Source organism: Zootoca vivipara, chromosome 5, assembly GCF_963506605.1.
Source record: "Zootoca vivipara chromosome 5, rZooViv1.1, whole genome shotgun sequence".
Lineage (NCBI taxonomy): Eukaryota > Metazoa > Chordata > Lepidosauria > Squamata > Lacertidae > Zootoca > Zootoca vivipara.
The window spans coordinates 26621175-26693263 of NC_083280.1; the positions used below are offsets into that span (position 1 = coordinate 26621175).

A 72089-nucleotide genomic window follows, 5' to 3' on the forward strand; every position below is an offset into this window, starting at 1 on the left:
GTCAAAGAGAAAAACAACTACCAGATTTTTAGAAGACATCTGAAGGCAGCCCTTTTAATGTTTAATAGATTATTTTATTTCATTTTTCTGTTGGAAGCCACCCAGAGTGCGCTCTGGTTTCCGTCACGGTGTTCCGTTGCGCCAGAAGCGGTTTGGTCATGCTGACCACATGACCCGGAAAGCTGTCTGCAGACAAACACCGGCTCCCTCAGCCTGAAGCAAGATACGCACCACACCCCATAGTTGCCTTTGACTGGACTTAACCGTCCAGGGGTCCTTTACCTGTATTACTGTAGTAGTGGTGGTTTTCCTGCGTTGACAAAGGGTTGGACTTGATGGTTCTTTGAGTTCCACTCCGACTCTGATTCTTTGATGTGGTGTTGGCCACAAGTCATGCACTGAGGATAGTGGGGGTGGGGCTGTGTGTTTGAAAGCAGCCAAATTAATACTAAGGCTACGTTTCCAAATCCGTGCTATGATTGCTGACTTAATGCGTTTGATTGGGCTGGGGATTAAATTATAACACCAAAAGCTGAAGACGGTGACCCTGCATAACTGCTATTTAATTTGTGTAGCTCTTGCATTGTTGCTAATACAATACCATTTAGGTAAACCTATATATAATCTTCCAAAGAGATAAATGCAAAACTCATCTGGCGGTGTCATTTACTAATCTTATTTTTTTAAAGCCTACATAGGACAAGAAGCAACCAGCTGGAAATTCTCCAGAGCTACTGGAAATTCAAACTTCCTGGGGATTAGAAAGAAAACCTGAGCACTGGATCCACATCAGTGCTGCCTACGCAAAGCTGGCCTCAGTCAACTCAGCACAGGAGGCCGTCCCAGGATATTTCTGTCTTACAGGTTAAAACTGTGTAGCCTCACTTGTTATGCACATGGTGGAAAATATGTAAAGGATTAAAAGGATAAAAGGCTTATAGCACAGATTTTATTTTGGTATGGTATCTCAGGGGTCTTTAATCCCGCCAACACATTGCTCCATTTGAACTGTTAATCTAACAAGCTGCATGGATATATATATATATATATATATATATATATATATATATATAATCTTAAATGTAAATATTTATTTTTCTTCAGTAGGTTTAGTAGAGAACACAAGCAGTTTGTGAAGATTGCTGCTGAGTTCTATGCATCTGACCTGCAGATCCAATTGATTAGATATGGGGGGGAATCGTTTATATCAAGCTATTGACACTCCCCCCCCTTCCTTTAGATCACCGTGGATGGTGATTTAATGAAGAATTATTGACATCATTATATGACATTGGGGAGGGTGATGTTTCCCCTTGACCTTTCCCCTTCATTTTGTTATATTATATACCATTTCATATTCCAGCAGACATCTATAAGGGAATAAATCGGGAGGGGGATACAAATCCCCAATTCTAAAACAAACAGTACCACCATTTCTGTGCATATAAGCAGCGACATTAGCTCTTGGGGTGAAAAATTCCAAAAGGTACATATTGCATTAGTTCAGAACATCAGCAGTCACCTGACCTGACCTCTCTCCTGCTGTAGAGGACAGAAAGGGGGAGTCAGCAGTTAGGCTGGTGCAGTGCAGGTGCATCAGCAGAGCCCGTCTGGTGCTTCTTCAGGTATATTTGTACTGTATCAATCTGACCACCACCTCCCCGTATCAGACCTGGTATGCAGAAGTGACTCAGAAGGAAGAAAGTCAGGTATGTGATGAAGCTCCACCACACTATCCACTGCTGTAAAACACATACAAATCATTCACCGACAGTGATATCATGTTACATGCAAAAGAGCCCTTAGGGGAAGGTTGATGATCACTCCATTAAGAACTGCCAGAGCTTCATCTCTACCAGCATCCTACATGCCACATGGCTGCCTACCAGAAACCAAGTCTCATAAATGCATTATTTTTTTATTGTGGAAGATAACTGCTGTGCTTTTTCAGCCTTAGCTTTCTAGGTCTTGGATGGCATTTTCAAAAAGGGCATAGCTGCAGCTAGTTGCCAAGGGTCTTAGTCTCAAAAATGCCATCTCTCCTACAGTGCTTGCCCAAAAGTGTCATTTGAAATGTATTTGGAGATTCCTCCTCAGGTGACACTTTTAGGGCTCTCAAATGAAGAGATGCCTTTTGACCCTTCAAAGTGATGCAAATGAAATGGGACCTTCCGCGCGAAAGGTCTCAGGAACCATACATAAATTTCAAAGGTTTGTAGTAAAAGGAATCTCAACAGGTCTCCCTTTACAACCTCTAAAATTACCAAATAATTGATGATGCTTAGCTGTTTTCCACCTCACTATTTTTCAGTGGCAGTTTTTGGGAGGATTAAATGAACAGACATCATCCGCTGTGCTGAACGAATTCACAAATTCCCCATCTTTTGCTTTAGAATTGCAAATCCTTGTCAGTTCTACACCTTGTGGGATAGATTTCATATCGGAAGGGGCCAGTGTGCTGTAAATATATACATGATACACTTTTATTAGGCCATAATGTGGCTATGCTCTGTTGCAGATATCCACATAAATTGCATGAATGCTGGCACAAAGCTGATGCATGACAAGCTCTAAAAAGCTGTGCTATGCATTCCGGCTTTCTTTGGGCACTTAAAGATTATTGCTACTCCCAGGTAGGATTCAATCTCATATACCTGCTAATTCAAGTTTCACAATTATAGTTGATTGGGAACTCTTGCCCAACAAACCCACTTCCCCAGACTTTTTGCAATCAGAAAAGAGACTAGGAAATTTAATGTGAGATGTGACAGTGATACAATGTCCTCTAGTTTCCCACAAACAAATCAGAGTGAATGGGCAATAGGTTGGTTGTCTAAAAACTCGCTTTCTTGAGCAGCCTCTTTATGTTTGGCTGCTAACAAATGTTACCATTTGAAGTTGAAAACAGTGAGTTGTATCCAAAGTTAGCCATACTCAGAGAAGACCAATTGAAATTAATGTACATGACTAACTTAGTTATATTACCCTGTGTAGAACTTGCTTGGAAGCAACCCAGAAATGAGAGTGCCTATTAGGGAAGTGATGGTAGCAGCAGCTCAACTGTACGAATGCATGAGAATAGTGATTATGATGTAGCAGCAGTTTTTATAGATGGGTGCACAGAATAGGCTATCTCAAAGCATCAGTCGCCTAATACCTGTGCACTGGCTCAGTAGCAGAGCACATGTTTTGCATGCAGAACAGTTCTAGGTTTAATCACCATCATCTTCAGAGAGGGTTGGGAGAGACTCCTGCCTGAAACCCTGGACAGCTGCTGACAGTCAAATGTAGACAGTACTGAGCCAGATGAACCCATGGTCTGACATCATACACATGTTCCTATCATGCCAGTATCACTTTGGGGAAACCTATACTATAAAGGGATGCGAATGGCGCTGTGGTCTAAACCACTGAGCCTCTTGGGCTTGCTGATCGGAAGGTTGGTGGTTTGAATCCACGTGGTGGTGGTGAGCTCCCGTTGCTCTATCCCAGTTCCTGTAAACCTAGCAGTTTGAAAGCATACCAGTGCAAGTAGATAAATAGGTACCGCTGCGGCGGGAAGGTAAATGGCATTTCTGTGTGCTCTGGCTTTGGTCATGGTGTTCTGTTGTACCAGAAGCGGTTTAGTCATGCTGGCCACATGACCCAGAAAGCTGTCTGTGTACAAACGCTGGCTCCCTCGGCCTGAAAGTGAGATGAGTGCCGCAACCCCGTAGTCACCTTTGACTGGACTTAACCATCCAGGGGTCCTTTACCTTTACCTTTATACTGTAAACCAGTGTTTTGGAGTGCCTTGAGTGTAGGATGAGGACTTGGAAGACCCAAGTTCAAATTATCACTCATTTGATTTTCATAAAATGGACTATAGCAGATGTAATGTTTAACTTTTAACTAAGTAGAATTAAGGCCCCATTCATATCATGGGCAATATCATACCACTTTAAATTGTCATGGCTTCCCCAAAAGAAGTCTTGGAGCTGTAGTTAAGGTTGCTGAGAGTTTTTAGTACTAGATCCAATGTCCCTCTAAGAGCTACAATTCCCAGAGTGGTTTAACAACCCATCCCTCTTCCCAGGGGAATTTGGGAACTGTAGCTCTGAGAGGAGAATAGGGGGTCTCCTCACAACTTTCAGCACCCTTAAGAAACTAGAGCTCCCAGGATTCTGTTGGAGAAGCCATGTTTAAAGTGATATCATAGTGCTTTAAATGTATGGCGTGAATATGGCCTGAGTGAGAAAAGTATAATGCTTAGATGAAGCCACCTTTCCAGGTTAACAACAATTTTTTTTCCAGTTGACAGTTTTGAAGCAAAATTGCACTCTAGGTCAGAAAGTAAAAGTAGCATAATGAAATTACTTTAACTTCCTTAAATATTTATAAACAGTAGAGAGAAGATCCAGGAAATAAATGTTTTTTATATGTATTTTAATATAGAAGGCACCTCTCCATCCTTCTCCTTTTTTGCCTTTATAAATATTGCATCATAAGCTTAATGGAAGAGTCTTAATTTCAAGTACATTTCATCTCTTTCAGAAACAGGAAAGACTAGAAATGACACCGTTTTCCCTCCTTTAATATTAAACCTCTCATTTCTTTTTATGACTTTGTGGACAATTTAACATGTACTGTGTGGGCCAATCTTCAAAAAATAGGTGAAGATTGTGCATCTTTTTTTTCAGACTGGTTTGAGGACTGTTTCACACATTTTGCCCAATGCTACCATATCCTTTAGGTAAAAAAGCATGTGAATATATGTGAAGGTATGTTAGCCATCCAATGGCATACAAATATAGTTAATAAAATAGAATAATCAATGAAGTTACTATTTAAAGAGTTAGTATAATAAATGAAATTGCTATGGAATTCTGATCAAATATTCCTTTCATATAGAAATGAGCTCTGCTCCCCTTGCTGCGGAGAATCTCTGTCAGGAACTGGCAGGGCTCTGATGAGTGTGTGGCAGAGGCAGGAGACCAGCAATGTGTGGGGTTTGGCACCAGTCACAAGGCAGAAGCCAGGGCAGGGGAAAGAGGAATAGTCAGAGCCGTCAGAGATGGAGATGGGCATGCAGGATGTGATGGAGGAAGAAGCTGTTCAGATGGGTCATTATCCACCACACTGTCTCCTAGAACCAGGAGGGGCTTGAAGAGGGAAGAGCAGCAACAGCTTTCATGGAGGAGAAGCCTCAAGCTGTGTGCATGCAACCATCAGAGAAGGGTACAGTGGTACCTTGGTTCTCAAACGCTTTGGTTCTCAAATGCCTTGGTTCTCAAATGCTTTGGTTCTCAAACGCCTTGGTTCTCAAACACCGAAAACCCGGAAGTAAGTGTTCTGGTGTTTCAAATGCTTTTTTGGAAGCTGAATGTCTGATACAGCTTTCGGTTATTGTTTCTGGGCCGCCTGCCACCAATCAGAAGCTGCATCTTGGTTAGAAATAATTAAATCCTAAGGGAAGGTGGCAGGTTTGAAAATTAATTACCAAAAAATGATGTTACTCACCAAGAATATGGATGCAAAAGAGAGGGAAGGGTTACAACAACGGACAGGACTAGAAATTAAAACAAAAGCAAAATGCCTAGGCATTTGGATATCACCAAAATGTATAAAATTATATGATGACAATTACAAAAGAGTATGGGGGGAAATTAAGAAAGATATGGAGACGTGGAACAAATTGTCTTTATCATTGTGGGGAAGAGTTGTTGTTGTTGTTGTTTAGTCATTTAGTCGTGTCCGACTCTTCATGACCCCATGGACCAGAGCATGCCAGGCACTCCTGTCTTCCACTGCCTCCAGCAGTTTGGTCAAACTCATGTCCGTAGCTTCGAGAACACTGTCCAACCATCTCGTCCTCTGTCGTCCCCTTCTCCTAGTGCCCTCAATCTTTCCCAACATCGGGGTCTTTTCTAGGGAGTCTTCTCTTCTCATGAGGTAGCCAAAGTATTGGAGCCTCAGCTTCACGATCTGTCCTTCCAGTGAGCACTCAGGGCTGATTTCCTTCAGAATGGATAGGTTTGATTTTCTTGCAGTCCATGGGACTCTCAAGAGTCTCCTCCAGCACCATAATTCAAAAGCATGAATTCTTTGGCGATCAGCCTTCTTTATGGTCCAGCTCTCACTTCCATACATCACTACTGGGGAAACCATAGCTTTAACTATACGGACCTTTGTCAGCAAGGTGATGTCTCTGCTTTTTAAGATGCTGTCTAGGTTTGTCATTGCTTTTCTCCCAAGAAGCAGGCGCCTTTTAATTTCGTGACTGCTGTCACCATCTGCATTGATCAAGAGTATCGGTTGTTAAAATGAACATACTTCCGAACATGATTTTGTTTTGTTTTGTTTCAGAAGCTGCGTCTTGGTTTTTGAACATTTCAGAAGTCAAATGGACTCCTGGAATGGATTAAGTTTGGCGCTTCTGTTTTTGCTATTTATTTTGCGTTTTTGTTGTTGAGGCTTTTTCAGTTAATTTATTTTTGTGACTGTGTGGAACCCAGTTCAGCTACAGATGTGACTGTGGAAATGGATAACCCCCCCCCCCCATCCAAACAATGACTATCATCAGTGCAGGTATCATCTACAATACTGTCTTATTTATTGTATAGTGCAGTACATAGATAGTTGCTTTCATTTTATGGATCAATGGTCTCGTTAGATAGTAAAATTCATGTTAAGTTGCTCTTTTAAAAGTCTGGAAAGGATTAATTTGCTTTGCATTACTTTCTATGGGAAAGCACGCCTTGGTTTTGGAATGCTTTGGTTTTGGAATGGACTTCTGAAACGGTTTACCGTGTTTCTCCTAAAATAAGACGGTCCTCAAAAATAAGCCATGCCAGGCTTTTAAGTCCCCCGAAAATAAGCCGGGGGTGGGAGCCGCTTCGGGGAGCGCAGCGCAGCGCGAAGAGCCTGGTGAGAGGCAGCTGCGGCTGCAGGTGAAGCCCGGGATCTGCGTGGGCGACTGGGGGCGAACGCACTGAGCGCTGCGGCGGTGGCGAAGAAGCGCCCGATCAGCCCGCTTCTCAGCTGATCGGGCGCCTCTTCGCTACCGCCGCAGCGCTCAGTGCGTTCACCCCCAGTCGCCCACGCAGATCCCGGGCTTCACCTGCAGCCGCAGCTGCCTCTCACCGGGCTCTTCGTGCTGCCGCTTCGGGGAGCACAGTGCAGCGCGAAGAGCACTCTTCTGGTGCTCTTGTGCGTGCGTGCGCGCGAGGGAGAAGTCCCCTTTTCCTTACCCAGGTGCACACACACACACACCGTTTCGCCTCGCTCCGTCTCTCCCCCCTCCGCAAAGACACCAAAAAAAAAGACATCCCCTGAAAATAAGCCGTGGTGTGTTTTTTGGGAGGAAAAATAAATATAAGACGTGTCTTATTTTAGGAGAAACACGGTAAGTTTGAGAACCAATGTATCACTGTACACAAGCTAGTGGGAGCATGGTCCTATTGTTGCAACTGCTCCACAAGGCAACAGACCTGGGAACATCTGCCTAGAGGCTAGAACCGTATCCACACTTCTTCTTATTCCACCATTTTACCCCAGGAAAACCTGCTCTTTACCACTACATTGGAACAAATGTCCATCAGGTTTTATACATACGACATTTGCTCCAACCCAGTGGTAGAGTGGGTTTTCCTGGGGAAACCAGTGGGGCAAACAGAAAACTGCTTAGGCCCGTCCCTAGAAAGCACAGGATAAGTAGAAAACATCTGGGGTCCATGCTTTCTAGGGCATGGGACAAGTGGAAGTGTGAATGGACTCTATGAGATAGTGCTGTTCTGATGCACACTACAGGGTTTCATACCTTGATGTGGCTTTGTGTCTAGTTTAATGAACTGCCACCGGATCACCAACCCATAGAACCCCTTAGAAGGTAGTCAGCAGTGCTGCACGGAACAAAAGGTGAGGTATACACCAACAACCAATGAGCCTTCAGCCCCTTCAGCATATCTAGGCAAATGAACTACCCAGCCTCTAAAGTCCACGGCTGTGCCCACACCCAGCCTTCTGGCATCATCTAGATTCTGAAGACCTTGGAGAGCCAGTGTGGTGTAGTGGTTAAGAGTGGTGGACTCAAAATCTGGTGAACCGAGTTCACATCCCCGCTCCTCCACATGCAGCTGCTGGGTGACCTTGGCCTAAAAGGATAGACCAGCAAGTTTCTCTCTCATTGTCTCTACAGACAAGCCCCTGTCATGCATACTTCCACAAAACTCCATCAAATAGTCAACAGGGATTGGCCAACACCCCTGAGAGCCCCCATATAAAGTCCCCATATAGCCTGCCTTTGTATTTGTATAGAATCTAAGGCATGTAGAGTTGGGAGAGGTCCCAAGATCCATCTAGTCCAACCCCCCTGAAGAGCCAACTGATGAAACCTTGATGTCTGATTCCATGACGAAGCACCAACCATTTTGTTATCAAGGCCAGGCATGTGGAAGAATGTTAAAGCAGAGATAGGGGGGGTGTATTCACCAGCTGCATTATCCTGGAGTTCTTTGATGTGAGTGAATTAATAAACTGAACTGAAGCCCCCCCCCCCATGATATGGAGCTGCTGGCCTGCATGTGCAGAGCAGATGGCTTCATCTTGTCCCCCACAGGCTGGCCTCAACAATGCACCCAGCTGCAGCGTTGCATGGCTAGCAGAAGGAGACTCACACAGACACTGGACTTTAATCTGAGCACTATTTTCTAAAAGGAAAAGAACCAGGGGAGAGAGCCCCATGCTTGTGAGGCTATGGACTGTGACATTTATTCAACTCCGGGTCATTCACCGTGGGTTGCCGCGTAAATTACTTTTCACTTATAAATAAAATTAGAAGGAGACTTCCTGTGTTTGAAAGTTGCCAGGCCAGTGCTTTTTACTGCTGCTGCTGCTGCTGCTGCTGCTAACAAACATACATTCGAAATTATTAAGCCCCATCTGAATCATCAACTGGCTGCTTTTGAGCTCAGCTGGGGCCTTTGCTTCTTCGAAGAAAGCTTTTTGTTTGTTGTGCTCTTCAGGCTGTGCTTGGCGCTGGTGCATCATGTAATGAAAACAAATTGAGGAAAATCCTTGCGCTTCCTAGCAGGGGAATAAGCATCGAATCAAACAAAGACAAGCTCAGTGGATGGCTGCTAGGCTAGATAGCCACATCACCTGCCTGGATCCAGTGTGTTCCAATGTGAGATGCTTGACAATATATTTTCAAGTTTGAACTGGATCAGGTTAATTGAAGTTCACATTTCATGTGCTTCATGTGGAAGCCAATACAGTATTTGCAATCCCTCCTAATTTTGTTTGTCCCTTTGCATTTGATAAGTCTGTCATACAGGTCTTCATCCGAAACACAGCTGAGGATATTTAACAGATAGAAATGAATGCTTTCTCCCTGCTTTCAGAAACAGCTTACAGCCTGATCCAGTTGCATTATCCTCTCTTTGTAAAAATAGAGATCTTCTTTTAATTATTTAGCAAGGCTCAGGTAGTGAATCAGCATGTTTCCTCTGATTTTGGAATTCCCAATTACTTGAACCCTATTTGAGTGTTCAGTTTCCCCACATGATTTGAATTGCATGGGGGATATGCTGCCTGGTCCCAGGGCCCCACGGCCCTCCTTGTGTTGGAAAGTGAATATCTGGAGTGGGGGGCTCACTATATTCATAAAGGCTCCCATGTACAGAGGTACAGATCTGGGAAGTTTGGACAGAATGAATTCTTCGAGCATTCCAGCTTCTGATAAGTACTGTATATTCCTGCGTATAAGACTACTTTTTAACCCAGGAAAATCTTCTCTAAAGTTGGGGGTTGTCTTATACTCCGGGTCGTATTTCTTATACGGCAAGTTTTTCCCAAACACTATATTTTAACTGGAAAAGTTGGGGGTCGTCTTATACGCCCAGTCCTCTTATACACCAGAATATACGGTATGTACTTGACATATGTATAAACTCTACAGTGCAAAGACATGTGCTATGGCAGTTTGAATGGTCTTATTGATTTAATTCATTTTGGAAGATTGCATTCTGTACTTTACAACTGTATGCTGCATTTTCTTAATGTGTTTTGCTGCAAGAGATTGTATTTTAATTAGTTTCCACAAGATATATTTGACTTTGTTATAAAGTGTTAAACCAAACATGCAGCTGATGTCCTTTGCAGGGCTGGACATAAGCACAGGCTCCTGTATAGCACAGCTGATCCTGCATGGAGGTAACTGGGGTGAATGTAAGGAGGCAGGTGGGGTGGAGGTTCATCTGCAAGGATACACCTCTACATCACATGAAGTTTGCCATAATCTAGAGTTGCCTTAGGTCTGGCAAGATACGAAAATGAAAAGCAAGAGGATTTTATATTATTCCTGATTGCCCCACAATTTAAGAAGGGTATTGACAAACTGGAATGTGTGCTGAGGATAATGCCCAATATGACCAAGGGTCTAGAACCTAAGCCTTATGAGGGAGTTGGGTATGTTTAATACGGATAAGAGGATACTGTGAGGAGATATTATAGCCATCTTCAAATTTCTAAAGCAGGCATAGGCAAACACCAGCCCTCCAGATGTTTGGGACTACAGTTCCCAGCATCCCTAGCTAACAGGACCAGTGGTCAGGGATGATGGGAATTGAAGTCCCAAACATCTGGAGGGCCAGAGTTTGCCTATGCCTGATAAAGGACTGGTGAAGGGTCACATTGAAGATTGGGTAAGCTTGTTTTCTCTTGCTCCAGAGGGTAGGACTGGAACCAATGGGTGGTTCCTAGCAGAATAATTCCCTACCAAGAGAAGCTAGATTGGCTATTATCCTTCTGCTAAAAATCAAAGGCCTTTCTATTCAGACAGGCCTTTGAAAACTAAGGTGCAGTCTATGCTGACTCCTGGGACAAATCGTATTTTAATTGTTGATCTTAAATATGTTGTGATGTAGTTTAATTATTAATTCTTTACCTAGTTTGTTATTATGACTCTGTATTTTGTATTTCAGAGCAGAATTGTGTAAAGATCTGTGCCAAATTAATATTATAGAAATAGTGCTTAATATAACATAGGTAGAACAAAACATAGCATATGCTAATATACTGTTGCTTTTGATTCTGGGAATATCCATTGGAGAAATCTGAAAAGTGACAGGTGGATGGATGCTTTGTGTCTTGTGTCTAGTGCTGCACTGCTTTCCATATATAGCACAAAGGGAGCAGCCTGTTTGTTTGCTTTCTGTTGAGCACCAGGTTTCATAGCATAAATCATTCAACAGTTGCTGCAGCCATTCAGCTGAACTCAATACAATTTGTTAACACAATGAAAAGTGTGCTTTTTACTGATTTCAACTGTTTGGCATAGAGGAATGAATCCTATTGTATAACACATTTCAAAGATACAGAACCTTCAGAAATCAATTGTCAGAGAGCACCGTCTCCTGTGGGCCCATAGGATAATAGGACTACCTCTGGAATGAAAGAAAACTGGAATGTCCAAAAGTGAAGATGCATCGCTAAAATGCTCAAAAGTATATTGCTTTCTTTTGGGCAAAACCACCTTTTTAGTATATGATGTATGGTCTGACATTTGGTTCATATCATTTAAAATCCTAAATTGACTAAAAAGCTACCCCTAATTACTCAGTCATCTCTCTCTCTCCCTAACTCCCCCCCCCCTCTATCCATAGCTGCCAAGTTTTCCCTTTTCTCGCGAGGAAGCCTATTCAGCATAATGGAAAATCCCTTTAAAAAAGGGATAACTTGGCAGCTATGCCTCTATCACACACACACACACACACACACACACACACACACACTTATTTGGCGATCACTCATAGCTGAGCAAGATCGTCTTCCATAAACACAGTTTTAACAATGAGTCCGTAAGTGACTGTGGAGGCCAATTCTGGATCCACACGTCCTTCCACAGTGGGGACATTTGTTTCCAGGCAGGAGTTGATCACGGTGTGGATTTGCCAAGCGTGCCTTCCTCTTAGCACGTTTCTCCCTTGTGTCCTGAGTTCGAGTGTCACACACACACACACACACACACACACACACACACACACAAGATTCCAGAAGGCAAACCCATTTATAGGTTCCAGTTCCTTTAATTAGGTTATGACCTGGACCCTGCAATCTTCACCTGAAGTCCTTCCTCATGTACCTCCGCCATGGGAGGTCTGGAGCAGGCATCCCCAAACTTCGGCCCTCCAGATGTTTTGGACTACAATTCCCATCTTCCCCAACCACCGGTCCTGTTAGCTAGGGATCATGGGAGTTGTAGGCCAAAACATCTGGAGGGACGCAGTTTGGGGAGGCCTGGTCTGGAGGGTGACAACACAATAATAGACCTTTTCAGTGTTGGTTTTCTGCTTGTTGAATGCTCTCCCCAGTGAGGCTCACCTGACACCAGCATTCCATATCATTAGGTGCCAGGTAAAATACATTCATTTTCAACCAGGCTGTTAGGCAGATGTTTCTCTCAACCCTACCTGAAGATGCCAGAGATTGACCTTCTGCATGCAAGGCAGATCCTGCTACAGCCCTTCCCAAGTGTGTCATACCAATATGCTCATCAGAGTATGCTATGCTCTGAATTGCTTCTCTAATCACCCCACATTTGTGACTTTCAGGTTTTGCTGAGTCTATGGTCACCCAAGAAGGTCGGGATATTGGTCTGGCTGCCAAGCTTCCCAATTTCAGACCCTGATCTTTCAAAACTGCCAATTAATCCTCTGTTGACTTCACCAGATACAGTATTCAAAGCTAAGAGGCACTCAGTAGTTTATTATATTTTTGAATCTCTGAACTAATTTCCTGAATTTTAATTAGTAAAACAACCCCCCAAGAGTTTTAGAGGAAACTGTTAAAAGTATTGCTGTAAAAGCTAATTATGCAAAGGAATGTCAAATCTGGATAGATTTAGTTGGGGGTTTTAAATGTTGTTTACCAGCAGAGGATAGATATAATGATCAGAATCTTCACAGCAGCTTTCCATATCAAATAGGTTTCTTATAAGGGAAAATATTTGATTAATTGAGATGCTTTGAAAAAAACCTAACTAACCCTGAAACCAAATAAGCACCATACATTAAAAAGAAAGAAACACATCTGGGAATATATACAATACTGTGCAATAGCTGTTAAAATGTTGATCTATGCACTGGTTGTATTATATTTAGCTTATCTAAATCACATTTTAAGATGCTTTTCTTAGAGGCCTGAGGGTCTCTCCTACGTCCCCACCCCCACAAAAAATTACAAAACACATTTATAGCTGAATACCACCCCTACCAAATCAGCTGAAAGACTACTTATAAACTCAAAAAAATAGTTTAATACCCATTCTGATTAAACAAGAATGTTTATCTTCTTGGGAAATGCATTCCAGAGCCAAGGGGCAACAGTGGTAAAGGCCCTGCTTTCAGATGTAGTCCTAAACTGATACAGTGATAGAAAAGAAGATTTGCTTTAATTGGTGAAAAGACTTAACCCTGGTGCATAAGGATATGTGATCCATTTCTTTATGGGCTTCAAAACAGAATACAACTAGTACCTCATACTTGACCCATATGGGCAACTAAACAACTAATTTGGCTTAATTATAAATGTGTTTCTTGATAACGCAAAACAGGACTGTGAAAGGTCTTGCAGGGCATGTAGTCCTTTTTCAGACTTTCATCAAAACCATGTTGTTCTCTGTTGTTCTCTCCTTCCTAGGCTATCTTCAGGTACAATGGAGGACATCGTCCAATCACCAGTGCTGATGCTTCTTTTTGAAGAATGTGGGAGAGTCCATCTTTTCCTTTGTCTCAGGCAGTGGTGGATCTACATTTTGGGGGCCAGCAATGAGGTCTGGATAGCCACTGGGTTATCTTCTTCAATGGGGTTGTTTGCAACAACCATTACAACATCTGTGCTACTGACTCTCAAACTTTGGGATTATTGAAATATATACAACAAAGAATTAATCAATTTGAGTTGTGCGACTCAAATTACACCTACTAGACCTTTATATAAAAAAAGCTATGTTGACTAAAGTCACTTCTTGGGCCCCTCTGGGATTAGGGGCCCTAAAGATTAAGTTTCATTAGTTTCATAGCAGCCCCACCCTTGGTCTCAGGCAGCAGAATGTATTGGACCAGCACTTGATTGATAACCAGTATTGACCTGGACTTTTAAAAATGGATTAAACAATGAAAGTTCTGCTTTGTCAAACATTAACTTAGTTAAACATTTGCTTAGTGTGTGTTTCTGGAATAAAAAGGCTGCAGATATTTTCTGCTTTATTACCAGTAGATCACATTGTTTCCTCTTAGATCTTAACTGCCTTATAATGTAAGGAGGGAGAGAGAGACCATCCCTTTTACCTTCAAGATGAATGCAAACATTCCATTGGCAAACACTTCACATACTAAGAAATCCTGTAAAAAGAAAGTAAGTATTTTCTATTATGAAAGAGTGAAAAGCAACAAATCAGGAAGTAGAAGAGGGGAGGGTTGAGTGTTTTGTTTACTTACTTCTATAATGAACACCTATTTCATGCCTATTTAAGTTACCTTGTTGTTTTTTTATTTGCTGCTTTGTTAATAGTGTTTCATATTGCAATTGTTATATTGATGATTTGTTAATTATTTTATATGATTTATGCTGTATTTGGGATGTTTTACTATGTCATTGCTATTTTTGGTCAGCCCATTCTGGGAAAAGTCTCAAGCCAGATTGGCCACTGAACTTTGATTGAAGTTCTGAAAGGCTACTCTCTATGAGAGTACGGTAGGGTTGCCATACATCCGGAATTTCCCGGATAGACCTGGAATACTTTGGTTGGAAGCAGTGTCCTGGCGGAAATCAGCAAAATATCCAGGGAAATCCAGATGTATGACAACCCATGTCTGCAGTGTTGTTCTTGCTGATTTTCCATAAAAATAGCTTTAAAAGTCAAGCTTAGGCACGCCACCCCCTCCCCAACTACTCACCCTACCATAGCCGTGGCTTCCTCATGGGGCTTCTCCTGCCCGTAATGCAGCTAGGAGCTCTGCTGCTGCCACCGGTGCCTATACCTCACTCCCCATGGTGTGCCCTGTCAATAGGCTGGCCTTTCATGCTCAGCAGCCAAGAAGGCGTCACTGAGGGCCAAAACAGACTGAGGTTTGGTTGGCCGCAGAGAAAGCTCCCGGTTCCAGCCTAACAACCACCTCCTCTGTTTTGCTGGACTCATTTGGTGGAAAGCCTTGGAGAGAGGCTTCAGTGAGGGAAAGTACGTGAAGGGCTGGAGAAGAGGGAGGAAGGAAATGAGGCACGCAGGAAAAGGGTTCCTGTCCGTATCTGAGGCGGTGCAAGGAAGGGTGGCAGCCTTAAGTAGGCAGGAGGGAAAGAAAAGGTGCTGTTTTATACTTTTTTTAAAAAAAAAGCAGCTCAACAACTTTTCAAAAAAAAAAGTTCAACAACTTTTGTGTCCAGACTCACGTTTCAAAATATGGCAACCCTAGAGTACGGAGGCATCTCAGATCACAGAAGGCCTCCATCACTTCTCAAGGACAATCTCCTGATGTTATAACTACACATTGCATACTATGAACCTTTCATCTTGTTTTAATTTATTGAAGGATATAGGTGCCAAACCGTTAATCAAATACTAGTTCACATTTATCATTTAATCAGGCTTTCTTCCCCTGACAGCAAAATGAGGAATGATTATAGTTCCAAGAAATTCCAGGAATAATACTGATAGCCAGGATTAAATAAAGATATCGGAACACATATTCTGGAACAATAATAACACTTTGCCCCATACATCTCAATGGTATGACTGCAGTGCAGTTAAGAAACACAATTGCATATTTTACAGTACAAACCAGGGAATGTTTACTCAGAAGTCCTGCTGAGTTCAGTGGAACTTACTCTCTAGTAAAGGCATATGAGTTGCCTCCTCATTCAAAGATAATACACAGGAGATTGAAGAGATAATATTGGCAAACACAACCCTGCAAACTATTTCTATCTAGAGCCTTTCTCTGTATTGAATTATTTTAAGTCTTACTTTTCTTGGCATAGTATGGAAATCAGATTGTATTTTCACATAAATGAAACTGTTACCAGCAAGATTTAAATGGAAGTGAAACATGAAAATGCAAACAAAGAACCTGAGATAAAGGAAGAACACCAATGAGATTTCAGGTACTCTGAAATCGTGCTGTGTACAATCTCCTCCCCACCCTGTAACAGCGACGGTGCACAGCATTTCACTAAAATTGAAAAACTGAAGTATGTATAATCATTAATAAACAAGTTCAAACATACCACATAGGGATGAAAGAAAAAGAAAGAAAGAAAGCCTCTCTCTTCTTTTTTCCCTTTCTCTCTCCAAAAGATGCATCCATTGACTGCAAAATTGAACGTGGCAATGCAATTGCAGTTTAAATGTATGCAAGAAAAGCAGTGACTTATTATCAAAATGACTATTATAATACAATGCATCTCTGCTACAGCCAGGAATGGGATACTATGCGGCAGCAGGAGTATTATTGGCACAGAAATGGAAGCAGGAAGAACTACCGATGAAAGAGGAGTGGCAGATGAAACTAATGGACTATGCAGAACTGGATAAGATGACGGAGAATTCGAAACTGGTAGGACCAGAAACTCTTGGAAGATTGGAGTAAATATGTGAACTATTTGAAAAACAATTGTAATCAATTGACTATGCTTGTAGAGCTACAAGAAGTTTTGTAAGGAGAACTATATGAAATATTGCAGGGGGAAATTGTTAGAATGGATTTGAAGCTATGGACTATTAAAAGTAATAGTGAAAATAATGAAATGCAAGGCTAAGTGATGAAGGTTGAAAATCATTAGACGTGGTTGATGGAAGTCCTAGGCTTATAGCCAAAATGCTGTATAAGTTGAAAGGAGATGTTATGTTTTGCTTGGAAAATATATATATATAAACGTGTGTGTGTGTGTGTGTGTGTGTGTGTGTGTGTGTGTGTGTGTGAATGGGATACTATGTGACTTGTAATGTCTCCAGTTTGTTGCATTGCTACCACCTTTGCCATGCAGCACAAAATTCCAGCTCACCAGAGAGGTGACAAAACTGTCTGGGGATCCGAGATCAAGAGGTTCTGTGTGGCAGATCCTGTGCAACAAGGAATCGCATGGAGAATAGCATTGCTCCAGCACTGACAGTCTCAGCTGAACAGCTTTAGAGCTGGCTTTATCAACCCCCCCTATCTGTCATGTAATTAGGGCCCTGATCAAGAGCATGCGATGAATCCTGCTTCCTCCTCCTGAGTACGACATGAATGAGAGACCTCATGCTGCCAGGTGAGCATCATACCTTTAGTCCTAAGTTTCTTCCTGTACATGCTGCCATCACTGCTCCTGTGGCTTATCTTGGTGGATCCGAAATCAGGAGCTGAAAGCAGCAAAGGTATATTGGTTTGCTATGACCTCATCAAGGGAGATCTTTTGGTTGTTAGTCTTGGCTTGGTTGTCAATATCTACTGACTCCCCTTGAACACTATAAGTAGCACCAACTGTTTTTCTCCAAGGTCTTATCCAGTTCGGGGCCAGGAAAGTTATGGGAAACAACCCACTTACTCTTACCCTACAATGTATCATTCTTTAGGCTCATAATGTGTCTCGTTCATGGGTCAGCAAACTAAGGCCCATGGGCCGGATCAGGCCCAATTGCTTTCTAAATCCTGTCCACAGAAAGTCCGGGAATCGCTGCATGGATCACCTGTTGACTGTTAGTCACTGCAATTGGTCTTACAGGAAAAAGCAAGGTGAGATGGCTAAAAATAGCTTTCTCCTGCTGGTATCCCTGTCTTGTGATTCCTGATGTCAGATTTATGTCCATTTATCCTTTGGTGTAGGGTTAAAGGGTAAAGGTAAAGGGACCCCTGACCATTAGGTCCAGTCGTGACCGACTCTGGGGTTGCGTGCTCATCTCGCATTATTGGCCGAGGGAGCCGGCGTATAGCTTCCAGGTCATGTGGCCAGCATGACAAAGCCGCTTCTGGTGAACCAGAGCAGCGCATGGAAACGCCGTTTACCTTCCCGCTGTAGCGGTCCCTATTTATCTACTTGCATTTTGACGTGCTTTCGAACTGCTAGGTTGGCAGGAGCTGGGACCAAGCAACGGGAGCTCACCCCGTCACAGGGATTCGAACCGCCGACCTTCTGATCGGCAAGCCCTAGGCTCAGTGGTTTAACCACAGCGCCACCTGGGTCCCATGGTGTAGGGTTAAATGGACATAAATCTGACATCAGGAATCACAATACAGAGAAACCAGTAGGAGAACACTTCAATCCTCCAGGACATTCTATACAAAAACTCAAAGTAGTTGTCTTATTACAAAAGAATTTCAGAAATAGACTGGAAAGAGAAGTTGCTGAATTGCAACTTATTACCAAACTTAAAACCATGGTCTGAATAGAGACATTGGATTCTTATCTCATTATACATGATAAAGCTATTTTTAGCCATCTCACCCCTTGCTTTTTCCTGTAAGACCAATTGCAGTCATTAACAGTCGTCAACAGGTTTATCACACCTATCAGCCAATCACCCATTCCCACCACCCTTCTGAGTAATACCCCTCCCCACCCTCTGACTATATATAACGGTCTGGTGACTTCTGTTTCAGTGTATCCGAAGAAGTGTGCATGCACACAAAAGTTCATGTTGTTGTTGTTTAGTCGTTTAGTCGTGTCCGACTCTTCGTGACCCCATGGACCATAGCACGCCAGGCACTCCTGTCTTGCACTGCCTCCCGCAGTTTGGTCAAACTCATGTTCGTAGCTTCGAGAACACTGTCCAACCATCTTGTCCTCTGTCGTCCCCTTCTCCTAGTGCCCTCAATCTTTCCCAACATCAGGGTCTTTTCCAAGGATTCTTCTCTTCTCATGAGGTGGCCAAAGTATTGGAGCCTCAGCTTCACGATCTGTCCTTCCAGGGAGCACTCAGGGCTGATTTCCTTAAGAATAGATAGGTTTGATCTTCTAGCAGTCCATGGGACTCTCAAGAGTCTCCTCCAGCACCATAATTCAAAAGCATCAATTCTTCGACGATCAGCCTTCTTTATGGTCCAGCTCTCACTTCCATACATCACTACTGGGAAAACCATAGCTTTAACTATACGGACCTTTGTCGGCAAAGTGATGTCTCTGCTTTTTAAGATGCTGTCTAGGTTTGTCATTGCTTTTCTCCCAAGAAGCAGGCGTCTTTTAATTTCGTGACTGCTGTCACCATCTGCAGTGATCAAGGAGCCCAAGAAAGTAAAATCTCTCACTGCCTCCATTTCTTCCCCTTCTATTTGCCAGGAGGTGATGGGACCAGTGGCCATGATCTTGGTTTTTTTGATGTTGAGCTTCAGACCATATTTTGCGCTCTCCTCTTTCACCCTCATTAAAAGGTTCTTTAATTCCTCCTCGCTTTCTGCCATCAAGGTTGTGTCATCTGCATATCTGAGGTTGTTGATATTTCTTCCGGCAATCTTAATTCCGGCTTGGGATTCATCTAGTCCAGCCTTTCGCATGATGAATTCTGCATATAAGTTAAATAAGCAGGGAGACAATATACAACCTTGTCGTACTCCTTTCCCAATTTTGAACCAATCAGTTGTTCCATATCCAGTTCTAACTGTAGCTTCTTGTCCCACATAGAGATTTCTCAGGAGACATATGAGGTGATCAGGCACTCCCATTTCTTTAAGAACTTGCCATAGTTTGCTGTGGTCGACACAGTCAAAGGCTTTTGCATAGTCAATGAAGCAGAAGTAGACGTTTTTCTGGAACTCTCTAGCTTTCTCCATAATCCAGCGCATGTTTGCTATTTGGTCTCTGGTTCCTCTGCCCTTTCGAAATCCAGCTTGCACTTCTGGGAGTTCTCGGTCCACATACTGCCTAAGCCTGCCTTGTAGAATTTTAAGCATAACCTTGCTAGCGTGTGAAATGAGCGCAATTGTGCGGTAGTTGGAGCATTCTTTGGCACTGCCCTTCTTTGGAATTGGGATGTAGACTGATCTTCTCCAATCCTCTGGCCATTGCTGAGTTTTCCAAACTTGCTGGCATATTGGGTGTAGCACCTTAACAGCATCATCTTTTAAAATTTTAAATAGTTCAGCTGGAATATCATCACTTCCACTGGCCTTGTTATTAGCAATGCTTTCTAAGGCCCATTTGACTTCACTCTCCAAGATGTCTGGCTCAAGGTCAGCAACCACACTACCTGGGGTGTATGAGACCTCCATATCTTTCTGGTATAATTCCTCTGTGTATTCTTGCCACCTCTTCTTGATGTCTTCTGCTTCTGTTAGGTCCTTACCACTTTTGTCCTTGATTATGGTAATCTTTGTACGAAATGTTCCTTTCATATCTCCAATTTTCTTGAACAGATCTCTGGTTTTCCCCATTCTATTGTTTTCCTCTATTTCTTTGCATTGCTCATTTAAGAAGACCCTCTTGTCTCTCCTTGCTCTTTTTTGGAAATCTGCATTCAGTTTCCTGTATCTTTCCCTGTCTCCCTTGCATTTTGCTTGCCTCCTCTCCTCCGCTATTTGTAAGGCCTCGTTGGATAGCCATTTTGCTTTCTTGCATTTCCTTTTCCTTGGGATGGTTTTCGTTGCTGCCTCCTGTATAATGTTACGAGCCTCCATCCATAGTTCTTCAGGCACTCTGTCCACCAAATCTAAATCCTTAAACCTGTTCCTCACTTCCACTGTGTATTCATAAGGGATTTGATTCAGATTGTATCTTACTGGCCCAGTGGTTTTTCCTACTTTCTTCAGTTTAAGCTGGAATTTTGCTATAAGAAGCTGATGATCTGAGTTACAGTCAGCTCCAGGTCTTGTTTTTGCTGACTGTATAGAGCTTCTCCATCTTTGGCTGCAGAGAATATAATCAATCTGATTTCGATGCTGCCCATTTGGTGATATCCATGTGTAGAGTCGTCTCTTGTGTTGTTGGAAGAGAGTGTTTGTGATGACCAGCTTGTTCTCTTGACAGAACTCTATTAGCCTTTGCCCTGCTTCATTTTGAACTCCAAGGCCAAACTTGCCAGTTGTTCCTTTTATCTCTTGATTCCCTACTTTAGCATTCCAATCCCCTGTAATGAGAAGAACATCCTTCTTTGGTGTCATTTCTAGAAGTTGTTGTAGGTCTTCATAGAATTGGTCAATTTCACTTTCTTCAGCACTGGTAGTTGGTGCATAAACTTGGATTACTGTGATGTTAAAAGGTCTGCCTTGGATTCGTATCGAGATCATTCTGTCATTTTTGAGATTGCATCCCATTACAGCTTTTGCCACTCTTTTGTTGACTATGAGGGCCACTCCATTTCTGCTACAGGATTCTTGCCCACAGTAGTAGATATGATAGTCACCCGAACTGAATTCGCCCATTCCCTTCCATTTTAGTTCACTGATGCCCAGGATGTCGATATTTATTCTTGTCATCTCATTTTTGACCACATCCAGCTTACCTCCACTCATGGTTCTTACATTCCAGGTTCCTATGCAATATTTTTCTTTACAGCATCGGACTTTCCTTTCGCTTCCAGGCATATCCGCAACTGAGCGTCCTTTCGGCTTTGGCCCAGCCGCTTCATCAGCTCTGAATCTACTTGTACTTGTCCTCCGCTCTTCCTCAGTAGCATGTTGGACGCCTTCCGACCTGAGGGGCTCATCTTCCAGCGTCATAACTTTTATATGCCTGTTGTCTTTGTCCATGGAGTTTTCTTGGCAGGGATACTGGAGTGGCTTGCCAGTTCCTTCTCCAGGTGGATCACGTTTAGTCAAAACTCTCCACTATGACCTGTCCATCTTGGGTGGCCCTGCATGGCATAGCTCATAGCTTCTCTGAGTTATTCAAGCCCCTTCGCCACGACAAGGCATTGATCCATGAAGGGGCAATGACAAACTTAGTTGGTCTCTAAGGTGCTACTGGAAGGAATTTTTTTTAATTTTGTTTCAACTACGGCAGACCAACACGGCTACCTACCTGTAAGAGAAAGTTTGCAAGTTAAAATTCCATTACACTCTGTCATCTGCTTATTAAACTATATTAAGAGTACAACCCTACACAGAGGCATCGCAAGGTGGGTGCGGTGGGTGTGGTCTGCCCCGAGTGACACCTCCGAGGGGGGTGACAAAATACTGCGCTGCACTGAACATTTGTGAGAGACTCTGTAGCTTTGGTGTGCACAGGCTTCCCGCTGCTGAAATGGTCCACCCGTCGGCTCCTTGTTGCAAGGCATGTGATCTCCCCCCAAAAGTTCAACAGCTCTGGCTCTGTAAAAGAAAGAGAAAACTCAACAGCTGTGAAATAAAGTCAAACCATTTTTACAGGCAAATAATAATAATTTCAATGTAGGGGCGGGGGCAAGAAATTTCCCGCACCGGGTACCACCTGACCTTACTATGCCACTGCCCCTACAGCCATACAAAATCCACACCCTACGTTTCTCAACTATTGCAAGGCTAGCACATGACAGAGCTTGATGAAATGCCCACAAACCAACAAAACAAGATATTGTTACAAAGATTAGGAAACAGTTAAGCCAAATTAACAACAATGTTAAAGGATAGCGATAGCTTGTCAGGGGAAGCTAGATAACTGGAATATATTAACAATTTATGTGAGAAGAAAATTGACAAGATCAGGTTCAACCCATAGCTGCCAAGTTCTCCCTTTTTTTAAGGGAAATTCCCTTATGCTGAATAGGCTTTCTCGTGAGAAAAGGGAAAACTTGGCAGCTATGTCAGGTTCTGGTGTGGCTTATTTATTTAAGCCTCAAATATCCATGGAGAGAATGCATATTTCAGTAACGTCTGCAGTTGCAAGAGTTTTGAGGTGGTCAAAGTGCTTCATTTCCAATCAGTGCATACCATGTAATTTCCTGCTGAAAGCCTGTAGCTGTTTATGCCACAAATGTGGTATAAACTTATTTTTTGTCCCACTTCTATTGTGCCATAGCCCCTCAAGACAGCAATAACATGTTAGCATTGGGGAAGCACCACACAACAAGCTGAAGATTAAGAAAAACCACCACAAATGCACTGTTATTGTGTCAAGAATAGGTTGCAGAAGCATTTCCCAAAAAAATAGTAGTAGTTAAGGAAAAGCAATCAATTCCGGAGTTATCAGAACATTGGAAGCATTTTCAAAGTGCAGTTACAGGAAATATAGTATGAGCTGAAATCCAAGAAGTAGTTGTAAGAGGAATGCAAGTGGAAAGATGATCTGAACCATCTCTATTCTGCAGCCTATTGATTTACTACAAATGTCCAGTACCTACCAAGAGAATACAAATCCATTTGTCTCTAGTTTTTCTTTCACTTTTGAGTTTTAATGCATGCTAAAACGATGTGCTTGATAACTCCATTAAGGAAAATTTGAAGCTGTGTATTAGTCTGATTAGACCGGATTGGAATATCTCTCAATAGTGAAGGAAGCATGTATTTTCCCAATTTGCCTGAGGAACCTCCAACATACAATCAGAATGAACAGACTGGCTTATAGAGGATTAAACTGACAGGTCACCTTAATACCTTTCTGTCTCAGATTCACATGCATACAGTCATAGGTTCATTCCATCCTGGTTTCTGCATAATCACTTTTAAAATTCCTATTTAAATTGCTCATATTTTATATAAACACTTCCTCTAGCACACTCACATGGTATGCCTTTCAAAGCGTTTCCCCCAAATGATCCTTTTCTTGTATGGATTTTTCTGAAAAATGGGCATTTCTGGGCACATTTTTAAAAACCACAATGACACCACAAAATACAGTATACATGCAGCGCCAGCAAATTTGGGTCAGTTCATCATAAAAAGTGGAATGCACTTTTCTTTTTCTTCGTCACAAATACAGCTGCTTGAGGCTGTACAATCTATCCATTTTAAATGTCAGTTTCAAACATCCTGTCACACTTTAGTATGATTTTTAAAAATAAAACCAGGAGAAGCAATTGCGGTTAAAAAAAACAGGACTACTGGAAATACATTTATTATAATCTATTATTTCTTTTAAAAAAGCAGCTTTGGAAGTGACCTGGCAGGGACATAGAAGTGACCTTCTTGCAACTATTCCTAATCTGGGGAATAGTTGAAGGCAGGATGATGCTGAAAGACCTTTATAAAGTGTTGGCTGTAGTTCTTTTGTGTGTATGAGTGCACATGCTATTTCAGCTTTACTAAAGTTTAGGTACTAAAATGTCTTGGAACATTACTGGGGTGACATCTCAGAGCACATAAATGGTGGGGAGAAGGGTGCTTAATCATTTTCCTCCCTGTTCCTTCCCTGCTTTAAATGAACAAGGAAATAGTGGGTGGAGGAAGGAGAAAGGAATCAATTCTCTTGTCATTTTCTCAGTTGCTCCACTAAGAAAAGCAAAACCTGTTTCTAGAGAGAAAGAAAAAGATTCCTGGGATCTTCAACATGGGTGTTTGCATTTAGCATGTAGTTACAGTAGCTGCTCAAATCACCAGAGACAAGTTTAATCCTCAGCAGAATGGGGCTGCTAAGCGCATTCCTTTTCCGTTCTCCTTCGTAAGTGACACATTGCTATTCACTCCTGGGGAGAAATCTAAAGCACAATACTGTATTGCAGTCATAGGCGTTGCTGCAGAGATGATAAAACTGGTGACTCATTTCTGACACTGTCTGGCCTTTATAAACATGGAGTTAGACTGAGCCTAGGGCTTGCCAATCAGAAGGTCAGTGGTTCGAATCCCCACGACAGGGTGAGCTCCCATTGTTCGGTCCCAGTTCCTGCCCACCTAGCAGTTCAAAAGCACATCAAAGTGCAAGTAGATAAATAGGTACCGCTCCGGTGGGAAGGTAAACGGCATTTCTGTGCGCTGCTCTGGTACGCCAGAAGCGGCTTGGTCATGCTGGCCACGTGACCCAGAAGCTGCCTGCGGACAAACATCAGCTCCCTTGTCCTATAGAGCAAGATGAGCGCCGCAACCCCAGAGTCGTCTGCAACTGGACCTAACGGTCAGGGGTACCTTTACCTTTTTAAGCTACACATGCTTTATTTCAATTGGACTAAAGTGTGGCTAATTTACTGTAACCTCAGTAAGATCTGATGAACCCTACGCAAAGAAGGGCCTTCACACTTGCCCACTTCCACTCCATTCCCACAGCATTCCTACAGGGTATATTCTCCAACACTCCCCCTGATCTTCGACTCTGCCCGTGTAACAAGGGAAAGATAGAGGATTTTATCCACTTTTTATTTCACTGCCCCCTATATGACGCAATAAGACTGAGGCTCCTTCTACTAATTCCTCCGCTCATTGCCTTGGAAGATGACCACATGAAATTTCTATTGGTGGATGCTAACCTCAGGGTTACCTGCAGAGTGGCCATCTATATCTTGCAGGCCCTGAAACTCAGGGCTCTTTTGACAGGCTAACTTTCTCTAGACTCGGATCTCTCTAAATATTTTGGAATGGACAAAACACACATGATGTGTCATAGTTTTTACCAAACTCTGTTTTATATAGCATGATTTTATATTCACTGTTTTGCAAGTGCATTTGATACATTCTCTATATAATAGTGGTAGGTTACCGCCTGGATCCTTCATGTGCTATGGCCAATCGGCTAATACAATAAAATTTTGTTGTTGTCGTAACCCCAAGCCATGGATCCTGCAGCAGATCCTGCATACTGGGATAGAGAGGGGGCAGGGGTGAGACAGAGCTGAAGTCAGTGCAGTGCAAACATGCCAACAGGAATGACTGATCGGCTCTGCAGGCAACTGTGCACCACACCAACCTTGCCACCTTCCCTCTCCATCCTCGTATGCAGCAATTAATCAGCCAGAGGGAGTTCGGATGAGCAGCAGAGCCCCAGCACACTGGCCACTTCTGCCTTCATTCATCAATATCAACTAACAACAGATCTAGTTACAGGTGGGTAGCACCTTAGAGACCAACCAAGTTTGCCATTGGTGTGAGCTTTCGTGTGCATGCACACTTCTTCAGATACCCTATCTATCTGATACTATCTGAAGAAGTGTGCATGCACACAAAAGCTCATACTAATGACAAACTTAGTTGGTCTCTAAGGTGCTACTGGAAGAATTTTTATTTTATTTTGTTTCAACTAACAACAGAGTTTCTTTCAACATTGCCTGAGTCAAAATTTAACCAGAATAGAATTTTCTGAAGAAGCTTTCTGGAAATGTACTATTCCCACCCACCCCTTAAAAAAAACCCTGATGGGTAATTGTCCCCTCCTGAAAATATTTGACAACATGCTTCCCTAAACCCAATTTTCCCCATTAACAAATACACAGACAGATTTAGGTTATTTTCGAACCAAGCTAGACACTTTGGCTCAAACACATGTCATGACACTGTGGCTCAAACTGTCAGGCTACTCAGCTTTTTATCAATTTCAGGTCTCATGCCTAGAAACGAAGATTCACTATTTTTATAATAAATACTTATATGTAAAAACAGAATATTTTAAAACACCAGTAAACAAGGCAATCAAGTAGGCATGGTGCTCAAGTAGGATTTCTGTCTGTATTGTTGTATATGGAGTTGAGGATCTTCTTTCTATGTGTTTATGTCGTGCTGACATTGTAGAATACAAGTTTTACCTGCAAAAGGGTGGAGAATGACTTTCTCATCTGTACCACCAGCAGAAATTCACAATAAAAATGCAAGCAGTGTAGGTGGCAACACATAATTAAGCTCTCAGAAGGATCTGATTGATAACAGTAAAAATGTGTAGGATTTCTTCATGCAATATTAAGCTGTTATTGTTCACAGTATTTCTGAAAGCCTTGGCAGGTCACCGGCTGTCTTTTCATTGAGACAGCTTTGAAAACATAATAAAGCGTTTGTACCTTACAAGCATAGCTGTTACAGAAATAATTCTAAGGTGCTAACTCAGCTGTACAATCTTAGCAAAGGAGTAGGGTCTATCATTTCCTATCATGAATTTGTTTTTAATCTTGTTCTGTTTGGGTTTTTTCCCCCTTTACCAATCTGGATCTCAGCTTTGAATATTAGTCTAAGGATCAAACTAGACAAGACAGTGGAAGGTATATTTTTTCCACTACTCTAAAATGGGAGTCTTAAAATGGGAGGGAAGGGGCATTAAACACCCCTGTCGCTGTGCTATAGCTTTAGTCTAAATCTCCTTCCTCTGCGGCTGCCTTTAGCCATTAAAAATATATACTCTTAGGCAATCCAGTCATGGGCCCCCATTGTTTTCTCTGGTTTGGTCCTTCTTCCATCATGATTTTATGGGTAAGGTTCCTCACATATTATGTTAAAGCTGAGTTCCTGTTTCTACAGCATAGCAGCAAAAAAACATAACCTGTGGAGAAAGGCAAAAAGACCCATAAATACATACGGTACTTGAGAGTTTCAGTCGGTTGAGGATCTCTGGGACATGCTTATCACATTTTCATCTGCATGCACAGACTTCTATACATTGCATTGTGTAGATATAGAGAATTGCATATGGAGATAGAGAGAGAGCAAACAGGTACAGCCATACCTCGGTTTAAGTACGCCTCGGTTTGAGTATTTGCAGTTTAAGTACTCCGTGGACCTGTCTGGAACGGATTAATCCACTTTCCATTACTTTCAATGGGAAAGTTCGCTTCAGGTTAAGTACGCTTCAGGTTAAGTAAAGACTTCCGGAAGCAATTGTGTTTGTAAACCCAGGTGCCACTGTATTTGTTCTTTCTGTAACATATTAAGCAGCTTTAAGACAGCAAGTAGAGGCTGTCACACCAGATTCTGGAAGGTATCTGATACAATCTATGCTGAGATCTGGTCCCTTTGATTTTCAGGATTATTTCGATGGATAGAATATTCAGATTCTGTTCAGTAACTTTTATGACTGGTGATTATCCCATTCTGATTCTTCTCACAAGCAGCAAACGGTGAGTATGTTGTGCCTTGATTTTCATTCTTTGTTTGCAAACTCTTCTCTGGAGTCTTTGCAGAAAAACTAACTTGAAAAATGAGTAAATTAGGCAGGTATCACAGAGTCGAGAAGAAACAAAATAAAAAAAAAATTCCTTCCAGTAGCACCATAGAGACCAACTAAGTTTGTCATTGGTATGAGCTTTCATGTGCATGCACACTTCTTCAGATACCCTATCTGTCTGATACTATCTGAAGAAGTGTGCATGCACACAGAAACTCATACTAATGACAGACTTAGTTGGTCTCCAAGGTGCTACTGGAAGAATTTTTTTTTATTTTGTTTCGACTATGGCAGACCAACATGGCTACCTATCTGTAAGTAGAGTAGAGATGGTGTTCCTTGAAGTCAGGAGCCTGGTTCATTACAGGAACCTCCTATGTGTTTCTCCTCACTTGTTAATACAGTACTAAAGTTCCTCTCCCATCCATCTCCTAGGCTGCCCCGCACACAATTACCACAGGAAATGCTACTGCTCCTTCCCTCACTCACTTTGGCTCCCTTGACACTTTGGCTCTCTTGACATCAAAGATGTCTGCAGCATTTTGGTCGTCTGCAGCAATGAAGTGGAAGGAGCCACCCTCTTCCTGGCTAGTCTGTCCATGTTTGTGTTCCTGTAAAGGTAAAGGGACCCCTGACCGTTAGGTCCAGTCGCAGACGACTATGGGGTTGCAGCGCTCATCTCGCTTTATTCACTGAGGGAGCTGGCGTACAGCTTCCGGGTCATGTGGCCAGCATGACAAAGCCGCTTCTGGCGAACCAGAGCAACACACAAAAATGTCATTTACCTTCCTGCCTTGCACTTTGACGTACTTTCAAACTGTTAGGTTGGCAGGAGCAGGGACCGAAAAATGGGAGCTCACCCCATCACAGGGATTCAAACCGCTGACCTTCTGATTGGCAAGCCCTAGGCTCTGTGGTTTAGACCACAGTGCCACCTGCGTCCCAGTAGTCCCGCGTCCCTGTAGCAAGCACCAAATGCTTGCTACCACATCTTCCATTACTCTCTTTGTCTCTGATTCTCTTTCATCCACACCTCCTTCTCAATGTTTCTGTTTTATCCCTTTATGCTGAGAAAGAAGGCATGCCCTCTGGCCTGATAGGCAGGTTGTGGTTCAGGAGGAAGGAGCTTAACCATGAACCTAAACCTTGACTTAATTCAGTCTGCCACAGGAGCAAAAAAGGATTGGGGAGGAGCAAAGCATCTGCAAGATTCTTGCCAGGAACCATCACACTTGTGTGGTCCCAATAAGCCAAGGCTTAGCTTATCATGCAATGAGAACCAGATCATTGTGTAAACGTCCGTCCAAATTCATGTACCATGTTTGGAATACATTTTGATTCCACTCTTCTCAAATAGGGCACCAGTGAAACTGACATGTAGAAAATGAAGAGCCATCTATATGATATATTCAGAACGTGGAGCCTTCACATTTCCTAATCACTCTTACAAACATTTCTTTTTCTTCAGCAGTTCAAATCAAATCAAACAAACCTCTGGCGTCTGTCAAAGCTTATAGTCAACCACAACCAAACCTCTTCATTGACTAGAAGCCCAGCCATCCAAACAAAATCCCTTCTAAGTCATCTTAATGACTTCTTATGCAGGGACACTGGGGTTGGAAAAATATGTTTCCACTCATAGATTCCCAACTACTAACTTGCCAGACATAGGAGGTACATTTTAAATCCTGGTGTAATGAGTTATTTGCTGCCTCATATTGGGGGGAAATGCCACCTGATTTCCAGCCAGTGTTCTTTATTGGAAATGTTAATTACTAGTCTAGTTCCTTTTTGTTATGTGCATAATTAAGGTAGCATAATCTTGAGAAAAAATGATGCTGATGGCCAATGATCCTGATGGCCACTGGATATCCTCTCACTATGAATGCTCATCTCAATGTATGACAAGTTTTATCTAGCTTCTGGGATAAAACACAGCAGACATTTATGAATAATGTACGAAAGAGGAAATCTTTGTCCAATGAATTATAAATTGCAACAGCATTTTTCACTTGTTGCATTTTCTTTTCTGATCAAGGAAACCACACCAACTACTGATCCTGTGTTAGTCGCAAACAAGTCTCAACGGAGTTACTTTGCTTTCTTTAAATTTTAAAATGGTGACAGTTTTGGCAGTATTCAGGCATTCTACCTGAAAATATAAGGGGGGGGGTGCATGTAGAGGTTGGGGTACATGCATCAGACATGCCCACTCAACACCCCCCAAACTTCTCTTCTTCTTCTTTGGCGATCACTCGTAGCCGAGTAAGATTGTCTTCCATAAACACGGTTTTAACAATGGGTCCATAAGTGACTGTGGAGACCAATTCTGGATCCACACATCCTTCCGCAGTGGGGACATTGGTTTCCAGGCAGGAGCTGATCACGGTGTGGATTTGCCAAGCGTGCCTTCCTCTTAGCATGTTTCTCCCTTGCGTCCTGAGATCGAGTTTCTTCAAAGCCCATGACACCTTTGGTAAAGGCTTTTCTCCAACTGGAGTGCTCGCAGGCCAGTGTTTCCCAGTTGTCAGTGTTTATACTACATTTTTTTAGATTTGCCTTGAGACAGTCTTTAAACCTCTTTTGTTGACCACCAGCATTACGCTTTCCATTTTTAAGTTCGGAATAGAGTACAGTAGTTGCTTTGGAAGAGAATCATCAGGTATCCGCACAACATGACCAGTCCAACAAAGTTGATGTTGAAGAATCATTGCTTCAACACTGGTGATCTTTGCTTCTTCCAGTACACTGATATTAGTTTGCCTGTCTTCCCAAGTGATGTGTAAAAATTTTTGGAGACACTGTTGATGGAATTTTTCGAGGAGTTGGAGATGGCGTTTATAAGTGGTCCATGTTTCACAAGCATATAGTAAGGTTGGTAGTACAATACGGTAGCTTTGTAAACAAGCATTTTGGTTTCCCTGTGAATGTCCCGGTCCTCAAACATTCTGTACTTCAACACACACACACCCAAAAAAACATTCCCATGTTGAGTATGGAAGGTCTGAAGGGAGCTTTAAGCAAGTTTAGAGGAATGGCCTTCAAAGTTTCCTTCAGACCTTCTTACTCAAGGATGGTTCAGGTTATTAAATGAACACAGGAACATTAGAGCAGAACTGGTGCCTGCTCCTCCCAGCCCCCCCCCAAAAAAACTCTTTGTATCATCACACTTTCGGACTGAATGCCTATTTACTTCTAAATGAATTAGTCCACACACATATCTTTTGTTTGTCTCAAGAGATTATTCAGATGGTCATTAGGACACATGAGCGCACTGGCAATGGACCGACCACCTCAGGCATGCAGATTCCAATGTCAGAGTCCTGTGAGCATTCTAGAGGGTCCAAGCCCCACCCTATATGGTCCAAAGCCCACTCTATCCTCCAGAACACATTTGGATCATGCCTGCTGCATTATTGCAAGCTGCTGGATGTGATGTTTGAAAGACTAGCATCCATCAAAACGAGCAGGACTCATTAAAAATAAATGCAAAAAACCAGACCTCATTCCCCATTTACCACATTTCCCCATTTTATATTTGTCAAAATATTTATTTAAGAAAATGGTTTTACTCGGTGCCTTTGGATTTCACATTAAAGCATGAGGTCATAAAATATTGATAAAATAATTAGCTACCGTTTTCTCAGATTTAGCCTGGTATAAGCAAAAATGTGTTCTAGCAATCTTGATTAGGTTTCACAGGAAAATAGGTTCCATGCTAAATCAGAGTCAAATTATTTAGCTGAGAGACCATCTCCAAGCACGCTTGTTGCTGAATTGAATTTGCTTAACATCTATAATGATCAAGCGAGGTTTTTAACAATAAGCCTACACTTAGGTTGTGTTTGCTCATCTCTACTGCTTTATACTTATGAGGATATTAAATCAATGCAAGCCCTATTCATGTGTGAAATTGTAGAACACAAAGGTGGGGAGAGTGGGGAGGAGTGCACTAGCTTGACAACACTCTAAAAGTTGGTGAACATCTGTACTTTTAAAATCTCCAGTGGGATGTAAAGCCCTGATTTCTCACATGGAGCTTACATAATGATGGCGGCAGAGAGAGAAAGAGGGAAGAGTTAGAACTCCGCTCACATGGTCTTCTTATTCAAACATAAAATGTCTGAATTGAGCTACAGAGTTGACCACAAGTAGTAGAAGGTGGAGGTAAAGCTGCAAGGTTTCTTTGTTAACACTGTATAAAGCTGACATTATACACTTAAAATACTCTTGCTGGAACAGTCAAATGGCCATCATATTTGACTGCATTTCGAGCAGCGCTTCAGAAAGCTCACAAGTTGGGTAGGAAGGTGCCTATTATTCTTGTTTTGATTTTGTTTTGTTTTTTGCATTTTTCACCTATTTATTATACACAAGATGCAACGAAACAGCACTACACTTCAGTAGAGCCGTCCATTGATGTTCATGTCCTCTCTGAACTTACAGAACTTACAGCCGTCCATTGATGTTCATGTCCTCTCTGAACTTACAGAACCCTTTCAAAAAGCTATGTAGGCTAATGACAATCACATTCAATTTTGACAATGAATTCAACAAGGTGGGCAATATCCAACATTGGTCATACTTAGAGCAGACCCACGGAAATCAATGAACTTAAGTCCATTGATTTTATTAGGTCTACTTTGACTTACACTGGATATCACTCATTGCATATAATTACTTCTTGAACCTACTGCCAAGTTAATTGAATATAGAGTGGTACCTTGGTTCCCAAATGACTTAGTTGACAAACAAATCGGCTCCCGAATTCTGCAAACCCGGAAGTAAGTGTTCTGGTTTGTGGACGTTTTCGAACATTCGTTTCTGCTGTTGCCATTGTTTCCGGGGCCAATCAGCCAACCAGAAGCCATGCCTTGGTTTTCGAACGTTTTGAAAGTCGAACGAACTTCCAGAATGGATTGAGTTTGAGAACCAAGGTACCACTGTACATAGTTTCCCATCTGTGAAAGTCAGGGTTTCTTCTGTTGCTAGAGGAGAATGAGACCCAGTGGAGATTCTTGCTAGTAAAGGGGTGACAGGAAGGCAATGCTCACCAATCTCCACTCCCCCATCGTTCCAAGGGTCTCCCAGCTCTAAGGAGTAGTTTATTAGGGGGTTGCATTGGGAATCAGCAAAAATCACTGCCACTTCCTTCTTAGAATAGGAACATCCAATGAGTGGCACTTTACTCATAGGAACCCCAGATCCAGCCCAGTGAATTTATTTCTGTGAACTGAATACACGCACACACAAATAAAAATCTATTAACTTTCTCCACCTCATTCATCACTGCACAGACCACTTGCATGCCCACTTTTAGGCATTCATGGAAGTGGGAGCTAATGCAGCTGTGGCCTGTTCAGACTCAGCTTCTTGTCCTTCCTTCGCCCTCCCAATCCCACGCTTATTGTAAGACATGCATGTCTGATGTATACATCCATAAAACGTAATGTTCTGTTTGAAGTATAGTGCTGCACGTCTCTAAATAAAGTAACAATATAATCCCTAAGAAATGTTATCTTTTATTCTGTCCTCCAAGAGGATGCTTTATGGAGCCCTCTCCATAGTATTACCAGGACAATATTATTAAAGTATTAAATGACCTTGCTTGTCTCTGGAATGCCTGAACACTGTAAATTGCTGGATGCAAGCTGAAGTTAAGTGCACATAACTCTGCCTACAGTTTCAGGCTTATCCTGAGCCAAAGCACCCCTTTCACCTGCACCTCTGTGCAGTGCACAAATTGCATCTTAAAAGTCTCTACCCTGTTTTATCTGTTGTGTATTTTAGGTATTTTTTATTGTTTTATTTCTTTGCTTTTTAATGTATTTTAGCATATTGGGATGTTCAGTTGTTGTCAAGTGCCTTGAATGGTGCACAGGCACCAGAAGGATGGGATAGAAAATCTTGCACAAATAAGAGAAAGGAAACTTGAACAAATAAGGAAAAACACATAATCTAAATGAACCACCACTGATCTATGATAGGACTGTCATCCCATCCAATGTCACCTAAAGCTCAAGACTGCAAAGAGAGTTCTCATATTCAGTGGTCAGTTTTCAGGGTGTGATTATGCAGATGATGAAAAATCCAATGGTGCATACTCATAATTGGGTACATAATTTTCATGATTAGAGCCAAAGGTTGGTATAGAATCATAGAACTGTAGAACTGTAGAGTTGAAAGAGACCCCAAGGATCATCTAGTCCAACCCCCTGCAATGAAGAAATCACAACTAAAGAATCCTTGACAGATGGCCATCTAATATCTGTTTAAAGAACTCCAGTGATGGAGACTCCACCATCTTCTGAGGTCTTACTAGTTCTGCACTAGTTTAGTTGGAATCTCCTTTCTTATAATTTGGATCCGTTGCTTTGGGCCCCACACTCTGGAGTGGCAGGAAACAAGCTTCTCCATCTTCCATGATTCTATGATTATTTATAGAGAATCTCATTCAAACCATTCCTTCCTTTTCTGGGAGTGGCAATGTGAGAATGGTTGAACTGAGCATTCATCCTAATCATAAAGGTAAAGGTAAAGGGACCCCTGACCATTAGGTCCAGTCATGACTGACTCTGGGGTTGCGGCCCTCATCTCACGTTATCGACCGAGGGAGCCGTTATACAGCTTCTGGGTCATGTGGCCAACATGACCAAGCCGCTTCTGGCGAACCAGAGCAGCGCACGGAAATGCCGTTTACCTTCCCACCGGAGCGGTACCTATTTATCTACTTGCACTTTGACGTGCTTTCGAACTGCTAGGTTGGCAGGAGCAGGGACCGAGCAATGGAAGCTCACCCCGTCGCAGGGATTCGAACCACCGACCTTCTGATCAGCAAACCCTAGGCTCTGTGGTTTAACCCACAGTGCCACCTGCGTCCCAAAAGTGTTTTAAAAAACTATCCACTCTGCCTTAGCTTCAAATGATGTCAAAATATTCAAGGCAAAGAAAAGTGAAAGTGGGTTTATCGCCTCAAATTGGCCTTGCACACTGGAAAATGCTGGCTTATGTAGTGCAGATTTTGGCCTTCGGTACCGATCCTTCTCTTTCTCTACAAGTTATTTCACTCTTGGTCGTCCCCCCCCCCCCCTTTCAAACCTGCAATTTTAAATCTGGCTTGGAAGCTTCCAGACAATTGATAAGCAAAGTGTTTGTTCTCATGATTGTTACTGAAGATATTTTTTCATGGGGAGGAGAAGTTTCCCTGCTTCTTCAGTGCTCCTGCTAGGCTGTCGATGAGCTGTCTGTTATTTGTGTATTTGCACATTTGAAGGCAGCAGGGGTAGCACGTCTTATTTCACTGCAGGAGGCAAAACAGGAAGTGCCACCTTGCCTTGCTATTGCTGTCATTGCTGCCACCTGCCTGCTCCTGCCACAGCCTCCTGCTCTGTTGCCGCTGTGAGCCCTCCACATCCACTGATGGTGGAGAAGTGTCACTGCCGTTAGTGCCAATTTCAGACAAGATCTTGCCCTAAATGGATGTGATCTTGCCCCAAATCAGCACCATTGGCAGTGGCGCATCACCGCTGCTGGTAGAGGTGGCAGGGTCGTAAGGGCACCTGTGGGCATGCCACTTGGCCTCTGCTGCCTGAGTCAGTGACCTCTTTCTGCCTAATGGCTGGGCCAGCCCTGGAAGGCAGGCAATAGAAGTGTGCAGGTTTCCAGTGATTTTCCTACTGAATCTGGAAATTTAAATAGCTTACATTTTGTCGTGGTTTTTCCGCTGTGCGGTTTCTTTAGGGATTTAGTTGTTTTCAGGGTTGAAGACTGGGAAGGACCCATATCCCAATGTCAGAGCATCTGCCTTCCATGCCTTCCATCCCGATCTGGCCACAGTGATCCATGCGACGATCACCTCCAGGCTTGACTATTGTAACTCGCTCTACGCAGGGTTGCCCTTAAAGCTGACCCAGAAACTCCAGCGGGTGCAGAATGCCGCGGCGAGGCTCCTTACAGGGTCCAGGCCGCGGGATCACATTCATCCAGTGCTTTACCAGCTGCACTGGCTCCCGGTGGAGTACAGGATCAGGTTTAAGGTGCTGGTTTTGACCTTTAAAGCCCTATGCGACTTGGGACCCTCGTACCTACGGGACCGCCTCTCCTGGTATGCCCCGCGGAGGACCTTAAGGTCCACAAATAATAATATTCTGGAGATCCCGAGTCATAAGATGGCTAGATTGGCCTCTACTAGAGCCAGGGCCTTTTCAATACTGGCCCCAACCTGGTGGAACGCTCTTTCCCAGGAGACCAGGGCCCTGCGGGATTTGTCATCTTTCCGCAGGGCCTGCAAGACAGAGCTGTTCCGCCTGGCCTTTGGGTTAGACTCAGCCTGACCCCTGTGTTTTTCTCCCTCATGGCTTGGATTTATGGCCTACTTGAAATGAGGCTGCACTTTAAATTTTAATACTGTATTTTAATCTGTATTTTAATTAATTGTTTTTATGTTTTATTGTGGTTCTGTTGGTGTCAGCCACTTATGGCCTACTTGAAATGAGGCTGCACTTTAAATTTTAATACTGTATTTTAATCTGTATTTTAATTAATTGTTTTTATGTTTTATTGTGGTTCTGTTGGTGTCAGCCGCCCTGAGCCCGGTTTTTGACTGGGGAGGGCGGGGTATAAATAAAAATTTATTATTATTATTATTATTATTATTATTATTATTATTATTATTACAGGTCTGATACCCTGAATCTTTAGCTAGGGCTTGCTGCCAGCCAGTGTAGACCAGAGTTCCCCCAACTTGGGTCTTCAGCTGCAACCGGAGCTACAACTCCCATCATCCCTAGCTAGTAGGACCAGTGGTCAAGGATAATGGAAATTGTAGTCCAAAAGCAGCTGGAGACAGAAGTTTGGGAAACCCTGGTATAGACAATGCTGTGGTAGGTGAACCAATGAATTCAGTATAGGGTCATGGCGTATGGGCCTATGTAGTGCATTATGTTACAGGGCAACTGATGGACAAACACAGCTAATTGCACAGTGATGGTGTGCCATAATGTCACATCTCAATTTATGCTAACATTACAGGCAGGGAACTTGGTGCAATTAGAATAACAATTTTGCACTAGTGGAACTAACAAAAGTCTTGTTTGGCCTGCAATAAGACCAGATCTAAACATAGCCACTAGCATAGTAGAACTGACCTTTTCAAAACTGAGCTCACTATTTTACTTTTATAACCTTTTGAAAGAAGACATTTTGTTGCCTCAGGAATAATAACAGTCCTGGTGAGATGTCTCTCTCTCTCTGTGTGTGTGTTTTAAGTGCTGCTCCTCTTTGCCTTCAGTGAAGTCCAACAATTAAACTTGTCAGCAATTAATTGTAGCATTTGATAAGGTAGCTCTTTCTACTGTTTTCACCTTCCTTTTTCACCCTCACTGTTTTTATCTGTAATATTACAGGGATCTCAGTATGCTTTCTGGCTTGTTTAGAGACTCATGGAAATGTTTAAAAGTGAGAGTCAAGAGGAAATTGAACTTTGCCATCATATCCGAAAGAAGACTCAAGAGAAAATGATTATGGGTCAACAGGTTGTATTTATTAAATACAGTAGAATTAGAGGATTTGCAAGCAAACCTAATCAGCTAGATTAACCAAATCAAATTCATCGAGATGGGTAAATTGTAATAAAGGGAATAAATTCTATTCCCCTATCTCCTGAGTATTTTTACAGCATTGGGAAGAATTATTCCTCCCTGCTGCATGCATCTTTGGTCCCACCAGGTAGTATTCACCCCAGTGTGCCTGCCTAGCCAAACGGTGCCCTCAAGTCCTCCCCAAGGCAAAAACAACCCAATGGTGCCTCAGGTAATGAAGCAACCATTTCTTAAATACTCACACCTGCCCAGAATAATTGGACCAAATTAAGAAAACATTATTCCAGTCACACAGATGACACTCAACAGTGTGAAGGAAGAAAAAGAAAAGAGGGGGGGTGGAAATAGTCCCAAGAGCCAATCAGGGGCTCCACCTCAAAATTCCTACTCAGTCCCCAAAAGAGTGACTAGCAAAGTCCACACTGTAAAGGTAGGAGGCACTGAAAGAAGAGGCAATAGTCGCTCAAATTCACCATTTAATTAAATAAAAATAAATAGCCTTGTGGTAGGGATTAAGTTAAAGCTATGGTTTTCCCAGTAGTGATGTATGGAAGTGAGAGCTGGACCATAAAGAAGGCTGATCACCGAAGGATTGATGCTTTTGAATTATGGTGCTGGAGGATACTCTTGAGAGTCCCATGGACTGCAAGAAGATCAAACCTATCCATTCTGAAGGAAATCAGCCCTGAGTGCTCACTGGAAGGACAGATCGTGAAGCTGAGGCTCCAGTACTTTGGCCACCTCATGAGAAGAGAGGACTCCCTGGAAAAGACCCTGATGTTGGGAAAGATTGAGGGCACTAGGAGAAGGGGACGACAGAGGACGAGATGGTTGGACAGTGTTCTCGAAGCTACGGACATGAGTTTGACCAAACTGCGGGAGGCAGTGCAAGACAGGAGTGTCTGGCGTGCTATGGTCCATGGGGTCACGAAGAGTCGGACACGACTAAACGACTAAACAACAACAACAGGGATTAGGTGCTTTATCATCCTGGCAAATGCTACAATGGTATTTGGCCCTAGACAAATTTAAAGTGGCTAGATCTCAGAAAGCAGTAATTATAGACTGGGTGTGTGACAGATCTTCCCCTCCACCCACCAAAGTTGTGAATAATGTTGAGCTCTGAAGGTCACCTTTCCCAAAATGTTAAGAAGTCCCATTGTGCTCATGGAAATTCCTATGAGCCCTTTAAACTCATAGGTTACCATTTTTAACTCCTTTTTAGTACCTTCAGCTTATATCTCTCCCCCCCCCCAAAAAAAAGATACAGAAGTTGCATCTCTGGCTGTACCAATTCACAGGGGAGGAGTGAAATACAAGGAATCCAATATCCATGTTGGCTTCTTCCAATACTAGCGTTGCACATGATGATATTATTGAGCGTTATTACTTCTGGTCACACTGATTTGATCTCAAAAATGGAAACCTTTCCCAGTCTCTATACACATCAATATTCCTGAAATGAAGCTACTATAATATAAACTTGGGTATTGCATCTTATCTATATAATGGCTGCTAATAAAACTATATTTGCACTACGATCATTTCTCATGAAAGGGCAAGTTTTAGTGAAGAGGGAGGAACACTTAGATAATAGCTAACATTTTGGGGGTTTTCAATCAGAGTTCAGGGAAACCTATCATTAACTTTACAAATGAGACTCAAGTTAAAAGGTTTCTAGCAAATTACCAATGAACCAGAACCTGTTCCAGGCAGAGATATTATTCCTGAATTGCTGCCCTGATATATAACTGCAACATGTTTCCAATTGATCTGTGCTGATTTCCTGATGGGCGGGGAATAAATAAATTATTATTATTATTATTATTATTATTATTGCTTCATTCTAGGAAGTATGGAAAGCTGAAACTGATATAGAGGGACTTGCACTGTTTACAGTAGCGCATTACCTTCCTTTTAAAGATTTTCTTTTTCTTTTTTTAAGAGTACATTTAAGCTAACCAAAAGCCCCTGTCCTTCTCTTCTTTGAAGCTGAACGATGGGGGTGGGAGTGAAAGGTTGATTACTTGTACAATCCATTTCTTAAAATAAACATTTTTATTATATTTTCCAATTTAAATATCTAATCCATTCTCCAATTATATAAATTATACAAATATCAATTAAACATTTTAACCAAATCTTCTGCCAAATTATACAAATTTATCGACTCCCCATGCTCCAGACTCCGAAGGTCTAATCCTCTTATAACGCTGCATTTCTTCCCCACAATCTCCAGATCTTATTCCATAATCTATTCTTATCATTCTTTTTTTTCCACTTGTACAATCTGTGTGTTTGTGTGTGTTGGGGGAAGAGAACTTCAGTCCCTATTAAATCACTAGTCTGCTGACCTAAAGATCAAAAACAATGAATATTCAGCACTACCCTACAAAATGCCCCCTCCCTTTCTGTAATCCAACATGTTTGTCACTCACTCTGTTCTCCTTTTTGACGCTCAGCCAATCCAACTGAGAGCCCCAGTCTGCTGTTTGTCAGATATGCAATCTAAAGTGCAAAGATAAAAGCAAGAGATGCAGCCTGGAAAAAAAATCAGCTGCACAGCCTTTGCCTGTCTTGGATCCCCATCCAGAATAGTGATTCAGGATTTGACAAGAGACACCATCAAAGTCAGTTAGCATTGTTGAGTCAAGGTAAGGGGGCACCCAAATGTTCATTGAAAGAGAAGCTAAGCCCAGATAGACTGCATAAGATAAGGCATTAGTCCTTGTGGAAGGAAAATAACAATGTCATACATGATTACAAGTTTTTGTATTTGTCTATGTTGCCACACACACACACACACACACACACACACACACACACACGGGTTAATCTACTATGCAACTAATGAAGCTTAAGCTTCAGGGCCCCTGTTCCCAGAGTGAACCCATAAGCGACTTTAGTCTACATTGCTTTAAAAGATTGGGTCTAATTGACCTAATCTGAGCTGCTTTGATTTGACACAAATTGCTTTTTTTGTTATTGCATATATTTTGACACTCCCAACGTTTGAGAGTCAGTAGCACAGATGTTGTAAAGGTATGCTGATCTGTCGTAAAACAACCCCACTGGAGAACATAACAGTGGTTACTCAGTCCTTGTTGTTGATTGTGAAGAGGCCTCCATGACAGTAAGGTTCAGGGCCCCAAAAATGTAGGTCCGCCGCTGCACCCACCCACCCACCCATTGTTATGAGTTAGTGGGTGCCAGTGTTTAATTACTGGATTTAGTAAGTGTTAGAATTTAAACAACACTTGGAGAATTAATAGCTGGACTTAACTTCCCACATTGAGGTGATTGCTGGAGAGATGGGCCATAAACATAGAACAAGAACAGAGCCCTGAGACAATGCCAGAGTTGATGTTTTAGGAGTTCAGTTGGCTGTGGCATGATTGATGGGGAAAGGTGTCTGGCTGGTCTGGTGGTCAGAGCACAATGTGGGTTGACAGTTTGAATCAGATGCTGCAGCAGTGGGAGAAACAAAACCCTCCTGGATTTCATACTGGAAGCCCCTATATCATAAGCTCAGGTTGTATATAGGTGTAAATAAACCAAATATCATAAAGACACTACAATCTGTACTGTGCTTCATTGTCCTCATCTGTCTGTCTGTCTGTCTGGTTTTCTGTCTTTCCTAGTATCAGGGTGAAAAGACAGAAATGTACTCTGAAGTCACCACACACCAGTTCTAATTGCATATAAATATGAAACAAGATGGTGCCAATACGGTAGGTTCTGGTTACATATGGAGTTGAGTCTTACCACTCTTTTGTCCACAGAACACTCAGTTTCTTCAAGTACAATTACATATGAATCGGGAAGGTATGATAAAAGGCAGTTTAATCACGGGGGCGTTTAATAGATTTTTAATTCAGTGGAATAAGTGCATCAATCAGATTTGACACTGTGAGTGTTTCATTCTGAATGTTGTGTAGTCCTTCCTGTAAGCATAGTGTATTGGTAATTCATCATGCGGGGTGGTGGTGGATATTTGACTGGCTTAATGCAACAAATGAGGGGATAGATATTCTTTTTAGTGTAAGGCTGTCTGAAAATATGGTTGCTTGCCACTGACTAATATCTACAGCAGAAATAATGATAAGAACATTATCAAAATGCAGAACTGATTTGGCTCATACAAGACACTTTCTCTGTCTCTCTGAGTAATTGAACTGCATTATGGAATACAACAGATATAAATTAGGGTCCTTTCACTAAGGACCCAGCCATCTGCCAGTCATCATCTTCGCCCTTTGCTTGCCAGTAGCGGCTGAAGATCCCATTTATAATAATGAGTACTAACAAGCCAGACAAAGAAGAATACAATCTCAAACATCAGGTACTAAATTGACCCATGCAGAAGGAAAATGAAAGATTCCTCCCTATGGGAAAAACTTTTTTAAAAAAAGAATCATCTTATGTGACTGTGCAAAGAAGGAATTGCTAATTGGACATATTTTTTAACTTTTCCATACTTTGTTCCTGCTTAGGGAAGACCCATTGAAACCAATGGGACTTCAGTTAATAATTACTGGAGTGTTGGTCATTGGGAGATTTTGGATAAGGTATCACCAGAATGCTGATGATATCCAGTTCTATATCTCTGTAACATCTGAATCAGGAGAGGCTGTGTATGTTCTCAAGCATGCCCTGGATGTAGTCATGGGGTCGATGAGGCAGAAGTCAAACATAACATAGCAGTTCAAAGGTGGGCAGGATTCCCCAAGAGTAAGACATTAGCAGGAGGCCTGGCTGGGGTCTGTTGTACAAGTCAGAACAGAAAGCAGGAACAAGATGCTGGGTTGCTCAAGTTTAGAGCCTGTGTTTTTCCAGCAGTTTTTTTCTATTGAGTGGTGTTTTGTTCTTATCTTGGTTTTACGGAAGCCACTTAGACATTTTTTAAAATTACATTGTGGTATAAATTGTATAGCTAAACAGTGTTAGGTCAGAGTAAAGAGGTTTATCTTCAGTATGTGATGGAAACCACACAACTAAGCTGCCAGATGTACCCCTGTGGGGAGGCAGTTCCACAACTTAGGGGCCGCCACAGAAAATGCTCTCCCAAGCCACCGCCACCCTGACCACCTGAGGGCAACAGAGCTACCAAGAGGTTCTCTCTGCTTATCTCAATACCTGAAAACAGTCTTTTAGCTATCTGGGGGTCAGAGTCATTTAGGGTTTTAAACATTAATGTGAGCACCTTGAACAGGAAATGAACTGGAAACCAATGCAAATATTTTAAAACAGGGGTTATATGTGATCTAAGTGGAACCCCTGCATTTTGGACCAGTTGTTTTGAGTCATCGTCAAGGGTATTCCCATGTAGGTACACATTGTAGTAACCCAATCTGGAAGTCACTAGAGCAGGCATCCCCAAACTGCGGCCCTCCAGGTGTTTTAGCCTACAATTCCCATGATCCCTAGCTAACAGGACCAGTGGTCGGGGAAGATGGGAATTGTAGTCCAAAACATCAGGAGGGCTGAAGTTTGGGGATGCCTGCACTAGAGACTGGGGTATATATTGCAACTATGGTAGCATAAATCTTACTCGGATACGAGTGATTGCTAAAGAAGAAGAAGAAGAAGAAGAAGAAGAAGAAGAAGAAGAAGAAGAAGAAGAAGAAGAAGAAGAAGAAGAAGAAGAAGAAGAAGAAGAAGAAGAAATAATAATTATAAATGAATAAATATAATAGGATTTATTTTATTTTTTGTGGGGGAACTAAATCAAGAAATCTTGGATTATTCTTATGAGTTTTTGGGGAGGGTCATCTGGATGACACCCTGTCGCACTTCCAAACCTGGGGTAGAATTTATAACAAGCCAGTCAAACCAGCTCCTTTGTTAAGATAAGGACTTTGGCCAGCTAATTAAGTACCACGATTTACAAGTCCAAAGAGGCTGCCATAGAAACCAGTGGGTGAGCCTATCCCACTGCCTCTCCTAGCTGGAGAACTATAGGCAGAGTTTTGTGCCAGCTGGAAAGCTGAATGTTGGGAGCTGGAGAAAGAGACTTGTTTGTCCTGTGCAGGGCCATCTTAAGCATATCCAGCGCTGTGGTGCAAAGCTCCCTCCAGCCCCCAGCCCCCATTTCCCAGAGTGTTTTTTAGGGAGGACGGCACTGCCGGCGGGGCTGGAGGGGCTGGAGGAGATGAGCAGTGGCTGGAGGGCGGCTCCTCTGGTGGGGAAGAGGCGGAGGCTGGACGCGGTACCTCCCGGCTCAGCTGGCTGCTTTGTGCCACAGTAGCAACAGCAGACAGAGGCTCTGGGTATGGCGCTGCTTCGGTGCGGCATGGTGGAGGCAGGCGAGACTGGCGAGCTGATGCCTGGAGGTGCCGTGTCCAACCTCCGCCTCTTCCCTGGCACCCTCCAGAACTTCCTGGCGCCCTGCACCACTAGCCTCTATGGGTAAGATGCCCCTGGTCCTGGGCTAGACTTTGAGTCCCCCATGGAAACTGAGTATGGGAGCAAGATCTGACGGGGTGTTAATGCTGTGAGCCTCCACCCCCACCCCCACCCCCAATGCTCAGGTTATATGCAGTATGCGTGTAAATAAAACCATCTCTCTTCATTCCAAGGAAACCAAGTCCTCGGTAAGCACCCCTGGAATCCTTGAAATCTCTCACTGCTTTGAGATTGGGGTGATGCGTAACCTTATAAGTATATTTGCCTCCAATTTATTATTAGTAGGTCCTAACAACAGTATTGCCTAACTGTGGATTTTGAATATGGGGAAGTTACAGAACTTCACTTTATAACATATAGACATATTCCTCTGCATTTTCTTCCTTTCCCTCACAAACTTCTTCACAATTTTTGCATATCAAAGCAACCATATTTTGAAATGCAAATTCAGTCAACAGATAGAGCTGTATTTTCCAACTACCGCAATTTAATCTCAGAATGATTTTTTTTTTTTTTACCAATGCAAAGAAGAGTCTGCTTTGGCTACAGAACACATTTCCTTTCCCACAAGCTCTTTAAGGCTTACACATTACAAAAGATGTTTAATGAAAAATGTAAATTTTGCAAGGCACCTGCTGTAAAATATCATTTCCCCTTCATTTGACTCAAAGATATATGGGGAACTTCACTGCTTTTGTAATGTTATCACAGCAGTACAACCTATTTTTATATATTTTTGTGAGGACTTGGAATTCAGATTTATTTATTTTTTTACACAGAAGTTATTCATTTATTTCAGTGGTGGCTTTATTCAAATAATAGAGCTGCCTCTTTATTTAACATTGGGCAACATTCTTGGCTATGACTGGGTTGCAAAGAGCTATTTTAGGTAGACCCAAAGGATTGAGTTTACTCTGTAGGATTTTATTTATTTATTTTGGAGAAAAACATTTTTTTATTGAGGAACAGATATTGAAGGCATTTCAAAAACTCCTCTGGAAATTCCCATCTTGATCATGCAGAAATGGTAGTGCAGTTCTTTGGTCCCTGGTCTAGGTTTTCCTCAGACCACAAAGCTCATTAACCCCTCAGATCTAATAATAATAATAATAATAATAATAATAATAATAATAATAATAATAATAACAACAACAATAAAGCTCATTAACCCCTTAGGGAATAATGAGTGTTGCGGAAGGGCCCAGCAGAAAAAGCCTCTGTGTGTGTGTTAAAGGGTGGGTCTAAAAGTAAGGGAGATAAGTTAATTGGAGGGCTGAGTGTTGCTGGGGTAAAATGCATGCATCAGTTCTTTGATTGACAGGGCGAGTGCTTAAGACTCAACGTTTTAGCATCCAGTTTCACTTTTGCTAGGTGATTGAATCTCCCTCCCGCCCACCTCCTTTCCTTGGCAGGTTTAGAGTGACCTTGCTTTGCCCTGTGGGGCCGCTTGTATTCAGGGGCCAGTAGGAATTTTGCCATTTGGCTGATTGGCTGTGGCCATTTGGTTTTTGCCTACTGCTCAGCAAATAGCATAGCTGCCAAGTTATCCCTTTTTTAAAGGGATTTTCCCTTATGCTGAATAGGCTTCCTCGCGAGAAAAGGGAAAACTTGGCAGCTATGGCAAATAGTCACAACTTGTTAGGTTGGCGGTTAGGCTTTGGTTGATAAATTTGGGAGGGGTATCGCATGGAGGTGCATGCCCCTCAGTGATGCTCTTATAGAAGTATTCCGTTAAAGGAATCCTGGGGCTCCGGGGCTCTCGTCCTTACACCCCCGCAATGGTGCGGGGCTGGGGTCAATACAGAGCATGAGCCTTGGGGAACATTTCTGGTGGAGGGGAGATGGCCTGGACTCAGCTGTCTCCTCCCCCATGGGGTGTTTACTTGACTTTCCTATCGTAGGAAAGCCAGAGCTGGTCCTGTCCCACCGTGGGGCAGAAGATTAACCAAAGCCTAAGGCCAACACTCAATTTAAAATTTGTAATTTAAATAAAGTTGTGGCCAAAATTATGCCAAAAAACAAAACCTAAAATGATGTGTCTGTCTGAGTTATTGGGGGGAATTTTCTGGGGGGCCTCGGCACGCAAAACGGTCTGAAGGCAGAAGCTGCCTCCAAAACTAAACAGGTGCCATGGATTGCCTGGAAACAGAGGAGTTGTGGGAGGCCTTAGCTGGTGTGTTTGTTGGAACTGCAGAAGTACTGTTGGCTGTGCTGCTCCATAAAGGCTCACTAGTCCCTGCCAGAGTTTAGGATCCCACCCTAATCTCATATTCACAATTATCCCTCCCCCTGTTTTATGGATCAGATCAGTTAATATCAGAATTTACAAAAAAATAAAATTCCTCAAGCATCCCTAGTTTGATAAACCAAAGGGCGGACTTATACAAGTCAGGTTCACTTCATAGAAGAATGGAGGCACTTTACTAGCAGCCTGTTGCTCAGATCTCTCTCTCTCTCTCTCTCTCTCTTTCTCTCTCTCTCTCTCACACACACACACACACACACACACACACACACAAAATGGAGCTAGGCCTGACACTTAGTAAAGAATGACTTGATGTTTCACATTCATTTCTTATCCAAAGAGAAATGTGCAGGAACTCTGCACTGATGATCAATGCTCTTGGAGTATATATTTAAAATGGCAAGTAGCAGTCAATTGTATCGATAGACCAATATGACCCAGCCATACGTTCAATCCGTGTTTTCCACAGATACTTCAATGTCCAGCAGGAAGATGATCGAAACACTCAAGAGAGAAGAGCAGAACCACAACCTACAAACCACAGTGCCTTGTTTTTCGTTTTGTGTCTTTGCAAGATGGAAAAGGGAAATAAATCAGGGCGAGAAAGCCTGTCTTGAACTCCTGAATGACACTTGGGAACATTGAATGTGATGAAGTGGCAACAGAACAACACAGCAGTGGAGGAAACAAAAACAACAACAAAAACCAGGATAAAATGACTGTGCAGATAAAAGAAAGAAAGCATTTAACTCCCCGATCAGGTCTAATGGCTCTGGGTATAGGAGGGAGGAGGGATGAGTACTAATTATGTCGAAGTAGTAGAAGACCTTCAGAGATGAACTATTCACATTGCACTTATTGAAATAATGATATGTAAGTTTGCAAAATTATTACAAATGATTACAACAAATATATTACCTAACTTAATGTGTAGGTATACAAAAAGTTTGAAGTGTCAATGACAAGAGGATGTCAAGGCTGGATAATGTAACTTAAATCACAAACAAATGAAGTAGCTATTGACCTGGATTGTCGGTTACAGTGAACAGTAATGGGGATAAAAGCATTGTAGGAGCAGAACATAATGGAGGAAGTTGCCTAGAAAGCATGGAAGTAAATTCAAAGCTAAGACTGAGTCACCACAATCCAATTTCTAGAATAAAAGCCTTACCCAGGGAACCAAGGAGCAGATATATTGCATTTCCTTTGTTATGACTGTCACATGGAGGGAGGTGAAGGCCCTTCCAACTTGGTGGCGCTTAATGGCATTTGCTTCTATATACCTGCAGACTGCAAAAGTCAAGCAGCTGAAGGAACGTCAATGCTTCCCCAAAGCTACATCCTCAGCTTCTGAATTTGATTTCTCGTGTTTGTATCTTTATTTTAGAACTCTCAGAAAAATCACTGAAATCACTACCAAACGCCGAACAGATTTTGCACAAATGTAAAAAAAATGAATATATTTCTGGCAGATAAGCTACCCAAATTCGTATGCTTAGCTCAGAGAAAAAGCTGTCAAAACTTGTGTAAGTAATGCACCATATATTTATGTCACCACAGTGATAGATTATTCTCCTGGCAACAGTCATTTTCAGTTTTCCACAGTTCAAAGGATCCTATAAACTCAAACCGGGGGGGGGGGAGGGGACTTCAGGAAAACACCACAAGTACAGGAAAGCAAAGGAGAAAATGGCTGCCAATACAAAATGGACAGTCTGAATGGGGCTTAGACCAGTATATTTGCTCTTGTCACGGAAAGCATTATTTGGAAGGAGTCAGAGTTCCTTCTAGGGATGGAATTTTCTGAAAATCTCAATGTCAAGTTTATCCATATGGATTTTATTTTCTAATGTCCGTCTCACTCCTTAATCTCAACAAGAAGCAAACCCCTTTCCCAACTTCTGATGAAATTATGAACAATTCTCACATACTATCTGCACTGCTATCAGATTATTGCCATTTTGGGTGTCAGGATTCAGGAAATCAGTTTCCTCCCCTCCCTTTGGCTGTAGATAAGCAGAACAAAGGAAAGGAGCCTTCTTAGCAGTTAAAACTTTCATGATCACAGCAAGAGAACAAAGAATCTGTTCCTAGGAGCGATGGTGGTCCCAATTAAGGGTTCCACCCACTTCCTCCCTAGTCACTCCCATCACTTCCGCATCCTGTAACCTGAGCTGGTCACCACTGTGCTTTCTGTGCTGTCACCTTATCAGCTCTTCTTGACCTTGGGATGAGTGGAGGAATGCCTTCCAGAGACAGTGAATCTATTAACCCTCTCTCTCCCAGTGTTTCTTCTCCTGGCTGTTCCTCACCCCACCCAGTGCTTCCCAGCTTCTGCCTTCTGAACGATGTCCTTCTGCAAACCACTGTTCCAAATCTATACGGTTCTCCTGCTTCTGGGAAGATTCAGGATCCTGATCAGAAGCAGGGGGAGGGGGAGGCTCCCACTTTTCCTCCTCAGCACAGTCCCTGACATTGGGTAAACACAAATTTACAGGGAGGAAGCGATGAAACTGGTGTTGTTTGAGGGTAACATCACATGGACTATGGGAATTAAATAGGAATGCAAACAGCTTCAAACACACAGTAAACTCTGTGCTGGGGAAGGCCACATAGAGATGTGCCAGAGAAGCAAATTAATTCTAAATGTATATCTAGTGGATAGTGGGGATGTATGACGGGGTGGGGAGAAGATCCCACAGCCCAAATTCTGCCTATCCTTATTTTATAACATAAAAGATCTTGATTTCTAAGAAACTCAAAAACTTCTTGCTGTGTTATTATTATTATTGACATGAGAACAAGAACAATAGACGGACAAAAAGAAAGAAAGAAATCCCATGGCATTGCAGATAGAAGATCTTAAGTAGAGTGACAAAATAAATTGATGGAGGTAGCCACAGTGTCAAGATTTGGTGGATTTTATCTTAAATCACTTCAGCTAAAAGTAGGTAAGAAAAGAGCGCAGCAAATCAGTTCAGCAATTGTTTATTGGACTGAAACTTCAAGCATAATCAAATATTTATTTTGTAATCTTGTTATATTATTGCTAATTAGTGCAGTATTTACTGCTTCATGGGATACTTTGAAATGTTCATCCCAGAAGTTTGGCATTAAACAACACCTAGCAAGTTACTAATATATTATCTCATCTTATATTCCATTAAACAGGGAACATACATTTCTGTTAAAAACCGCTTGTTTTTGCCTTCGATGAAAGAGTGTTCAAGAACCCTCCTTGTAATTGGGGAAACTGCTAATGAGGCACATATTTTCTGTTCACATAATATACATATTCCTTTAGCTCATACAGGGTTCCTCATATTTGGTCAGCACTTAGTATAAATAAAAAAATTACCCAAAATAAATTTCACCCAGTTATCTGGCTATTATTACAATAATCATAACAGGATTTTCTACCTTTGAATATATTTTTAATTGCCAGACAAGTGGGAAAGTATTCTGCTATAACTGTCTACAAGGAAATCTTAGGAGAGGCAGAGGTTTTACTTTTGTAAGCAGATTAATTTGACTGTATTTTTAAAAGATGATTTGTATTGTTTTAATCTATTCCACCAGCCAAACCCATTTACTGGAGGGCATGGTGAAATATATCCAAATCCAGATTTGGAATGTATGTTTTCATATGATGGCACCATTTGCAACATTGTAAATCTGACCACAAGTAGAGGGAGTAGGAAAAGATACCGGGGGGAGGAAAAGTGGCAGAAGAAATGTGGTGATTTTAAACAACATGAGAGGCTTGAGTAATTCTGCCTGCAGATTGTCTCGCCAGACTGGTGCATGCTCTAGTTATCTCCCGCTTGGACTACTGCAATGCGCTCTACGTGGGGCTAGCTTTGAAGGTGACTAGGAAACTACAACTAATCCAGAATACGGCAGCTAGAGTGGTGACTGGGAGCGGCCGCCGAGACCACATAACACCGGTCTTGAAAGATCTACATTGGCTCCCAGTATGTTTCCAAGCACAGTTCAAAGTGTTGGTGCTGACCTTTAAAGCCCTAAACGGCCTCGGTCCAGTATACCTAAAGGAGCGTCTCCACCCTCATCATTCTGCCCGGACACTGAGGTCCAGCGCCGAGGGCCTTCTTGCGGTTCCCTCGTTGCGAGAAGCCAAGTTGCAGGGAACCAGGCAGAGGGCCTTCTCGGTGGTGGCGCCTGCCCTGTGGAACGCCCTCCCATCAGATGTCAAAAAGGAAAACAGCTACCAGATTTTTAGAAGACATCTGAAGGCAGCCCTGTTTAGGGAGGCTTTTAATGTTTAAGAAATTAGTGTATTTTAATGTCTCTGTTGGAAGCCGCCCAGAGTGGCTGGGGAAACCCAGCCAGATGGGCGGGGTATAAATAATAAATTATTATTATTTTATTATTATTAGAAATGAAGAAACACAGAGAGACCAATGGTCCTATAATCATAGAAGGTTGAGGTACCGTAGTAGAATCATAAACTTGTAGGGTTGGAAGGTGCCACAAGGGTCAGTTAGTTCAACCCCCTCCACTGCAGGAATCATTCACCCAACAAGGGGCTCAAACCCACAATCATGGTATCTGGAAGGCCATAGACTCCCCATCCCCATTTTACATGAGTTGCCTACCTATCTGTCCTAAACACTAAATTCTGTGCAGCAGATGGCTGCATATTATCCACAGAGGGTGCAGAGGAAAATGAAAGATAAATATGAAATAGCACCCCAGGGAAATTTTCCAATTTCTACCTTAGTAATTTGTTTTTTAAGAAATTATACTCTCTTATGGAACTGTCAAACAGCATCTCGATTGATGAAATGTGACCTTTAAACTTTTTTTTTTTGAGAAGTTCCAGCAGGTAGTATTATTGCCAAGTTCTCTTCCCTAAAAATAAAAGTTTTGTTTTTCAAAATCCATATCCTCCCACAAGGATACCCGATTGCTTTCATAAAACATGCTGACATCTAACTTTGTATCAGCTGTCAGACATTTAGATTTGGAACTCTACTTACTGTTATTAACTTTTATTAAAGACTTGTCTTTAAAGAAATACTGGTGTTCATGAAATAAAGCTTTTCATTTTTATTGTGTCAGTCTTTCAGCTCCCAGAGGGATCTGCCACATACTGATAGAGTTATTGAAATTGAACTACAGGTGTTGGAAGTCTTGCTTCTAAGTCTTTTTTCATTTTTTCAGTTCCTGAGGTTTTTGCAAAACTAATCCAAGTTTTAAATTTACAACTTTGTTATGAGACACGATGACTACATTGTCTTTGCACTATGATATTTTTAAAGAAAACAACCACCCATAACTAGTTTTACTGTATTTCCGTACCCATGTCACTCCCATGAAATGTTTAGAATCTGTTATGTGTAACGGGTGGGGGATTTTAGCCTTATACACCCTAAAAGAAAATATTTTACCACTGCAATAATTTGAAGTCTGTCTGCAGCCTCAGGTGTTAAAAGGAAAGATGTCAAGAGCATCTGAGGCAATCTTATATTTTTTGGAACATAGGAAGTTGTCTTATATTGTGTCATATCATTGATCCATTGAGAGGATCTCCTTCTTGGACTCCAACTCCCATCACCCCAGCCAACATGACAGATGGTCAGGAATGATGGGAGTTATACTGCGGCAACATCTGGAAGACCACAAGTTCCCCTATCCTGATCTGAACTGACGAGTAGCAACTCCTCAGGCTTCTCCATCCCTCTCTGGATGCCAGGGAGGGAATCAGGGACTCTGCACATGTAAATCATGTGCCCTGTCTCTGAGACATCACCCTCAATTTTGAGGCAGTGCAATTGAAGAACATATTCTTTTAGAGAGGGAAAATACAAAAAAAAAAAAAAAAAGCTAAGATATAAATACTTCTATAGATTACCAGGATAGGGTTTCCCTAGATTTCATCGCTGGAAGTATTGGTGCATATTTTGTTAGACAGTTAGACATGCGGATTTTGTTTTTATTAGTTTTATGTATACACGTTTTCTTTAAGGCTGCCAGAAAAGAAAAGAAAAGATGGAAAATGTAAGCTGCCATTGTTCTTAAGCAAATTATTCTGAAACGTCCACACACTGACTTTTCCAACTACTTTACACAAAGTGGAAATGAAGTACTTACAGCACTGTGAGTGTTGCCAATTGCAGAAAATGGGTGATGATTTGCCCAACAATTATTCCCCCACAGTGCATTGGCTGATGGTCACAGAGTTCCTGATAGCACACTAAATTTAGGATGCAAAACAGCAACATTTTCCATTCCATTGTCCCCTATGGCTCTTCCTTTAAAATACTGTGGGGAATTTTGCAGAGAACTTTTAACTGAAAGAAGGGAGCATCTCCGCCAGTGGAGCATAGCCATAGCCACGCCCCTCAACCTCCTAGTAAACAGCAGCAACGCTGAGGCTAATATGGTATTGCTAAGCTGCACTCCACTAGGCAAGTCACTCCTGCCCCCAAACCAAGGGTGACGGTGGTTATTGCCATAAAGTCCCACGAGTTGACCAAGAAGTTCAGCACTTTTCCCCAGTGTGGCTTATTTCAAGACTGGTGGTTCCAGTCTCATCCCAGGTAGAAGAAAATGCTACACGCTGGTAGCATCCTCCTCAACCTCGAAGAGAGATGAGTGCTGGCTTCTGTAACTGCCTTCAGTCCTTTTGTGAAGACTTGAGCAGGTACTCTCACCCACACAAAAATCTAAACCCTTTTCAAGGGCAAATCTTGGGATGTTCACACACCTCTAGTCAGAAGTTTGAGAAATGCTGCAACAAATAGACCAAGGAATCAGAACATAGTTGCCATTTCCATTGTGGACTCAAAATGTCATTTTGTACAGACCTCAATGCATCTCACATAGACCTTAGGGTGCTTCTTCCTCCACTGGGAATATCAGGTGTGCAATGATGTGAGCTCAGTAAAGACGAGAACAGAATTTTAAGTCCACCCAGCCTAGTATATAAACAGTTCCATTTCCAAATAAACTTTGCACATTGCTTTCAGATAAGCTTCACATCCATAAAGCTTTTTTAAAAAGGGGAAGTTTGTGTTCATGCATTTAGACAGCCCTCAGAGATTACCACTGGCTATCAACTTTCAGTCAGCTAGAATGTCAATTAATTTACCAGGCTGCCATGTGTGTGTATGAGAGCACTTGCACATATTCTAATTTATCCAGCTCCAGTGCCCATCACTGAAATCAACTCAGTCAAATAGCAGTGTCAGGCAGTGTAAATCTCAAAGATCGCTAGAGCTTCAGGCTCACATTTCAGCTGTCAAAACACAAGTTATCATTATCACTGCCGGAATTATCATCTGAATCCACAGCAGCATTTGTCTGCTATCAGAAAGGATTTAATTCTTAGCAGGGGGAGGAAAGACTGAGAAAGAGAAGGTATATGTACCTCAACCCACAAACAATCTGCATGTGAGAGGAGAGGAGATTGAGAATTGTGGCAAAGTGTATACAGTATGTTACAGAGGAGCTGGATAATTTTATCTATTTATTTCCACTTTTCCTCCAGGGAGTTCAAGGACACAAGTGTGGCTCTTCTTCTCCCCATTTTACGCTCACAATAACCCAATAACTGCATTACGAATATATCAAAGAAGCTATGAAGTGTTAGGATCTCCTACTCTCAAGTAGGACCTTGGCAAAGACACATGCCCAACTGGCATGTTCTCTCCCTCCTGGTTGATCATTCGGGAGCTTCAAAAGCTTTCTCCAGCCCGAACATCACAGTGACTGATGCCAAGAAACATCAGCACACTCAGGAATCCGCAGAGTCTTCACAGTTGCGTAACAGACCTCAGCAACTCAGCTTTTTGGCTAATCTACGTTTATTTACATATAATACACTCAGAACATGAAAGACCAGTGGTGCAGTTAGAGTAATTTAAGACCCTGGACTTCTCCAATCCTGGAGAAGGAGAAGATTGGAGAAGATCAGTCTACATCCCAATTCCAAAGAAGGGCAGTGCCAAAGAATGCTCCAACTACCGCACAATTGCACTCATTTCACACGCTAGCAAGGTTATGCTCAAAATTCTACAAGGCAGGCTTAGGCAGTATGTGGACCGAGAACTCCCAGAAGTGCAAGCTGGATTTCGAAAGGGCAGAGGAACCAGAGACCAAATAGCAAACATGCGCTGGATTATGGAGAAAGCTAGAGAGTTCCAGAAAAACGTCTACTTCTGCTTCATTGACTATGCAAAAGCCTTTGACTGTGTCGACCACAGCAAACTATGGCAAGTTCTTAAAGAAATGGGAGTGCCTGATCACCTCATCTGTCTCCTGAGAAATCTCTATGTGGGACAAGAAGCTACAGTTAGAACTGGATATGGAACAACTGATTGGTTCAAAATTGGGAAAGGAGTACGACAAGGTTGTATATTGTCTCCCTGCTTATTTAACTTATATGCAGAATTCATCATGCGAAAGGCTGGACTAGATGAATCTCAAGCCGGAATTAAGATTGCCAGAAGAAATATCAACAACCTCAGATATGCAGATGACACAAGCTTGATGGCAGAAAGCGAGGAGGAATTAAAGAACCTTTTAATGAGGGTGAAAGAGGAGAGCGCAAAATATGGTCTGAAGCTCAACATCAAAAAAACCAAGATCATGGCCACCGGTCCCATCACCTCCTGGCAAATAGAAGGGGAAGAAATGGAGGCAGTGAGAGATTTTACTTTCTTGGGCTCCTTGATCACTGCAGATGGTGACAGCAGTCACAAAATTAAAAGACGCCTGCTTCTTGGGAGAAAAGCAATGACAAACCTAGACAGCATCTTAAAAAGCAGAGACATCACCTTGCCGACAAAGGTCCGTATAGTTAAAGCTATGGTTTTCCCAGTAGTGATGTATGGAAGTGAGAGCTGGACCATAAAGAAGGCTGATCGCCGAAGAATTGATGCTTTTGAATTATGGTGCTGGAGGAGACTCTTGAGAGTCCCATGGACTGCTAGAAGATCAAACCTATCCATTCTTAAGGAAATCAGCCCTGAGTGCTCCCTGGAAGGACAGATCGTGAAGCTGAGGCTCCAATACTTTGGCCACCTCATGAGAAGAGAAGAATCCTTGGAAAAGACCTTGATGTTGGGAAAGATTGAGGGCACTAGGAGAAGGGGACGACAGAGGACAAATGGTTGGGCAGTGTTCTCGAAGCTACGAACATGAGTTTGACCAAACTGCGGGAGGCAGTGCAAGACAGGAGTGCCTGGCGTGCTATGGTCCATGGGGTCACGAAGAGTCGGACACGACTAAACGACTAAACAACAACAAGACCCTGGACTTAATGTGCTCATAGAGATCCCCTTCTCGAGATGGCAAATTGTATTCCTTAACTTCAAATTTAAGTTCAGGTACACCAGACCTTCTGTCTTGCTGTTGAGTGGGGCCCTCAACTTTGACCCCAAAGTCCTGGGGGAAACAGAGACACACCTGGCCTAGTATTTGTTTCCTACAGTGGCTGGATAGATGCTTTCAAGAAACCCACAAACAGGTTGCCTGCCACTCTACAGCGTCTGGGCATTGAGTGGAATACTGCCTCTGAATTAGGAGTTTCTATTTATCTCTCACTGCTAGAAGTATCATCCATGGAAGCATTGAGCTTGCATGATGCAGCAGGTTGTAGGCTAGCCTTTGACATAAAATCATTGGGACCTTGGAGATCATGTAGTCTTGTTCCCTGTTCAATGCAGGTTCGACAATGCAGCACGCAAGTGCAGTGCTCCTGACAGTCTTTGCTTGAATACCACCAGCAATGCCAATGGAAACCTTCGATGAAATCTTTGCTATGCATTGATTTTGGTGACTTTAGATATCTATAGTGTCTCAGGGCAGCACAACGTGTTACATTGGTGTTACAGTGGTCAACAAATGCAAAGAATAAATATATGTGGAAGTAATGTATGCATATATATGTACACATATCTGGGGAAATGGGTCCATCATTCCCAGATAAAGGTAAAGGGTTAAGGGACCCCTGACCATTAGGTCCAGCCGTGACTGACTCTGGGGTTGCAGCGCTCATCTCACGTTATTGGCCGAGGGAGACGGCGTACAGCTTCCAGGTCATGTGGCCAGCATGACAAAGCCGCTTCTGGCGAACCAGAGCAGCACACAGAAATGCTGCTTACCTTTCCGCTGTAAAGGTAAAGGGGCCCCTGACCATCAGGACCAGTCGTGTCCGACTGGGGTTGCGGCGCTCATCTCGCTCTATAGGCCGAGGGAGCCGGCGTTTGTCCGCAGACAGCTTCTGGGTCATGTGGCCAGCATGACAAAGCTGCTTCTGGCGAATCAGAGCAGCGCACGGAAACGCCGTTTCCCTTCCTGCCAGAGTGGTCCCTATTTATCTATTTGCACTTTGGTGTGCTTTCGAACTGCTAGGTGGGCAGGAGCTGGGACCGAGCAATGGGAGCTCACCCCGTTGCAGGGATTCAAACCGCCAACCTTCTGATCGGCAAGCCCTAGGCTCTGTGGTTTAACCCACAGCGCCACCTGCATTCCTAGATATGATGACATTAATCAAGGACTGAGAACTTCTGGTCCTTTAGATGTTGTACAACCCCCATCTTTGTTGACTGTTGGCCATGCTGGCTGGGACCAATGGAAGCTAAGAGTCTAATAACCAGAGCCAATAGGTTCCTCATCCTTGATATAATATTTTGAAATCTCTACATATATATGTGATACATCTCCACGAATCATTTCGTATGGGAATTCCTGGTGTCACACCTCAAGTATTCTGTCAATAAAATGGAAAGAATAAAGGGTGACACACAAAAGTGATACACTGAACAGGACTAAAATCCACTTTTTACATTAGCATTTTAGTAGATGATAACACAGAGATGACAGGCAATTATTAACTGTATAATGCTTTAATCAAAAAATGTTTAAAGTGAATACTTTAATATATTAACTTATGAATATTCATTTCAGTATTATAAAGCTTGGGAATCAAACTGGAGTGCCTGAAATATCCCTGGCAGGTGTCTGTCAAATCGTCTTTTGAAAAAAAAATATGAGGGAGGAGATTTTAACACCATTTTCCTTTCACACCACTAATTTGTGATTGAATACCTACGGTCAGTTTCAAACAGGAGCAGCTCTAGATGCACCAATGAGCAAGAGGACTTTTGCTCACTGACAGATGCCCTTTGCTTATTTGCCAGTGCATGGTGTCAGCTATGTGCCCTCTTCTTACTCATTTACAGAAAGTCAAAGGTGATCTGCTTTTCCTTGACCCAAATGGCACACAGCTTTAATCAGCCTCTTCATCTCCATTAAAGTGGTTAAACTGAATCAATTTATACTAATTAATCGAGAATGATGTTGAATAGAATCCATTATGGACATTAACTTCTTCCCCATGATGATAGCCAGAATCACTGTCAATGAAACCTTAGTACATGTGCAACATTGCATCATGCTGCGTAAAGTAAATGCGGAGTGCACATAGTGTATAATACCTCTAAAACCCATTAGAAGAAGTTGAAGAGTCTGCAAGAGCATTTCCATTAGGACATACACTACAGTCATACCTCGGTTTAAGTACGCTTCAGTTTGAGTACTTTCAGTTTAAGTACACGTGGACCTGGAAGTGTTTACTTCCAGGTTCTGCAGCACACGCATGCGCAGAAGCGATTTGCATGATCTGTGTGATTTGCGCATGCGCCAGAAGTGCTTTATTGGCGCTTTGCGCACGCGCGCTATCGCCACTCGAATTAAGTACTTTTCGGGGTGCGAATGGCAACCCAGAGCCAATTAAGTACTTAACCCGAGGTACCACTGTAATAATTTTATTTTTTATCATCTACACAATACTGTCTTATTTATTTATTTTATAGTACAGTACATTGACTATTGCCTTCATTTTATGGATCAATGGTCTCATTAGACAGTAAAATTCGTGCTAAATTGCTGTTTTAGGGGGTGTTTTTCATCATCTGGAACGGATTAATCCATATTCCATTACTTTCAATGGGAAAGTTCACTTCAGTTTAAGTACTGACTTCCGGAACCAATTAAGTACTTAACCCGAGGTACCACTGTATACCCACAAAATATATGTCATCTTATGCCATATGTCATCCTTTACCCAATCACCTTCTGCCACGCCAGCACCTCACCATCTTTCATCTAATCATAGACTTTGAAAAACTTAACCCATTTTCACTATATGTGTCAGAACACTCCTTATACATTACCTGGAGTTGTTTCTTGCTTTAATATACAGCCATTAGGTTCCCCCTTAGCTGGTTCATACTCTTACAGAGGTGGCACTGGCTTCACTAATAATGGGCCTAACCAAAATCCCACCTTAAAACCAGTATTCTGAGTCAGACATCAGCTGAACCCTAATTCACTTATTCCAACAGTTCAAGACTGCTTCCTCTCCCAATAAGAAAATACTCCCCTGTACAAGAATTACACAAAGAAGTGGGATAATTCATCCAATCAATTCAGCTATTTGTGACTGTTGGAATAGTTCCCAGGGTTGTCTTTAAAAAATGCTGTGCAGAAAGAAGGCAAAACCTGTGCTATTTCAGGAAACCTTAGATGGACCTTTGGAAACCATGCAACGTTTCAAGCACTATTATTAATAAATCTGGTCTTGGCTTCCAAAAACAAGCCTCTCACCAGCAAGAGCATTTCCTGAGCATGAACCATCATTTTTATGCATTTCTAGTAAAGCAATTGATCACAGTAGTAAGTTAAAATTGATGACTTTACTGGCAATACTGCATGGTAGAACAAGAAAAATAAAGCAGCCATCAATTTCCATGCCATTTATTATCTTTCTCGTAGCATCTGTCCATGTAAATGTAAATGTATATTGATGCAATCCAAAGAATGTGCCAAAGAAGCTGAATTCCCCCCCTTCTGTTCATCAGCGAATTGTTTATGCAAGTGAATGGAGTGTGAAAATGGTCTGTTTGCCAGATGCCCCCATCTTTTCCTCACTAGCAATTGGCAGAAGACCAACATTAAAATTCAGTATGGAATTTTTCTTTGAGGGCAATTCATCAATTGTTCTTTACTATATAGGGGTGGTCTATGATAGTACGCTCATTTCAGAATGCATCAACATATCAGTTCAGCTTAATCTTTTTTTTTTTTGTTCAGAAACAAATGCATAGAATAATGAATGGGTACATTTTCCATTACTTTCATTTGTACATTTTCTACTGTACTAAATTTTACTGTTTTGCACTGTTGTGCAAAATTATTGTTGTAAACATTGGGTCAGATTTAACTAACCCAGGTTTCTGCTAGCACAACAGGGCTTACCCCCCTGTCCTCCACTTGTATGCCTCTCTCCCATCTACTCTGGAGTGTCAACCAGTACAAACCAGAACAACCTGCAGGGGGATGAGATTGTTTCCTTCTTGTGCAAGCAGAAGTATTTTCACTGACAAAATGATTGCCATAATGCAACACTAAATTCCATCCAATATCTATCTTGCACATTTTTTCTTGCTGTCTTCTTGCTTCTTCTCAGCCCATCATGCATTTCTTTTTTAAAAATAATAACGAGAACAACCTAAGAACATAGGGAGAGAGAGAGAGAGAGAGAGAGAGAGAGAGAGAGAGAACCAAAATATCTTAAACCAAAGGCTCACCTCTTCTTACTTTTCTATTTAGGTCAGTCAACATCTTTATTATTCCTCTCTACTTTACATCATTGAAAGTAGTACAGCTAATGCCATAGGCATGTCAAAATTTCTTGGAAGTGAAAACTGTCCATACAGATAAGGATCTGTTTCAGCGCCACCGTCGATAGAATGGCATTCACTTGTACAGCTTGCTTAATAAATGGCAGGAGTTTAAATAAGAATAGTTTTTATTCCCTAGCCATCATTTCATATTCATAGCAGACAAAAGGAAGGACTTTCCCCCACAATGCATATTTTAAATATGAAATTTGCTACAGTAAGATGTAGGAATGGTCGTCAACTTTGTTGGCTTGAGAAGAGAATTAGACATATTCCTATGAGGATAAATCTACCAATGGTTATTAGTTGGGATGACTGTACTACTCCCAGTATCTGAAGTCCAATTACCTCATAATAGGTGCAGCAGTGTTGCAGGTTGGAGGCCTCCTTCCCTGGTGCTCATCTGACACAGAGTTCGAAGGGGTGGAGGTTTTCTAGCAGCCCAAATGGGCCTTCCCCCCCCCCCGCCAGGAAATTTGAATCCAAGCCAGCTGCTAAGTTGACTAATGGCAAGCAGGTTTAGGGTCAGGTGCTCATGTGGTGGGCAGATGCAACTGAGTAGCAGGTTTCACTTGAGTCCACTCCTTGAGTATAAAAGGAGGCCTACCTCTTCTTCCACACACAGTTCCTCATCCAATCTGCTGCCCACCCTCCCTCCAGATGGTGCTGCATTTCCACTCCCATCTTCCTTGCCCACTGGTAATTCTGGTTGTGGTTTATTGGAGCTGGAGTCCAACATCTGGAGGGCCACAGGTTCACCACAGGCAATTCTCCAGGGATTCAGATGAAAGTCTCCCCCATTGCCTGAACTGGATATGCCAAGGATTTGTTAGGGACTGGGCAGAGGAGAAATGGTGGAGACCGCCTCCCCATCCTGACCCTTCCAGGGAGGAGGAAGGCAGTATAGATTTACAACAGGGGTTTGAGGGAGGTCACAGCTCAGAGGCAGATGAGGGGAAAACTTGGGAAATCGTGGGAGAATCAGAACAGCTGAGTGACATGTTGTCATTAGAAAGCATTCCAGACCCACCATTTCCCAGTACCTGGCGGGCCTTAAAATTAGGAGAGCAAAGAGCTTGAAGACAGAGGGCACTTAGTGGCACCTGTAGAGGAGGTGATGATGATGACGAATGAGGAAGTGGGAGGGACGGGGGGTGGAGATTCACTCAGGACAACACTATTATGCAAGAGGTTAGGTTCTGTAGCCTCTCTCTGTAAAGTTTGAAATGAAAAAGGACTGTAGGAAACTTTTCCTTGTCTTTATACTTTCCTGTGCAACCAGCTGGGAGCCGCTGCCAGCATCCTGACAGGATTGGACACAGGGCTTTTGCAAGTATAGCCTGTGTTCTACCAATGAGCAATGGCCCTTTGTATGGTGGGCATGACCAGAAACAGTGTGCTGCATCCAAAGTAGTCCTAAATAAGGTGTCCCATCAGTGCAAGGAGTTCCGCTTCTTCAGTGGGATTTCCCTTCTCCTTGTGTGCCTTCTTAATCTGGACTAGGGTTCCTCCATCCCTCTGGAGCAGATCTGGGGAGTAAACATGGAAGGAAGAGGAGAGGGGTTCCCATTGTGCATTGATGGGATGTGTTGCTTGGATACCACCCCTTCCTCCTCCTACACATGCTGAGTTGAATCTCTATATGGGGCATTTTCACTTAATGGAAAACAACATTCTAACAATCAGAGAACTTTGAAGAAATATATGCTTACAGAAGGATATTTGTGCTGTTTTTTCCCCTGGTTACTGAATTAGTGATTGATGGAGGGACTTTAATTCTCTTAGGTTCATTAGCCTCCAGTGTTTGTTTGATGAGTGATGCTGTCATGTATCGCAATAGGAAACTAAATGCAAATGGAGCAAAAAAAAAGGGAGGGAGACTTTGCATTTATTATAGCCTAGCTAAATTTGATACCCATGAAGCACTTGAAATTAATTATCTAACCAACTATTGCTGCCTTTACTCTATATTGACATGCTGCAAAGTTCACTTTGAGTGCCTTGCATATGAAAATATATTATATTGCTGTCTCCATAATTAGCCCTTTTAATCTGTTAGTAGCACTGTGGCAGAATTGTGCCCTTGCATTTTTTTATCTGCCTTCAAAAAATTGAGGCAATATGGCTAACTTGTAACTTGTTCAGACTGTGCCTTAAAAAAGAGCGATCTCACTGCTCAGAGGCAGAGCATATACTTTGTGTGCTCAAGATTCAATCTTCAGCATCTCTGGTTAGAATGATCTCTAGACCGCATGGCTAGAAAAGCGTCTGCTTGAAGCCTTGGAAAAGCCAATAACCCGTTGGGGTAGACAACACATATCCGACTCAGAATAAGACAGCTTTATAACATGGAAATGTGTTGCTTCTGATAGTTACCAAGAACATCATAAATCCTATCTAGAATGCTTAGTAATGGAAAGATGGAAAGTAAAGCTTAATCAACCAAACTTGATACAAGCCTAGGGATACTCCCAGAATCTACTTTTTTAAAAATGCTAGAACTTAGGCTGCACTTGCGGTGTAATGATCAAAGGCACTTGAATGCCTCTCCTTCACCACTCAAGGGAACACAAACTGAACCCACATGTGGGATGAGACAGAAAGCTTAATATGTGGAGTGAGAATGCAACTGGAACTTGCCACCAGGTGCTGCTCTAAAATGGGGCCAGGTGGGTGCAATTGTTGTCCCTATCCAACAAATCCATTTGGGTGATTACAGAGCCAGCCACTAGGTGCTCAGTGGAGATGTTTTATCTGCTGCTGCCAGAGGACATCCTTCTCTGCTGGCAGGCCTGAAAACTGGTACCCACAGTGGAGGAGATGGTCTGGCCATCTGCCACACATTTTGGCATAGGAGTCCCATTAAGGAGCCTCCTTCTGAGTGCCTCTTCAAACCTGGAGCTAGCCCGGAAGTGAATGCCTTGTTAATGGATGGGAAGGCTTGTGTCCTGCCTGCCACTTCAGTTTTGTAATTTTTCTAAGCAGTAAGTGTTGCATTACCAGGTAAAAATGCACCTTACTAGTTGTACAGGAAGCCTGCAACTCGCTTGGCTTACTTGATTTGCCAACATTATGTGGGTGGGGAAATAAATAAAAGGAGAGCTGGGGAAACTCACCACTCTCCGCTCTCCGTTTATTTATTTCACCCACCCCTGCCTCCACCCAATATGCTTTCCGCATCAGGCTTTGGGAAGGGAGTGCAGGGCCTCTGACACTTCTTGCACCACCTTCCTAAAGCCTGGTAAGGGAGGTGCCTATTTTGGGATGGGGGTGCAGGGCTCTGGGGCACTACTGAAGGCGTTGCATCTTATCCACAAAGCCCAGTGCCTTGGATACTGGCTCTGAGGAGGCAGCACAAGGGCTCTGCCAGCATCCCAGGACCCTCCTGCAACCTTCCCAGACATTCCCGGACGCTGGTAAGCAGCCCTCTCCCTCTGCCAGCAGAGCTAATGGATGGTTTACAATTAAGTTTTACTCAGAGTAGATCCCTTGAAATTAATTAACGTGACTGTTAGGTCCATTAATTTCATTGGTTCTACTCTGAGTAGAAATTAGCTGAACAACAGCCTGTGTGTGAGACAGTTATATTTACCTTGCTACTTAAGAGCCCGGGCGGCAGTTTGCATAATAATGTACCATATCAAGATTATATCACCAAGGAAACCAAGAGATGAAAGCACAATTTAAAGAGGAAAGTGAAAACCAGAAAGAGGGATTTTAATAGCATTAAAAGCCTGTGAGAAGATGGCTCAAAACGTTAGTCTCTTACTGGAAAGAATGGCTTAATAAAATTTGGGCCTTGGCCTTGTTGGAGTTGCAGTCCAACAACATCTGTAGGGCTGCTGGTTCTCCACCTCTGGCACACAGGACTGCCTTTTGTAAAGAAGGATACATGGGCAGCCCAGCTGCTAAGTCCCAACCTAGAAACTCTGCCTGCCTCTAGAAACATGGTTAAATGGGTAATTATTAGGAAAGGTGATTGCCATTGATCTAATAAATTCATGCCCTGGGCTGTATGAAATGATACAACGAATGCCTTGAAATGTGCCCAATGCCTCATGCTCAGTGGAGAAAGATGGAACATCGAACACAAAAGCAGGGTTTCAGAGCTATCAAGCTGAATCCTATCAAGATCGTTCCTTTTACAAAGCATATACAAGAGCTACATTTATTGAGGATGATTCACACACCCATTCATCACTGCAAGTTCAGTTGACTGTTAACACCTAACATGTTAACTTAAAAGTGAGGCTCGCCATGTGTTCAGTAGCTTTTGCTCTCTAGTAAGTGTGTTTCGGATTGCAACCCAAATCTTCAATCACTAAACCTGCAATTGTATGCTAAATTCAGCACGGGTTACTGCTGAACAGCACTCAAAATAAATTGTGGGGAGCTAGTTTTTTTTTTATAATGAAATCTATAAGACCTCCCCACTCCTCCCAAAAAATCCACACATCCCTGTGGTAGCCTAATAGTGGCATCCTTGTAGCTTTCTAAACAGAGTAGCTATGGAGGTGAGTCTTCTCCACCATCCTGAAACTGGAGGACTGCTGCTGAATAAACATATTTAAGACTGGTGCCAAAATATAAATTAGATCCAGCTTGGGGAAATTTGTTCAAGCTAAGGACCAAATTACATGTTGGACAATTTTCCAGGGCCACGTGCCAGTGGTGGGCAGGCAAAGAAGGGTAGAGCAATTAATATAAATTATACCTTTGTACAACACACACACACACACACACACACACACACACACACCATACTCTATCCTGGAAAGCAAAATACATTATCAGAGTTGAAGGACACATTCTAGCCAGGAGAAAACACTCAAGTGGCGTCAGGCTTGGGGAAATGGTCTAGGGAGTGTCCCAAGGGTCTGACAGAGAAGCTTAGAGGGCTGCATTTGGCTTCTACGTCCAGGGTTCCCCATCCTCATCCTCATTTTATTTGTATGCCACCTCTCCATAGTTAAAGCCATGCTCAAGGCAGCTTACAACCTGAAAAGAGCTGCATAATTGCTAACATAACAAAAGTAGTAATAAACAATAAAGTAAAACATATCAAAAAGTACAGAACATTCCACATTTCAAAACCAGCAGCACAAACCCTTTGCTTAGAAAAGAGGCAGACTATTTAACCTGAATCTGAACCAATGTTTCAGTTACTTTGAGGTATTTTAAAAAAAAAAAAACGAAAAAGCTTGCAAAAGATGCTTTTTCAGCATGATGGGATTGATCTGCAATTTTCCAACGAATGCATTCAAGAGTACCCTTTGGAGCTTGCTAAATCTTGTCAAAACCCACCATCTCCACAAATGGTCTGTCCTGCCTGATTTCTTTGTTTGGCAAGCTCTTTCCTTCTGATCCCAATGGTCTTGTCTTTCCTGTGTGGACTGTTCTTCACTTCTGTATTCCTTTTGAAAATGTTCCCTTTCGTCTTCCACCTTTAATCCGGCAGGTCTGCATATCAGAACCTGTGATGCCATCTCCCTTAACAGAATCCTGCAATCAAAGAGCTGGGAGAGACCAGGCACCCATCTGTTCCAATCCTTCCTCAAGGCAGGACCATCTATCCACCTGGTCCCCCAAAACAGACCCTTCTGCTGCTTGCAGTTAATCAAAAAGAACAGGCACAGTTGCTTCAATGACAGATGCAGCCAAATGTTCTCATGCTATCTTGCTTGTGCAGAGTATTTTCCTTCCAGATTAATTATGCATCACCACCTACTTAACTGTCAAGGAAGAGCCTTAAGACTCTTTTCATGCGAGCACAACATATTTCATTGCCCTTGATACTGTCCCCCTGAGCCATTCTTAGCCCCTTTAACTGTCAGATTTCTGACTTAGTACAGACCCCGACGTTTTGGTGGCTACATGTGTCTCAACAGGTTTACATCTTGTATTTCCCCCAAGAGATACCATCAGGAACACAGCTAATAGCTGCCTACAGCCATGGTTAAAATTCACAGCAAGCTATTACTGAAGTGATTATTTTGGGGGCGTCTTGCTTGGATATGCACACACACACACACACACACCACATACACGTAACACATGGGATGCGGGTGGCGCTGTGGTCTAAACCACTGAGCCTCTTGAGCTTGATAATAATAATAATAATAATAATAATAATAATAATAATAATAATTTTTTCTACCCTGCCTATCTGGCTGGGTCTCCCCAGCCACTCTGGGCAGCTTCCAACAAAAGATTAAAAATACCTTAAAACATCAGTCATTTAAAACTTCCCTAAACAGGGCTGCCTTCAGATGTATTCTAAATGTCATATACAGTGGAACCTCGGTTTACGAACACAATCCGTTCCATGGAGGCATTCACTCCCTGAAGGCACGCTTTTGCGCATGCATGAAGCGCCGATAGAGCGCTAGAAGCGATCTGCGCATCTGACGCCGCGGAACCCAGATGTAAACACTTCCGGGTCCGCGGTGTTCATAAACGGAGGCGTTCATAAACAGAGGTAGTTGTAAACCGAGGTTCCACTGTAGTTGTTTATTTCTTTGACATCTGATGGGAGTGTTCCACAGGGCGGGTGCCACTTCTGAGAAGGCCCTCTGGCTGGTTCCATGTAACTTTGCTTCTCGCAGTGAGGGAACTGCCAGAAGGCCCTCAGAGCTGTCCCTCAACTCCAGGTTGAACAATGGGGGTGGAGATGCTCCTTCAGGTATACAGGACCAGCAGTTCAAATTTGCGCAACGGGGTGAGCTCCCATTGATCTGTTCCGGCGTCTCCCAACCTAGCAGTTCGAAAGCATACCAGTGCAAATAGATAAATAGGTACTGCTGCAGCGGGAAGGTAGACAGAATTTCTGTGCGCTCTGGCTTCCCTCGGCCTAAAGCAAGATGAGCACCGCAACCCCATAGTTCCCTTTTTTGAAGTTTTGTTAGACCCCTTTCTTTCCCTAGGGCTACAACATAAAGGTACAGCAACTTGGGCTATCAGTGGAACTTTTGCAATCGATTTCCCTACCATCTGCCAAGGCTATAATAAAAACTAGGTTGTGGGATATTGAACGCCAGGAACTAACAGTAGCAGCAGAGAAAACATGTTCCCCTCTTTACTTTCAACTTTCTTGGGCACATGAAATTAACCACAATTATCCTGAATTTTTGCTTAACCCTCAAGAAAGAAGGGCATTTTTGCTTGCCAGGTTTACCATTCAAATCCATCAAACCTCCTTTGGGGAAGGTTCTCAGGCATCGTGGAAGGAGAAAGAATTTGCCCATGTGAAGACCACCTGGTTGAAACTCTTACATATATGGTTCTTAAATATAAACTATATGCTGTTCTCCACCAGCAATTCCTAGATCAACTCTGCATCCCCAAATGGAAACCAGAGTTGGAGGGCATACATTTTCTATGATGTGACGATAGACTGCTTTGCCACTTTTCGTTTGGCAAATGTTTTGTGCCACTGGGGAGGTGGTAATTCTGTATTGATTTGTTATGGATGTTTGTATATGAGGCCAATAAAATGTTTGATGATGATGACTGCAAACACACACACACACACACACACACACACACACACACACACACACTATGAGTATGAAAAGAGCCTAGACCTTTCATTAGTTTGCAGCCGTTTTCTATTTTCATCTTGTTTAATAATCCTCCTGAAATTGTTTGGAAATGCTTGATAAAATAATTCGAGCTTGCAGAGCAGAACATGTGATGGCCAGATGGCCCAAGGTCTTGTAATTCAGCAGCCATATGTTTCAAACATAATTGTGGATTGCTGTTAACAGAGTAGTGGTTTAAGCTCTTGTAGATCCTGCTTGGCAAGAAGACTCTTTACAGATGTTGCAAATCTCTCCTGTTGTCAGAGACTGTGTTGAACTGCAAACTGGCTTCATTTGCCTTGTATCGCTGCAAAGTAGTAAAAGCTTGCGGGAGGGTGACTCACAACACCCCGATTTCTTTGAAAGCTTCTGCTTGAAAAGGAAAAGGCAACCATGAAGAGTAATAATAGTTTCCTCTGAGACATGGGTAGTTAATCAAATCAAATCAAATCAAAAGATTAGATTGGTAGGTAGGCAGAGATCTCCTAATACCAATTATCTTGTTCAGTTCCTCTTTCCTAATGATTCCTTTTCACGTGAAAAAAATTACAACATGTAAAATGTACATAGAAAGATGTAGAGGGCATAGAATCACAGCCACAGACTCCAACCCAATCAACTGTTTCAGTGACTTAAAGGAAGCTAAGCATATATGCTTGTTCAGGGTTCCCAATCACATACCAAATTTTCTAAATACATAAAACAGGTACAGATATTTTCCTGCAGCAAACTGGGAAGTGCAGGGCAATGCATTTTTCCCAATGCCATTCCTCCACCATTCAGTTCCCAACATTCCCCATGTTACATGGAGAAAGTGTAAATGAGATACAGTACTGTATTGGCTGGCATCCAGCTGGCTGGGGAGGCAATGGAGGAGTGTGCCTTTAGTGGTGATGTCAAACTATTGGAAGGTTATGATGTCTGCTGTGGCTGTAGAAACCAAAATGGGAGAGAGATATTTTGACTGAACCCAGAGAGTGCTCATTAATGGTTCCTTCCTCCTGGGGGGAAATGACAAGTGGGGTGCTGCAGGGTTCTGTCCTGGCCCCATTGTTGTTCAATGTCTTGGATGAAGGAATTGAGGGGATGCTCATCAAATTTTCAGATGACACCAAACTTGGAGGGATAGCCAATGCCACAGAAGATAGAATTGGGATTCAAAATTACTTTAACAGGTTGGAGAGCTGGCCCCAATCTAACGAACAGAATTTCAATAAGGACAAATGTAAGGTTCTGCTCTTGGACAGGAATAACCTGCATCAATATAAGATGGGGAGACATCTGGCTTACATGTGAAAAGGATCTAGGGGTCTCAGTAGACCACAAGCTTAATGTGAGTCAACAGTGTGAAGCAGCAGCAAATGTCATTCTAGATTGCATCAGCGGAAGTATAGTGTCCAGACAAAGATAAGCAATAGTACCACTCTATTTTGCCTCTATTCCACACCTGGAATACTGTGTCCAATTCTGGGTGCCACAATTTACAAAGGATGCTGACAAGCTGGAATGTGTGCAAAGGAGGGCAACCAAGATGATCATGGGTCTGGAAACTAAGCCTTATGAGGAATAGTTGAAGGAGCTGGGCATGTTTAGCCTGGAAAAGAGGAGAATGAGAAAATATATGATACCTATCTTCAAATATCTCAAGGGTGTCACATAGAAGATGGAGCAAGCTTGTTTTCTCCTGCTCTGGAGGGTAGGGCTCAAACCAATGGCTTCAAGGTGCAAGAAAGGGGATTCTAACCAAACATCAAGAAGAGCTTTCTGACAGTAAGAGCTGTTTGACATTGGAACAGTCTCCCTCAGGAGGTTGTGGACTCTCCTTCCTTGCAGGTTTTTAAGCAGAGGTTGGATGGCCATCTGTCACTGATGCTTTAGTTGAGATTGCTGAATCGCAGGGGGTTGAACTAGAAGACCCTCAAGGTCTCTTCCAACTCTCCCATTCTATGATTCTAAGTTCTGATTTTGTAGTCAAGGCTGCATTCCTATAACTGGGTGCAAGCCCCATTGAACTTAATGGAGCTCACTTCCACATGGACAGGCATAGGGTTACACTGTAAATCTTATAATGTTGCATCACCATAAAGCCTTTGGACTGTTTTCATGATTTCCTATTAATTTTCATTGCACACAACTTCATGCTTCTACTTTACAGTCTGCCACTTACAATTTTCTGAAGCCTTCTTCATATTCTGGGTTTACATTTTCCTTCAGAATCCCTTCATATTTCAATGTAATAGAGCATTTGCACATTTTCATAAAAGCCGGCAATATTTTTATTATTATTATTTAGCTGAATTTATGATATTTGCCTAAGTTGGTATGAATAAATAAAGAAACCTGATGTGGAAACAAATACCATTGTAACAATTTAATAAGTTATTTTCTTAATTTAGAATCTAACATTAGTCCCCCTTCTGCATTTAATCAACTAATTTAATAATTGTAAATCACCCAGTTGGGTTGAAAACATTCTTCTGTACATATTCCTGCTTTGTAATGCAAAGGATATAAGCTCTGATAATTTAAAGGTTAGTCATTTATTAAAACTTTTCTGAATCTATAATTTGATTTAGGGTGGTTTATCCTTATTCTATATGAAAAACCTGGGGAGAAGTGGTATAAAATCCTGAGCAGCCTAAGTGTGATATTTTAAAAAGGTGGGGTAGGCAGGGATAATCTTTTTTTTATAACCCTCACTTCATTAGAAATATCTGGATCACTAAAAATAATTTTAAAAAAGAGGATAAATGATGGTACTTGGAGATCAGGGATCTTCACATCTCATAATTTTATATTTTGGGGGCTTGCAGAAACAACAACACACCTGTTGCATAACATGGTGACCTTAAGGTTAATTCACCAAGGGGCTTTTGGTGGGGTACCTTTGAATAATAAATTTAATAATAATAAACTTTATTTATACCTCGCCCTCAGCAGCCAAGACCGAGCTCAGGCCGGTTAACACCGAATATAAAACAATTAATTAAACTACAGCTTAAAAACAAGATTAAATACAACATTAAAATTAAAATGCAGCCTCATCAGAAAAAGGAAAAAGGGGGTGAGGAACACGTTAATTCCAGGCCAAAGGCCAGGCAGAACAATTCTGTCTTACAGGCCCTGTGGAAAGAAATCAAATCCCGCAGGGCCCTGGTCTCATGAGACAGAGCGTTCCACCAGGCCGGAGCCAATGTTGAAAAGGCCCTGGGCTCTGGTTGAGGCTAATCTGGCTTCCTTAGGGCCTGGGGTCTCTAAGGTGTTGCTATTTATGGACCTTAAAGTCCTCTGCGGAGCATACTGGGAGAGGCGGTCTCGTAGGTTCGAGGGTCCTAGGCCACAAAGGGCTTTAAAGGTCAAACCATTACCTGGAATCCGTTCCAGAACTCTATTCGAACTCTGATTGAAGAGCATCTGGAAACTTAAATGGGTCCCAAACATGGTGGCTAGTTGCCAAGAGTATTTTATGGCGCGTGCAGAGAACTACATAACCCCCTAGTCTGTTCCCAGTAAGGATGCTTGAGAAGTTCAGCCTTTGCATATTCCAGTGTGAACTGACCTTATCTCCACCTCAGATCAATGTGCAGACAGACAAACAGAGAAACTTATGGAATGGATTTATGAATAAACACAGACAAAAGAAGTATGGATTTGGTGTGGAATGATTTGTTCAGCCATGGATTCTAGAATGTTAGCTTTTGAAGTGACCAAGATACTTGAAAGAGTGCATTTTAAAATATGTGTTTCCTTGGGTGCCGATATCTCCGGGAGCAGGGGGGTGGGTGCAGAATCTGGGTTCCACAGCTTTCCAGTGCATGCTTAATGATAATTGGGAGCAGAGCACTTCAGGTCGTGGCACCCATAAAGTAAAATTTGCTTAATGTGTAGACCCATTCTCATTATTTAAGAAAGTTTTTTCATTGCCATAGCATAGAGCATCTTTGTAGCTACTGATGTTTGACAAGTTTTAACTGCAGATGTTTGGGCAAGTTTGGCAAGGGATTCATGTAGCTTTCTTGCTGCCTGGAAATTTTTACTTTTCTCTTTAAATGTTTGTGGAATTCTCTTGCTAGTGTATGACACCAGGTTATGAACATTTATTTGTCCCATTGTACAATGAAAATATGGCATTGCCAGGCAACAAGAAAGCAGAATTAATTACAATTTAACTTGAGGGCACATACAATATCAATTTATAATTCAATATTGAAGCAATATTGGTTATGAACATATCTGCTGTTGCAGACAGAATGAAATGTTTGAACTGGCCCACCTATAATGGATGGCATTTTAAAAAACAACAACAACCTATCAGTTTAGCATTGTACTTAGTCTGTTATGCTGTTCTTACAGCTGGACTTGTTCAGCAGTGTCTAGTCTAGTCACAGGACAAGAAGTCAAAGGTTATCTGCCAGTCTCCAGACCAAAAAGAGAGAGAGAAAGAAACCAGGTAGGCTTTTAAAATACAATCGTACCTTGGAAGTGAAATGGAATCTGTTCCAGAAGTCTATTCTACTTCCAAAACATTCAGAAACCAAAGTGCGGCTTCTGATTGGCTGCAGGAAGTTCCTGCAGCCAATTGGAAGCTGTGGAAGCTCTGTCGGACATTCAAAGAACA

The 72089-nt window shown here is 42.3% G+C and overlaps 1 long non-coding RNA gene across 3 annotated transcripts; it reads left to right on the forward strand.

Annotated features, from left to right (window-relative positions):
• Positions 1-14266: 14266 nt before the first annotated feature.
• On the forward strand, positions 14267-38344 carry LOC132592149 (uncharacterized). Of its 3 annotated transcripts, XR_009557574.1 has the most exons (5): positions 14267-14394; positions 16449-16589; positions 17206-17283; positions 27791-27883; positions 37335-38344. It is a non-coding gene; the product is annotated as an uncharacterized LOC132592149 (long non-coding RNA). The 3 variants fall into 3 exon arrangements; XR_009557576.1 differs by lacking the exon at positions 17206-17283; XR_009557575.1 differs by lacking the exon at positions 37335-38344 and having other exon boundaries at positions 27791-28029.
• The last annotated feature ends 33745 nt before the right edge of the window (positions 38345-72089 follow it).